We start from the raw sequence: 72,089 nt of genomic DNA, 5'->3' as shown, positions 1-72,089 counted from the left end.
GAAGGAGACTGCTTGTTTCTTTATGATGTCAGAAGGCGACTGCTTGTTTCTTTGATGTCAGAAAGATACTGCTTGTTTCTTTATGATGTCAGAGGGACACTGCTTGTTTCTTTATGATGTCAGAAGGAGACTGCTTTTTTCTTTATGATGTCATAGGAAGACTGCTTGTTTCTTTGATGTCAGAAAGATACTGCTTGTTTCTTTATGATGTCAGAGGGAGACTGCTTTTTTCTTTATGATGTCATAGGAAGACTGCTTGTTTCTTTGATGTCAGAAAGATACTGCTTTTTTCTTTATGATGTCAGAGTGAGACCGCTTGTTTCTTTATGATGTCAGAAGGAGAATGCTTGTTTCAAAAAATGAACATTTAACGTTTTAATGAAATATTAAACGTTTTAATGAACCTTTAATCGTTTTTCAAAATGAACATTTAAACGTTTCAATGAAGAATTTAAGGTTTTAATGAACATTTTAACGTTTTTAAAAATGAACATTTAAACGTTTTAATGAAGAATTTAATGTTTTAATGAACATTTTAACGTTTTAATTAACATTTTAATGTTTTAATGAAGATTTTCACATGTTAATGAACATTTAAACGTTTTAATGAACATTTTAACATTTTAAAAAATGAAGATTTTAACGTTTAATGAAGAATTTAATGTTAAAATGGACATTTAAACGTTTTAATGAAGATTTTATTGTTTTTAAAAATGAACATTTAACCGTTTTAATGAAGAATTTAACGTTTTAATGATCATTTTAACGTTTTAATGAAGATTTATATTCAACAAGCATATATATTCTGATATATATCAGACATATATATCTTGTTTCTACATGATATCAGAAGGAGACTGCTTGTTTCTTTATGATGTCAGAAAGATACTGCTTGTTTCTTTATGATGTCAGAAGGAGACTGCTTGTTTCTTTATGATGTCAGAAGGAGACTGCTTGTTTCTTTGATGTCAGAAAGATACTGCTTGTTTCTTTATGATGTCAGAGGGAGACTGCTTGTTTCTTTATGATGTCAGAAGGAGACTGCTTGTTTCTTTATGATGTCAGAAGGAGACTGCTTGTTTCTTTGATGTCAGAAAGATACAGCTTGTTTCTTTATGATGTCAGAGGGAGACTGCTTGTTTCTTTATGATGTCAGAAGGAGTCTGCTTTTTTCTTTATGATGTCGGAGGGAGACTGCTTGTTTCTTTGATGTAAGAAAGATACTGCTTTTTTCTTTATGATGTCAGAGGGAGACTGCTTGTTTCTTTATGATGTCAGAAAGATACTGCTTGTTTCTTTATTATGTCAGAGGGAGACTGCTTTTTTCTTTATGATGTCATAGGAAGACTGCTTGTTTCTTTGATGTCAGAAAGATACTGCTTTTTTCTTTATGATGTCAGAGGGAGACGGCTTGTTTCTTTATGATGTCAGAAGGAGACTGCTTGTTTCAAAAAATGAACATTTAACGTTTTAATGAAATATTAAACGTTTTAATGAACCTTTAATCGTTTTTAAAAATGAACATTTAAACGTTTAAATGAAGAATTTAAGGTTTTAATGAACATTTTGACGTTTTTAAAAATGAACATTTAAACATTTTAATGAAGAATTTAATGTTTTAATGAACATTTAACGTTTTAATTAACATTTTAATGTTTTAATGAAGTTTTCACATGTTAATGAACATTTAAGAGACTGCTTTTTTCTTTATGATGTCATAGGAAGACTGCTTGTTTCTTTGATGTCAGAAAGATACTGCTTTTTTCTTTATGATGTCAGAGGGAGACCGCTTGTTTCTTTATGATGTCAGAAGGAGACTGCCTTTGTCAAAACATGAACATTTAACGTTTTAATGAAATATTAAACGTTTTAATGAACCTTTAATCGTTTTTTAAAAATGAACATTTAAAAGTTTCAATGAAGAATTTAAGGTTTTAATGAACATTTTAACGTTTTAAAAAATGAACATTTAAACGTTTTAATGAAGAATTTAATGTTTTAATGAACATTTTAACGTTTTAATTAACATTTTAATGTTTTAATGAAGTTTTCACATGTTAATGAATATTTAAGAGACAGCTTTTTTCTTTATGATGTCATAGGAAGACTGCTTGATTCTTTGATGTCAGAAAGATACTGCTTTTTACTTTATGATGTCAGAGGGAGACCGCTTGTTTCTTTATGATGTCAGAAGGAGACTGCCTTTTTCAAAACATGAACATTTAACGTTTTAATGAAATATTAAACGTTTTAATGAACCTTTAATCGTTTTTAAAAATGAACATTTAAGCGTTTCAATGAAGAATTTAAGGTTTTAATGAACATTTTAACGTTTTTAAAAATGAACATTTAAACGTTTTAATGAAGAATTGAATGTTTTAATGAACATTTTAACGTTTTAATTAACATTTTAATGTTTTAATGAAGATTTTCACATGTTAATGAACATTTAAACGTTTTAATGAACATTTTAACATTTTAAAAAATGAAGATTTTAACATTTTAATGAAGAATTTAATGTTTTAATGGACATTTAAACGTTTTAATGAAGATTTTATTGTTTTTAAAAATGAACATTTAACCGTTTTAATGAAGAATTTAACGTTCTAATGATCATTTTAACGTTTTAATGAAGATTTATATTCAACAAGCATATATATTCTGATATATATCAGACATATATATCTTGTTTCTACATGATATCAGAAGGAGACTGCTTGTTTCTTTATGATGTCAGAAAGATACTGCTTGTTTCTTTATGATGTCAGAAAGATACTGTTTGTTTCTTAATGTTGTCAGAAGGAGACTGCTTGTTTCTTTATGATGTCAGAAGGAGACTGCTTGTTTCTTTGATGTCAGAAAGATACTGCTTGTTTCTTTATGATGTCAGAGGGAGACTGCTTGTTTCTTTATGATGTCAGAAGGAGACTGCTTGTTTCAAAAAATGAACATTTAACGTTTTAATTAACATTTTAATGTTTTAATGAAGATTTTAACATATTAATGAACATTTTAATTTTTTTAAAAATGAACATTTAAACGTTTTAATGAAGAATTTCATTTTTGAATGGACATTTAAACGTTTTAATGAAGATTTTAATGTTTTTAAAAATAAACATGTAACCGTTTTAATGAAGAATTTTACCTTTTAATGAAAATTTAACATTTTAAGGAACATTTTAATTTTTTAATGAACATTTTAACGTTTTTTAAAAAATTAATATTTAAACGTGTTAATGAAGATTTAAATGTTTGAATGATTATTTATATTTAACAAGCATATATATTCTGATATATATCAGACATATATATCTTGTTTCTACATGAAATCAGAAGGAGACTGCTTGTTTCTTTATGATGTCAGAAAGATACTGCTTGTTTCTTTATGATGTCAGAGGGAGACTGCTTGTTTCTTTATGATGTCAGAAGGAGACTGCTTGTTTTTTTGACTTCAGAAAGATACTGCTTGTTTCTTTATGATGTCAGAGGGAGACTGCTTTTTTCTTTATGATGTCATAGGAAGACTGCTTGTTTCTTTGATGTCAGAAAGATACTGCTTTTTCTTTATGATGTCAGAGGGAGACGGCTTGTTTCTTTATGATGTCAGAAGGAGACTGCCTTTGTCAAAACATGAACATTTAACGTTTTAATGAAATATTAAACGTTTTAATGAACCTTTAATCGTTTTTAAAAATGAACATTTAAAAGTTTCAATGAAGAATTTAAGGTTTTAATGAACATTTTAACGTTTTAAAAAATGAACATTTAAACGTTTTAATGAAGAATTTAATGTTTTAATGAACATTTTAACGTTTTAATTAACATTTTAATGTTTTAATGAAGTTTTCACATGTTAATGAATATTTAAGAGACAGCTTTTTTCTTTATGATGTCATAGGAAGACTGCTTGTTTCTTTGATGTCAGAAAGATACTGCTTTTTTCTTTATGATGTCAGAGGGAGACCGCTTGTTTCTTTATGATGTCAGAAGGAGACTGCCTTTTTCAAAACATGAACATTTAACGTTTTAATGAAATATTAAACGTTTTAATGAACCTTTAATCGTTTTTAAAAATGAACATTTAAACGTTTCAATGAAGAATTTAAGGTTTTAATGAACATTTTAACGTTTTTAAAAATGAACATTTAAACGTTTTAATGAAGAATTGAATGTTTTAATGAACATTTTAACGTTTTAATTAACATTTTAATGTTTTAATGAAGATTTTCACATGTTAATGAACATTTAAGCGTTTTAATGAACATTTTAACATTTTAAAAAATGAAGATTTTAACGTTTTAATGAAGAATTTAATGTTTTAATGGACATTTAAACGTTTTAATGAAGATTTTATTGTTTTTAAAAATGAACATTTAACCGTTTTAATGAAGAATTTAACGTTCTAATGATCATTTTAACGTTTTAATGAAGATTTATATTCAACAAGCATATATATTCTGAAATATATATGACATATATATCTTGTTTCTACATGATATCAGAAGGAGACTGCTTGTTTCTTTATGATGTCAGAAAGATACTGCTTGTTTCTTTATGATGTCAGAAAGATACTGCTTGTTTCTTAATGATGTCAGAAGGAGACTGCTTGTTTCTTTATGATGTCAGAAGGAGACTACTTGTTTCTTTGATGTCAGAAAGATACTGCTTGTTTCTTTATGATGTCAGAGGGAGACTGCTTATTTCTTTATGATGTCAGAAGGAGACTGCTTGTTTCAAAAAATGAACATTTAACGTTTTAATTAACATTTTAATGTTTTAATGAAGATTTTAACATATTAATGAACATATTAATGTTTTTAAAAATGAACATTTAAACGTTTTAATGAAGAATTTCATGTATGAATGGACATTTAAACGTTTTAATGAAGATTTTAATGTTTTTAAAAATAAACATGTAACCGTTTTAATGAAGAATTTTACCTTTTAATGAATATTTTAACATTTTAAGGAACATTTTAATTTTTTAATGAACATTTTAACGTTTTTAAAAAAATTAATATTTAAACGTGTTAATGAAGATTTAAACGTTTGAATGATTATTTATATTTAACAAGCATATATATATTCTGATATATATCAGACATATGTATCTTGTTTCTACATGATATCAGAAGGAGACTGCTTGTTTCTTTATGATGTCAGAAAGATACTGCTTGTTTCTTTATGATGTCAGACGGAGACTGCTTGTTTCTTTATGATTTCAGAAGGAGACTGCTTGTTTTTTTGACTTCAGAAAGATACTGCTTGTTTCTTTATGATTTCAGAGGGAGACTGCTTGTTTCTTTATGATGTCAGAAGGAGACTGCTTGTTTTTTTGACTTCAGAAAGATACCGCTTGTTTCTTTATGATGTCAGAGGGAGACTGCTTTTTTCTTTATGATGTCATAGGAAGACTGCTTGTTTCTTTGATGTCAGAAAGATTCTGCTTTTTCTTTATGATGTCAGAGGGAGACCACTTGTTTCTTTATGATGTCAGAAGGAGACTGCTTGTTTCAAAAAATGAACATTTAACGTTTTAATGAAATATTAAACGTTTTAATGAACCTTTAATCATTTTTAAAAATGAACATTTAAAAGTTTCAATAAAAAAATTTAAGGTTTTAATGAACATTTTAACGTTTTAAAAAATGAACATTTAAACGTTTTAATGAAGAATTTAATGTTTTAATGAACATTTTAACGTTTTAATTAACATTTTAATGTTTTAATGAAGTTTTCACATGTTAATGAATATTTAAGAGACAGCTTTTTTCTTTATGATGTCATAGGAAGACTGCTTGATTCTTTGATGTCAGAAAGATACTGCTTTTTACTTTATGATGTCAGAGGGAGACCGCTTGTTTCTTTATGATGTCAGAAGGAGACTGCCTTTTTCAAAACATGAACATTTAACGTTTTAATGAAATATTAAACGTTTTAATGAACCTTTAATCGTTTTTAAAAATGAACATTTAAACGTTTCAATGAAGAATTTAAGGTTTTAATGAACATTTAAACGTTTTTAAAAATGAACATTTAAACGTTTTAATGAAGAATTGAATGTTTTAATGAACATTTTAACGTTTTAATTAACATTTTAATGTTTTAATGAAGATTTTCACATGTTAAAGAACATTTAAACGTTTTAATGAACATTTTAACATTTTAAAAAATGAAGATTTTAACGTTTTAATGAAGAATTTAATGTTTTAATGGACATTTAAACGTTTTAATGAAGATTTATATTCAACAAGCATATATATTCTGATATATATCAGACATATATATCTTGTTTCTACATGATATCAGAAGGAGACTGCTTGTTTCTTTATGATGTCAGAAAGATACTGCTTGTTTCTTTATGATGTCAGAAAGATACTGCTTGTTTCTTAATGATGTCAGAAGGAGACTGCTTGTTTCTTTATGATGTCAGAAGGAGACTGCTTGTTTCTTTGATGTCAGAAAGATACTGCTTGTTTCTTTATGATGTCAGAGGGAGACTGCTTGTTTCTTTATGATTTCAGAAGGAGACTGCTTGTTTCAAAAAATGAACATTTAACGTTTTAATTAACATTTTAATGTTTTAATGAAGATTTTAACATATTAATGAACATATTAATGTTTTTAAAAATGAACATTTAAACGTTTTAATGAAGAATTTCATGTTTGAATGGACATTTAAACGTTTTAATGAAGATTTTAATGTTTTTAAAAATAAACATGTAACCGTTTTAATGAAGACTTTTACCTTTTAATGAATATTTTAATATTTTAAGGCACATTTTAATTTTTTAATGAACATTTTAACGTTTTTAAAAAAATTAATATTTAAACGTGTTAATGAAGATTTAAACGTTTGAATGATTATTTATATTTAACAAGCATATATATATTCTGATATATATCAGATATATATATCTTGTTTCTACATGATATCAGAAGGAGACTGCTTGTTTCTTTATGATGTCAGAAAGATACTGCTTGTTTCTTTATGATGTCAGAGGGAGACTGCTTGTTTCTTTATGATTTCAGAAGGAGACTGCTTGTTTTTTTGACTTCAGAAAGATACTGCTTGTTTCTTTATGATTTCAGAGGGAGACTGCTTTTTTCTTTGATGTCAGAAAGATACTGCTTTTTTCTTTGATGTCAGAAAGATACTGCTTTTTCTTTATGATGTCAGAGGGAGACCGCTTGTTTCTTTATGATGTCAGAAGGAGACTGCTTGTTTCAAAAAATGAACATTTAACATTTTAATGAAATATTAAACGTTTTAAAGAACCTTTAATCGTTTTTAAAAATGAACATTTAAACGTTTCAATGAAGAATTTAAGGTTTTAATGAACATTTTAACGTTTTTAAAAATGAACATTTAAACGTTTTAATGAAGAATTTAATGTTTTAATGAACATTTTAACGTTTTAAATAACATTTTAAAGTTTTAATGAAGATTTTCACATGTTAATGAACATTTAAGAGACAGCTTTTTTCTTTATGATGTCATAGGAAGACTGCTTGTTTCTTTGATGTCAGAAAGATACTGCTTTTTTCTTTATGATGTCAGAGGGAGACCGCTTGTTTCTTTATGATGTCAGAAGGAGACTGCTTGTTTCAAAAAATGAACATTTAACATTTTAATGAAATATTAAACGTTTTAATGAACCTTTAATCGTTTTAAAAAATGAACATTTAAACGTTTAAATGAAGAATTTAACGTTTTAATGAACATTTTAACGTTTTAATGAAGATTTATATTCAACAAGCATATATATTCTGATATATATCAGACATATATATCTTGTTTCTACATGATATCAGAAGGAGACTGCATGTTTCTTTATGATGTCAGAAAGATACTGCTTGTTTCTTTATGATGTCAGAAGGAGACTGCTTGTTTCTTTATGATGTCAGAAGGAGACTGCTTGCTTCTTTATGATGTCAGAGGGAGACTGCTTGTTTCTTTATGATGTCAGAAGGAGACTGCTTTTTTTATTATGATGTCAGAGGGAGACTGCTTGTTTCTTTTTGATGTCAGAAGGAGACTGCTTGTTTCAAAAAATGAACATTTAACGTTTTAATTAACATTTTAATGTTTTTATGAAGATTTTAACATAATAATGAACATTTTAACGTTTTTAAAAATGAACATTTAAACGTTTTAATGAAGAATTTCATGTTTGAATGGACATTTAAACGTTTTAATGGAGATTTTTACCTTTTAATGAATATTTTAACATTTTAATGAACATTTTAATGTTTTAATGAACATTTTAACGTTTTAAAAAAAATTAATATTTAAACGTGTTAATGAAGATTTAAACGTTTTAATGATGATTTATATTCAACAAGCATATATATATTCTGATATATATCAGACATATATATCTTGTTTCTACATGATATCAGAAGGAGACTGCTTGTTTCTTTATGATGTCAGAAAGATACTGCTTGTTTCTTTATGATGTCAGAAGGAGACTGCTTGTTTCTTTATTATGTCAGAAGGAGACTGCTTGTTTCTTTGATGTCAGAAAGATACTGCTTGTTTCTTTATGATGTCAGAGGGAGACTGCTTGTTTCTTTATGATGTCAGAAGGAGACTGCTTGTTTCTTTATGATGTCAGAAGGAGACTGCTTGTTTTCTTTGATGTCAGAAAGATACTGCTTGTTTCTTTATGATGTCAGAGGGAGACTGCTTGTTTCTTTATGATGTCAGAAGGAGACTGCTTTTTTCTTTATGATGTCGGAGGGAGACTGCTTGTTTCTTTGATGTCAGAAAGATACTGCTTTTTTCTTTATGATGTCAGAGGGAGACTGCTTGTTTCTTTATGATGTCAGAAGGAGACTGCTTGTTTCTTTATGATGTCAGAAGGCGACTGCTTGTTTCTTTGATGTCAGAAAGATACTGCTTGTTTCTTTATGATGTCAGAGGGACACTGCTTGTTTCTTTATGATGTCAGAAGGAGACTGCTTTTTTCTTTATGATGTCATAGGAAGACTGCTTGTTTCTTTGATGTCAGAAAGATACTGCTTGTTTCTTTATGATGTCAGAGGGAGACTGCTTTTTTCTTTATGATGTCATAGGAAGACTGCTTGTTTCTTTGATGTCAGAAAGATACTGCTTTTTTCTTTATGATGTCAGAGGGAGGCCGCTTGTTTCTTTATGATGTCAGAAGGAGACTGCTTGTTTCAAAAAATGAACATTTAACGTTTTAATGAAATATTAAACGTTTTAATGAACCTTTAATCGTTTTTCAAAATGAACATTTAAACGTTTCAATGAAGAATTTAAGGTTTTAATGAACATTTTAACGTTTTTAAAAATGAACATTAAAACGTTTTAATGAAGAATTTAATGTTTTAATGAACATTTTAACGTTTTAATTAACATTTTAATGTTTTAATGAAGATTTTCACATGTTAATGAACATTTAAGAGACTGCTTTTTTCTTTATGATGTCATCGGAAGACTGCTTGTTTCTTTGATCTCAGAAAGATACTGCTTTTTTCTTTATGATGTCAGAGGGAGACCCCTTGTTTCTTTATGATGTCAGAAGGAGACTGCCTGTTTCAAAACATGAACGTTTAATGTTTTAATGAAATATTAAACGTTTTAATGAACCTTTAATCGTTTTTAAAAATGAACATTTAAACGTTTCAATGAAGAATTTAAGGTTTTAATGAACATTTTAACGTTTTTAAAAATGAACATTTAAACGTTTTCATGAAGAATTTAATGTTTTAATGAACATTTTAACGTTTTAATTAACATTTTAATGTTTTAATGAAGATTTTCACATGTTAATGAACATTTAAACGTTTTAATGAACATTTTAACATTTTAAAAAATGAAGATTTTAACGTTTTAATGAAGAATTTTATGTTATAATGGACATTTAAACATTTTAATGAAGATTTTATTGTTTTTAAAAATGAACATTTAACCGTTTTAATGAAGAATTTAACGTTTTAATGATCATTTTAACGTTTTAATGAAGATTTATATTCAACAAGCATATATATTCTGATATATATCAGACATATATATCTTGTTTCTACATGATATCAGAAGGAGACTTTGTTTCTTTATGATGTCAGAAAGATACTGCTTGTTTCTTTATGATGTCAGAAGGAGACTGCTTGTTTCTTTATGATGTCAGAAGGAGACTGCTTGTTTCTTTGATGTCAGAAAGATACTGCTTGTTTCTTTATGATGTCAGAGGGAGACTGCTTGTTTCTTTATGATGTCAGAAGGAGACTGCTTGTTTCTTTATGATGTCAGAAGGAGACTGCTTGTTTCTTTGATGTCAGAAAGATACTCCTGTTTTCTTTATGATGTCAGAGGGAGACTGCTTGTTTCTTTATGATGTCAGAAGGAGACTGCTTTTTTCTTTATGATGTCGGAGGGAGACTGCTTGTTTCTTTGATGTAAGAAAGATACTGCTTTTTTCTTTATGATGTCAGAGGGAGACTGCTTGTTTCTTTATGATGTAAGAAGGAGACTGCTTGTTTCTATATGATGTCAGAAGGTGACTGCTTGTTTCTTTGATGTCAGAAAGATACTGCTTGTTTCTTTATGATGTCAGAGGGAGACTGCTTGTTTCTTTATGATGTCAGAGGGAGACTGCTTTTTTCTTTATGATGTCATAGGAAGACTGCTTGTTTCTTTGATGTCAGAAAGATACTGCTTTTTTCTTTATGATGTCAGAGGGAGACCGCTTGTTTCTTTATGATGTCAGAAGGAGACTGCTTGTTTCAAAAAATGAACATTTAACGTTTTAATGAAATATTAAACGTTTTAATGAACCTTTAATCGTTTTTAAAAATGAACATTTAAACGTTTAAATGAAGAATTTAAGGTTTTAATGAACATTTTGACGTTTTTAAAAATGAACATTTAAACGTTTTAATGAAGAATATAATGTTTTAATGAACATTTTAACGTTTTAATTAACATTTTAATGTTTTAATGAAGTTTTCACATGTTAATGAACATTTAAGAGACTGCTTTTTTCTTTATGATGTCATCGGAAGACTGCTTGTTTCTTTGATGTCAAAAAGATACTGCTTTTTTCTTTATGATGTCAGAGGGAGACCGCTTGTTTCTTTATGATGTCAGAAGGAGACTGCCTGTTTCAAAACATGAACGTTTAACGTTTTAATGAAATATTAAACGTTTTAATGAACCTTTAATCGTTTTTAAAAATGAACATTTAAACGTTTCAATGAAGAATTTAAGGTTTTAATGAACATTTTAACGTTTTTAAAAATGAACATTTAAACGTTTTAATGAAGAATTTAATGTTTTAATGAACATTTTAACGTTTTAATTAACATTTTAATGTTTTAATGAAGATTTTAACATGTTAATGAACATTTAAACGTTTTAATGAACATTTTAACATTTTAAAAAATGAAGATTTTAACGTTTTAATGAAGAATTTAATGTTATAATGGACATTTAAACATTTTAATGAAGATTTTATTGTTTTTAAAAATGAACATTTAACCGTTTTAATGAAGAATTTAACGTTTTAATGATCATTTTAACGTTTTAATGAAGATTTATATTCAACAAGCATATATATTCTGATATATATCACACATATATATCTTGTTTCTACATGATATCAGAAGGAGACTTTGTTTCTTTATGATGTCAGAAAGATACTGCTTGTTTCTTTATGATGTCAGAAGGAGACTGCTTGTTTCTTTATGATGTCAGAAGGAGACTGCTTGTTTCTTTGATGTCAGAAAGATACTGCTTGTTTCTTTATGATGTCAGAGGGAGACTGCTTGTTTCTTTATGATGTCAGAAGGAGACTGCTTGTTTCTTTATGATGTCAGAAGGAGACTGCTTGTTTCTTTGATGTCAGAAAGATACTCCTGGTTTCTTTATGATGTCAGAGGGAGACTGCTTGTTTCTTTATGATGTCAGAAGGAGACTGCTTTTTTCTTTATGATGTCGGAGGGAGACTGCTTGTTTCTTTGATGTAAGAAAGATACTGCTTTTTTCTTTATGATGTCAGAGGGAGACTGCTTGTTTCTTTATGATGTCAGAAGGAGACTGCTTGTTTCTATATGATGTCAGAAGGTGACTGCTTGTTTCTTTGATGTCAGAAAGATACTGCTTGTTTCTTTATGATGTCAGAGGGAGACTGCTTGTTTCTTTATGATGTCAGAAGGAGACTGCTTTTTTCTTTATGATGTCATAGGAAGACTGCTTGTTTCTTTGATGTCAGAAAGATACTGCTTGTTTCTTTATGATGTCAGAGGGAGACTGCTTTTTTCTTTATGATGTCATAGGAAGACTGCTTGTTTCTTTGATGTCAGAAAGATACTGCTTTTTTCTTTATGATGTCAGAGGGAGACCGCTTGTTTCTTTATGATGTCAGAAGGAGACTGCTTGTTTCAAAAAATGAACATTGAACGTTTTAATGAAATATTAAACGTTTAATGAACCTTTAATCGTTTTTAAAAATTAACATTTAAATGTTTAAATGAAGAATTTAAGGTTTTAATGAACATTTTGACGTTTTTAAAAATGAACATTTACATTTTTTAATGAAGAATTTAATGTTTTAATGAACATTTTATCGTTTTAATTAACATTTTAATGTTTTAATGAAGTTTTCACATGTTAATGAACATTTAAGAGACTGCTTTTTTCTTTATGATGTCATAGGAAGACTGCTTGTTTCTTTGATGTCAGAAAGATACTGCTTTTTTCTTTATGATGTCAGAGGGAGACCGCTTGTTTCTTTATGATGTCGGAAGGAGACTGCCTTTTTCAAAACATGAACATTTAACGTTTTAATGAAATATTAAACGTTTTAATGAACCTTTAATCGTTTTTAAAAATGAACATTTAAACGTTTCAATGAAGAATTTAAGGTTTTAATGAACATTTTAACGTTTTTAAAAATGAACATTTAAACGTTTTAATGAAGAATTTAATGTTTTAATGAACATTTTAACGTTTTAATTAACATTTTAATGTTTTAATGAAGATTTTCACATGTTAATGAACATTTAAACGTTTTAATGAACATTTTAACATTTTAAAAAATGAAGATTTTAACGTTTGAATGAAGAATTTAATGTTTTAATGGACATTTAAACGTTTTAATGAAAATTTTATTGTTTTTAAAAATGAACATTTAACCGTTTTAATGAAGAATTTAACGTTTTAATGAACATTTTAACGTTTTAATGAAGATTTATATTCAACAAGCACATATATTATAATATATATCAGACATATATATCTTGTTTCTACATGTTATCAGAAGGAGACTGCATGTTTCTTTATGATGTCAGAAGGAGACTGCTTTTTTCTTTATGATGTCGGAGGGAGACTGCTTGTTTCTTTGATGTAAGAAAGATACTGCTTTTTTCTTTATGATGTCAGAGGGAGACTGCTTGTTTCTTTATGATGTCAGAAGGAGACTGCTTGTTTCTATATGATGTCAGAAGGCGACTGCTTGTTTCTTTGATGTCAGAAAGATACTGCTTGTTTATTTATGATGTCAGAGGGAGACTGCTTGTTTCTTTATGATGTCAGAAGGAGACTGCTTTTTTCTTCATGATGTCATAGGAAGACTGCTTGTTTCTTTGATGTCAGAAAGATACTGCTTGTTTCTTTATGATGTCAGAGGGAGACTGCTTTTTTCTTTATGATGTCATAGGAAGACTGCTTGTTTCTTTGATGTCAGAAAGATACAGCTTTTTTCTTTATGTCAGAGGGAGACTGCTTGTTTCTTTATGATGTCAGAAGGAGACTGCTTGTTTCAAAAAATGAACATTGAACGTTTTAATGAAATATTAAACGTTTTAATGAACCTTTAATCGTTTTTAAAAATGAACATTTAAACGTTTAAATGAAGAATTTAAGGTTTTAATGAACATTTTGATGTTTTTAAAAATGAACATTTAAACGTTTTAATGAAGAATATAATGTTTTAATGAACATTTTAACGTTTTAATTAACATTTTAATGTTTTAATGAAGTTTTCACATGTTAATGAACATTTAAGAGACTGCTTTTTTCTTTATGATGTCATCGGAAGACTGCTTGTTTCTTTGATGTCAGAAAGATACTGCTTTTTTCTTTATGATGTCAGAGGGAGACCGCTTGTTTCTTTATGATGTCAGAAGGAGACTGCCTGTTTCAAAACATGAACGTTTAACGTTTTAATGAAATATTAAATGTTTTAATGAACCTTTAATCGTTTTTAAAAATGAACATTTAAACGTTTCAATGAAGAATTTAAGGTTTTAATGAACATTTTAACGTTTTTAAAAATGAACATTTAAACGTTTTAATGAAGAATTTAATGTTTTAATGAACATTTTAACGTTTTAATTAACATTTTAATGTTTTAATGAAGATTTTCACATGTTACTGAACATTTAAGAGACTGCTTTTTTCTTTATGATGTCATAGGAAGACTGCTTGATTCTTTGATGTCAGAAAGATACTGCTTTTTTCTTTATGATGTCAGAGGGAGACCGCTTGTTTCTTTATGATGTCAGAAGGAGACTGCTTGTTTCAAAAAATGAACATTTAACGTTTTAATGAAATATTAAACGTTTTAATGAACCTTTAATCGTTTTTAAAAATGAACATTTAAAAGTTTCAATAAAAAAATTTAAGGTTTTAATGAACATTTTAACGTTTTAAAAAATGAACATTTAAACGTTTCAATAAGAATTTAAGGTTTTAATGAACATTTTAACGTTTTTAAAAATAAACATTTAAACGTTTGAATGAAGAATTTAATGTTTTAATGGACATTTAAACGTTTTAATGAAAATTTTATTGTTTTTAAAAATGAACATTTAACCGTTTTAATGAAGAATTTAACGTTTTAATGAACATTTTAGCGTTTTAATGAAGATTTATATTCAACAAGCATATATATTCTGATATATATCAGACATATATATCTTGTTTCTACATGTTATCAGAAGGAGACTGCATGTTTCTTTATGATGTCAGAAAGATACTGCTTGTTTCTTTATGATGTCAGAAGGAGACTGCTTGTTTCTTTATGATGTCAGAGGGAGACTGCTTGTTTCTTTATGATGTCAGAAGGAGACTGCTTGTTTCTTTATGATGTCAGAAGGAGACTGCTTGTTTCTTTGATGTCAGAAAGATACTGCTTGTTTCTTTATGATGTCAGAGGGAGACCGCTTTTTTCTTTATGATGTCATAGGAAGACTGCTTGTTTCTTTGATGTCAGAAAGATACTGCTTTTTTCTTTATGATGTCAGAGGGAGACCGCTTGTTTCTTTATGATGTCAGAAGGAGACTGCCTTTGTCAAAACATGAACATTTAACGTTTTAATGAAATATTAAACGTTTTAAAGAACCTTTAATCGTTTTTAAAAATGAACATTTAAACGTTTCAATGAAGAATTTAAGGTTTTAATGAACATTTTAACGTTTTTAAAAATGAACATTTAAACGTTTTAATGAATAATTTAATGTTTTAATGAACATTTTAACGTTTAAATTAACATTTTAATGTTTTAATGAAGATTTTCACATGTTAATGAACATTTAAGAGACTGCTTTTTTTATGATGTCATAGGAAGACTGCTTGTTTCTTTGATGTCAGAAAGATACTGCTTGTTTCTTTATGATGTCAGAGGGAGACCGCTTTTTTCTTTATGATGTCATAGGAAGACTGCTTGTTTCTTTGATGTCAGAAAGATACTGCTTTTTTCTTTATGATGTCAGAGGGAGACCGCTTGTTTCTTTATGATGTCAGAAGGAGACTGCTTGTTTCTTTGATGTCAGAAAGATACTGCTTGTTTCTTTATGATGTCAGAGGGAGACTGCTTGTTTCTTTATGATGTCAGAAGGAGACTGCTTGTTTCTTTATGATGTCAGAAGGAGACTGCTTGTTTCTTTGATGTCAGAAAGATACTGCTTGTTTCTTTATGATGTCAGAGGGAGACTGCTTGTTTCTTTATGATGTCAGAAGGAGACTGCTTGTTTCTTTATGATGTCAGAAGGAGACTGCTTGTTTCTTTGATGTCAGAAAGATACTCCTGGTTTCTTTATGATGTCAGAGGGAGACTGCTTGTTTCTTTATGATGTCAGAAGGAGACTGCTTTTTTCTTTATGATGTCGGAGGGAGACTGCTTGTTTCTTTGATGTAAGAAAGATACTGCTTTTTTCTTTATGATGTCAGAGGGGGACTGCTTGTTTCTTTATGATGTCAGAAGGAGACTGCTTGTTTCTATATGATGTCAGAAGGTGACTGCTTGTTTCTTTGATGTCAGAAAGATACTGCTTGTTTCTTTATGATGTCAGAGGGAGACTGCTTGTTTCTTTATGATGTCAGAGGGAGACTGCTTTTTTCTTTATGATGTCATAGGAAGACTGCTTGTTTCTTTGATGTCAGAAAGATACTGCTTTTTTCTTTATGATGTCAGAGGGAGACCGCTTGTTTCTTTATGATGTCAGAAGGAGACTGCTTGTTTCAAAAAATGAACATTTAACGTTTTAATGAAATATTAAACGTTTTAATGAACCTTTAATCATTTTTGAAAATGAACATTTAAACGTTTCAATGAAGAATTTAAGGTTTTAATGAACATTTTAACGTTTTTAAAAATGAACATTTAAACGTTTTAATGAAGAAATTAATGTTTTAATGAACATTTTAACGTTTTAATTAACATTTTAATGTTTTAATGAAGATTTTCACATGTTAATGAACATTTAAGAGACTGCTTTTTTCTTTATGATGTCATCGGAAGACTGCTTGTTTCTTTGATGTCAGAAAGATACTGCTTTTTTCTTTATGATGTCAGAGGGAGACCGCTTGTTTCTTTATGATGTCAGAAGGAGACTGCCTGTTTCAAAACATGAACGTTTAACGTTTTAATGAAATATTAAACGTTTTAATGAACCTTTAATCGTTTTTAAAAATGAACATTTAAACGTTTCAATGAAGAATTTAAGGTTTTAATGAACATTTTAACGTTTTTAAAAATGAACATTTAAACGTTTTAATGAAGAATTTAATGTTTTAATGAACATTTTAACGTTTTAATTAACATTTTAATGTTTTAATGAAGATTTTAACATGTTAATGAACATTTAAACGTTTTAATGAACATTTTAACATTTTAAAAAATGAAGATTTTAACGTTTTAATGAAGAATTTAATGTTATAATGGACATTTAAACATTTTAATGAAGATTTTATTGTTTTTAAAAATGAACATTTAACCGTTTTAATGAAGAATTTAACGTTTTAATGATCATTTTAACGTTTTAATGAAGATTTATATTCAACAAGCATATATATTCTGATATATATCACACATATATATCTTGTTTCTACATGATATCAGAAGGAGACTTTGTTTCTTTATGATGTCAGAAAGATACTGCTTGTTTCTTTATGATGTCAGAAGGAGACTGCTTGTTTCTTTATGATGTCAGAAGGAGACTGCTTGTTTCTTTGATGTCAGAAAGATACTGCTTGTTTCTTTATGATGTCAGAGGGAGACTGCTTGTTTCTTTATGATGTCAGAAGGAGACTGCTTGTTTCTTTATGATGTCAGAAGGAGACTGCTTGTTTCTTTGATGTCAGAAAGATACTCCTGGTTTCTTTATGATGTCAGAGGGAGACTGCTTGTTTCTTTATGATGTCAGAAGGAGACTGCTTTTTTCTTTATGATGTCGGAGGGAGACTGCTTGTTTCTTTGATGTAAGAAAGATACTGCTTTTTTCTTTATGATGTCAGAGGGAGACTGCTTGTTTCTTTATGATGTCAGAAGGAGACTGCTTGTTTCTATATGATGTCAGAAGGTGACTGCTTGTTTCTTTGATGTCAGAAAGATACTGCTTGTTTCTTTATGATGTCAGAGGGAGACTGCTTGTTTCTTTATGATGTCAGAAGGAGACTGCTTTTTTCTTTATGATGTCATAGGAAGACTGCTTGTTTCTTTGATGTCAGAAAGATACTGCTTGTTTCTTTATGATGTCAGAGGGAGACTGCTTTTTTCTTTATGATGTCATAGGAAGACTGCTTGTTTCTTTGATGTCAGAAAGATACTGCTTTTTTCTTTATGATGTCAGAGGGAGACCGCTTGTTTCTTTATGATGTCAGAAGGAGACTGCTTGTTTCAAAAAATGAACATTGAACGTTTTAATGAAATATTAAACGTTTAATGAACCTTTAATCGTTTTTAAAAAATAACATTTAAATGTTTAAATGAAGAATTTAAGGTTTTAATGAACATTTTGACGTTTTTAAAAATGAACATTTAAATTTTTTAATGAAGAATTTAATGTTTTAATGAACATTTTATCGTTTTAATTAACATTTTAATGTTTTAATGAAGTTTTCACATGTTAATGAACATTTAAGAGACTGCTTTTTTCTTTATGATGTCATAGGAAGACTGCTTGTTTCTTTGATGTCAGAAAGATACTGCTTTTTTCTTTATGATGTCAGAGGGAGACCGCTTGTTTCTTTATGATGTCAGAAGGAGACTGCCTTTGTCAAAACATGAACATTTAACGTTTTAATGAAATATTAAACGTTTTAATGAACCTTTAATCGTTTTTAAAAATGAACATTTAAACGTTTCAATGAAGAATTTAAGGTTTTAATGAACATTTTAACGTTTTTAAAAATGAACATTTAAACGTTTTAATGAAGAATTTAATGTTTTAATGAACATTTTATCGTTTTAATTAACATTTTAATGTTTTAATGAAGTTTTCACATGTTAATGAACATTTAAGAGACTGCTTTTTTCTTTATGATGTCATAGGAAGACTGCTTGTTTCTTTGATGTCAGAAAGATACTGCTTTTTTCTTTATGATGTTAGAGGGAGACCGCTTGTTTCTTTATGATGTCGGAAGGAGACTGCCTTTTTCAAAACATGAACATTTAACGTTTTAATGAAATATTAAACGTTTTAATGAACCTTTAATCGTTTTTAAAAATGAACATTTAAACGTTTCAATGAAGAATTTAAGGTTTTAATGAACATTTTAACGTTTTTAAAAATGAACATTTAAACGTTTTAATGAAGAATTTAATGTTTTAATGAACATTTTAACGTTTTAATTAACATTTTAATGTTTTAATGAAGATTTTCACATGTTAATGAACATTTAAACGTTTTAATGAACATTTTAACATTTTAAAAAATGAAGATTTTAACGTTTGAATGAAGAATTTAATGTTTTAATGGACATTTAAACGTTTTAATGAAAATTTTATTGTTTTTAAAAATGAACATTTAACCGTTTTAATGAAGAATTTAACGTTTTAATGAACATTTTAACGTTTTAATGAAGATTTATATTCAACAAGCATATATATTATAATATATATCAGACATATATATCTTGTTTCTACATGTTATCAGAAGGAGACTGCATGTTTCTTTATGATGTCAGAAGGAGACTGCTTTTTTCTTTATGATGTCGGAGGGAGACTGCTTGTTTCTTTGATGTAAGAAAGATACTGCTTTTTTCTTTATGATGTCAGAGGGAGACTGCTTGTTTCTTTATGATGTCAGAAGGAGACTGCTTGTTTCTATATGATGTCAGAAGGCGACTGCTTGTTTCTTTGATGTCAGAAAGATACTGCTTGTTTATTTATGATGTCAGAGGGAGACTGCTTGTTTCTTTATGATGTCAGAAGGAGACTGCTTTTTTCTTCATGATGTCATAGGAAGACTGCTTGTTTCTTTGATGTCAGAAAGATACTGCTTGTTTCTTTATGATGTCAGAGGGAGACTGCTTTTTTCTTTATGATGTCATAGGAAGACTGCTTGTTTCTTTGATGTCAGAAAGATACAGCTTTTTTCTTTATGTCAGAGGGAGACTGCTTGTTTCTTTATGATGTCAGAAGGAGACTGCTTGTTTCAAAAAATGAACATTGAACGTTTTAATGAAATATTAAACGTTTTAATGAACCTTTAATCGTTTTTAAAAATGAACATTTAAACGTTTCAATGAAGAATTTAAGGTTTTAATGAACATTTTAACGTTTTTAAAAATAAACGTTTAAACGTTTTAATGAAGAATTTAATGTTTTAATGAAAATTTTAACGTTTTAATTAACATTTTAATGTTTTAATGAAGATTTTCACATGTTACTGAACATTTAAGAGACTGCTTTTTTCTTTATGATGTCATAGGAAGACTGCTTGATTCTTTGATGTCAGAAAGATACTGCTTTTTTCTTTATGATGTCAGAGGGAGACCGCTTGTTTCTTTATGATGTCAGAAGGAGACTGCCTTTTTCAAAACATGAACATTTAACGTTTTAATGAAATATTAAACGTTTTAATGAACCTTTAATCGTTTTTAAAAATGAACATTTAAACGTTTCAATGAAGAATTTAAGGTTTTAATGAACATTTTAACGTTTTTAAAAATAAACATTTAAACGTTTGAATGAAGAATTTAATGTTTTAATGGACATTTAAACGTTTTAATGAAAATTTTATTGTTTTTAAAAATGAACATTTAACCGTTTTAATGAAGAATTTAACGTTTTAATGAACATTTTAGCGTTTTAATGAAGATTTATATTCAACAAGCATATATATTCTGATATATATCAGACATATATATCTTGTTTCTACATGTTATCAGAAGGAGACTGCATGTTTCTTTATGATGTCAGAAAGATACTGCTTGTTTCTTTATGATGTCAGAAGGAGACTGCTTGTTTCTTTATGATGTCAGAGGGAGACTGCTTGTTTCTTTATGATGTCAGAAGGAGACTGCTTGTTTCTTTATGATGTCAGAAGGAGACTGCTTGTTTCTTTGATGTCAGAAAGATACTGCTTGTTTCTTTATGATGTCAGAGGGAGACCGCTTTTTTCTTTATGATGTCATAGGAAGACTGCTTGTTTCTTTGATGTCAGAAAGATACTGCTTTTTTCTTTATGATGTCAGAGGGAGACCGCTTGTTTCTTTATGATGTCAGAAGGAGACTGCCTTTGTCAAAACATGAACATTTAACGTTTTAATGAAATATTAAACGTTTTAAAGAACCTTTAATCGTTTTTAAAAATGAACATTTAAACGTTTCAATGAAGAATTTAAGGTTTTAATGAACCTTTTAACGTTTTTAAAAATGAACATTTAAACATTTTAATGAATAATTTAATGTTTTAATGAACATTTTAACGTTTAAATTAACATTTTAATGTTTTAATGAAGATTTTCACATGTTAATGAACATTTAAGAGACTGCTTTTTTTATGATGTCATAGGAAGACTGCTTGTTTCTTTGATGTCAGAAAGATACTGCTTGTTTCTTAATGATGTCAGAGGGAGACCGCTTTTTTCTTTATGATGTCATAGGAAGACTGCTTGTTTCTTTGATGTCAGAAAGATACTGCTTTTTTCTTTATGATGTCAGAGGGAGACCGCTTGTTTCTCTATGATGTCAGAAGGAGACTGCTTGTTTCAAAAAATGAACATTTAACGTTTTAATGAAATATTAAACGTTTTAATGAACCTTTAATCGTTTTTTAAAATGAACATTTAAACGTTTCAATGAAGAATTTAAGGTTTTAATGAACATTTTAACGTTTTTAATAATGAACATTTAAACGTTTTAATGAAGAATTTAATGTTTTAATGAACATTTTAACGTTTTAATTAACATTTTAATGTTTTAATGAAGATTTTCACATGTTAATGAACATTTAAGAGACTGCTTTTTTATTTATGATGTCATAGGAAGACTGCTTGTTTCTTTGATGTCAGAAAGATACTGCTTGTTTCTTTATGATGTCAGAGGGAGACTGCTTTTTTCTTTATGATGTCATAGGAAGACTGCTTGTTTCTTTGATGTCAGAAAGATACAGCTTTTTTCTTTATGATGTCAGAGGGAGACCGCTTGTTTCTTTATGATGTCAGAAGGAGACTGCTTGTTTCAAAAAATGAACATTTAACGTTTTAATGAAATATTAAACATTTTAATGAACCTTTAATCGTTTTTAAAAATGAACGTTTAAACGTTTTAATGAAGAATTTAATGTTTTAATGAACATTTTAACGTTTTAATTAACATTTTAATGTTTTAATGAAGATTTTCACATGTTAATGAACATTTAAGAGACTGCTTTTTTCTTTATGATGTCATAGGAAGACTGCTTGTTTCTTTGATGTCAGAAAGATACTCCTGGTTTCTTTATGATGTCAGAGGGAGACTGCTTGTTTCTTTATGATGTCAGAAGGAGACTGCTTTTTTCTTTATGATGTCGGAGGGAGACTGCTTGTTTCTTTGATGTAAGAAAGATACTGCTTTTTTCTTTATGATGTCAGAGGGAGACTGCTTGTTTCTTTATGATGTCAGAAGGAGACTGCTTGTTTCTATATGATGTCAGAAGGTGACTGCTTGTTTCTTTGATGTCAGAAAGATACTGCTTGTTTCTTTATGATGTCAGAGGGAGACTGCTTGTTTCTTTATGATGTCAGAGGGAGACTGCTTTTTTCTTTATGATGTCATAGGAAGACTGCTTGTTTCTTTGATGTCAGAAAGATACTGCTTTTTTCTTTATGATGTCAGAGGGAGACCGCTTGTTTCTTTATGATGTCAGAAGGAGACTGCTTGTTTCAAAAAATGAACATTTAACGTTTTAATGAAATATTAAACGTTTTAATGAACCTTTAATCGTTTTTAAAAATGAACATTTAAACGTTTCAATGAAGAATTTAAGGTTTTAATGAACATTTTAACGTTTTTAAAAATGAACATTTAAACGTTTTAATGAAGAAATTAATGTTTTAATGAACATTTTAACGTTTTAATTAACATTTTAATGTTTTAATGAAGATTTTCACATGTTAATGAACATTTAAGAGACTGCTTTTTTCTTTATGATGTCATCGGAAGACTGCTTGTTTCTTTGATGTCAGAAAGATACTGCTTTTTTCTTTATGATGTCAGAGGGAGACCGCTTGTTTCTTTATGATGTCAGAAGGAGACTGCCTGTTTCAAAACATGAACGTTTAACGTTTTAATGAAATATTAAACGTTTTAATGAACCTTTAATCGTTTTTAAAAATGAACAATTAAACGTTTCAATGAAGAATTTAAGGTTTTAATGAACATTTTAACGTTTTTAAAAATGAACATTTAAACGTTTTAATGAAGAATTTAATGTTTTAATGAACATTTTAACGTTTTAATTAACATTTTAATGTTTTAATGAAGATTTTCACATGTTAATGAACATTTAAACGTTTTAATGAACATTTTAACATTTTAAAAAATGAAGATTTTAACGTTTTAATGAAGAATTTAATGTTATAATGGACATTTAAACATTTTAATGAAGATTTTATTGTTTTTAAAAATGAACATTTAACCGTTTTAATGAAGAATTTAACGTTTTAATGATCATTTTAACGTTTTAATGAAGATTTATATTCAACAAGCATATATATTCTGATATATATCAGACATATATATCTTGTTTCTACATGATATCAGAAGGAGACTTTGTTTCTTTATGATGTCAGAAAGATACTGCTTGTTTCTTTATGATGTCAGAAGGAGACTGCTTGTTTCTTTATGATGTCAGAAGGAGACTGCTTGTTTCTTTGATGTCAGAAAGATACTGCTTGTTTCTTTATGATGTCAGAGGGAGACTGCTTGTTTCTTTATGATGTCAGAAGGAGACTGCTTGTTTCTTTATGATGTCAGAAGGAGACTGCTTGTTTCTTTGATGTCAGAAAGATACTCCTGGTTTCTTTATGATGTCAGAGGGAGACTGCTTGTTTCTTTATGATGTCAGAAGGAGACTGCTTTTTTCTTTATGATGTCGGAGGGAGACTGCTTGTTTCTTTGATGTAAGAAAGATACTGCTTTTTTCTTTATGATGTCAGAGGGAGACTGCTTGTTTCTTTATGATGTCAGAAGGAGACTGCTTGTTTCTATATGATGTCAGAAGGTGACTGCTTGTTTCTTTGATGTCAGAAAGATACTGCTTGTTTCTTTATGATGTCAGAGGGAGACTGCTTGTTTCTTTATGATGTCAGAAGGAGACTGCTTTTTTCTTTATGATGTCATAGGAAGACTGCTTGTTTCTTTGATGTCAGAAAGATACTGCTTGTTTCTTTATGATGTCAGAGGGAGACTGCTTTTTTCTTTATGATGTCATAGGAAGACTGCTTGTTTCTTTGATGTCAGAAAGATACTGCTTTTTTCTTTATGATGTCAGAGGGAGACCGCTTGTTTCTTTATGATGTCAGAAGGAGACTGCTTGTTTCAAAAAATGAACATTGAACGTTTTAATGAAATATTAAACGTTTAATGAACCTTTAATCGTTTTTAAAAATTAACATTTAAATGTTTAAATGAAGAATTTAAGGTTTTAATGAACATTTTGACGTTTTTAAAAATGAACATTTAAATTTTTTAATGAAGAATTTAATGTTTTAATGAACATTTTATCGTTTTAATTAACATTTTAATGTTTTAATGAAGTTTTCACATGTTAATGAACATTTAAGAGACTGCTTTTTTCTTTATGATGTCATAGGAAGACTGCTTGTTTCTTTGATGTCAGAAAGATACTGCTTTTTTCTTTATGATGTCAGAGGGAGACCGCTTGTTTCTTTATGATGTCAGAAGGAGACTGCCTTTGTCAAAACATGAACATTTAACGTTTTAATGAAATATTAAACGTTTTAATGAACCTTTAATCGTTTTTAAAAATGAACATTTAAACATTTCAATGAAGAATTTAAGGTTTTAATGAACATTTTAACGTTTTTAAAAATGAACATTTAAACGTTTTAATGAAGAATTTAATGTTTTAATGAACATTTTATCGTTTTAATTAACATTTTAATGTTTTAATGAAGTTTTCACATGTTAATGAACATTTAAGAGACTGCTTTTTTCTTTATGATGTCATAGGAAGACTGCTTGTTTCTTTGATGTCAGAAAGATACTGCTTTTTTCTTTATGATGTCAGATGGAGACCGCTTGTTTCTTTATGATGTCGGAAGGAGACTGCCTTTTTCAAAACATGAACATTTAACGTTTTAATGAAATATTAAACGTTTTAATGAACCTTTAATCGTTTTTAAAAATGAACATTTAAACGTTTCAATGAAGAATTTAAGGTTTTAATGAACATTTTAACGTTTTTAAAAATGAACATTTAAACGTTTTAATGAAGAATTTAATGTTTTAATGAACATTTTAACGTTTTAATTAACATTTTAATGTTTTAATGAAGATTTTCACATGTTAATGAACATTTAAACGTTTTAATGAACATTTTAACATTTTAAAAAATGAAGATTTTAACGTTTGAATGAAGAATTTAATGTTTTAATGGACATTTAAACGTTTTAATGAAAATTTTATTGTTTTTAAAAATGAACATTTAACCGTTTTAATGAAGAATTTAACGTTTTAATGAACATTTTAACGTTTTAATGAAGATTTATATTCAACAAGCATATATATTATAATATATATCAGACATATATATCTTGTTTCTACATGTTATCAGAAGGAGACTGCATGTTTCTTTATGATGTCAGAAGGAGACTGCTTTTTTCTTTATGATGTCGGAGGGAGACTGCTTGTTTCTTTGATGTAAGAAAGATACTGCTTTTTTCTTTATGATGTCAGAGGGAGACTGCTTGTTTCTTTATGATGTCAGAAGGAGACTGCTTGTTTCTATATGATGTCAGAAGGCGACTGCTTGTTTCTTTGATGTCAGAAAGATACTGCTTGTTTATTTATGATGTCAGAGGGAGACTGCTTGTTTCTTTATGATGTCAGAAGGAGACTGCTTTTTTCTTCATGATGTCATAGGAAGACTGCTTGTTTCTTTGATGTCAGAAAGATACTGCTTGTTTCTTTATGATGTCAGAGGGAGACTGCTTTTTTCTTTATGATGTCATAGGAAGACTGCTTGTTTCTTTGATGTCAGAAAGATACAGCTTTTTTCTTCATGTCAGAGGGAGACTGCTTGTTTCTTTATGATGTCAGAAGGAGACTGCTTGTTTCAAAAAATGAACATTGAACGTTTTAATGAAATATTAAACGTTTTAATGAACCTTTAATCGTTTTTAAAAATGAACATTTAAACGTTTCAATGAAGAATTTAAGGTTTTAATGAACATTTTAACGTTTTTAAAAATAAACGTTTAAACGTTTTAATGAAGAATTTAATGTTTTAATGAAAATTTTAACGTTTTAATTAACATTTTAATGTTTTAATGAAGATTTTCACATGTTACTGAACATTTAAGAGACTGCTTTTTTCTTTATGATGTCATAGGAAGACTGCTTGATTCTTTGATGTCAGAAAGATACTGCTTTTTTCTTTATGATGTCAGAGGGAGACCGCTTGTTTCTTTATGATGTCAGAAGGAGACTGCCTTTTTCAAAACATGAACATTTAACGTTTTAATGAAATATTAAACGTTTTAATGAACCTTTAATCGTTTTTAAAAATGAACATTTAAACGTTTCAATGAAGAATTTAAGGTTTTAATGCACATTTTAACGTTTTTAAAAATAAACATTTAAATGTTTGAATGAAGAATTTAATGTTTTAATGGACATTTAAACGTTTTAATGAAAATTTTATTGTTTTTAAAAATGAACATTTAACCGTTTTAATGAAGAATTTAACGTTTTAATGAACATTTTAGCGTTTTAATTAAGATTTATATTCAACAAGCATATATATTCTGATATATATCAGACATATATATCTTGTTTCTACATGTTATCAGAAGGAGACTGCATGTTTCTTTATGATGTCAGAAAGATACTGCTTGTTTCTTTATGATGTCAGAAGGAGACTGCTTGTTTCTTTATGATGTCAGAGGGAGACTGCTTGTTTCTTTATGATGTCAGAAGGAGACTGCTTGTTTCTTTATGATGTCAGAAGGAGACTGCTTGTTTCTTTGATGTCAGAAAGATACTGCTTGTTTCTTTATGATGTCAGAGGGAGACCGCTTTTTTCTTTATGATGTCATAGGAAGACTGCTTGTTTCTTTGATGTCAGAAAGATACTGCTTTTTTCTTTATGATGTCAGAGGGAGACCGCTTGTTTCTTTATGATGTCAGAAGGAGACTGCCTTTGTCAAAACATGAACATTTAACGTTTTAATGAAATATTAAACGTTTTAAAGAACCTTTAATCGTTTTTAAAAATGAACATTTAAACGTTTCAATGAAGAATTTAAGGTTTTAATGAACATTTTAACGTTTTTAAAAATGAACATTTAAACGTTTTAATGAATAATTTAATGTTTTAATGAACATTTTAACGTTTAAATTAACATTTTAATGTTTTAATGAAGATTTTCACATGTTAATGAACATTTAAGAGACTGCTTTTTTTATGATGTCATAGGAAGACTGCTTGTTTCTTTGATGTCAGAAAGATACTGCTTGTTTCTTTATGATGTCAGAGGGAGACCGCTTTTTTCTTTATGATGTCATAGGAAGACTGCTTGTTTCTTTGATGTCAGAAAGATACTGCTTTTTTCTTTATGATGTCAGAGGGAGACCGCTTGTTTCTCTATGATGTCAGAAGGAGACTGCTTGTTTCAAAAAATGAACATTTAACGTTTTAATGAAATATTAAACGTTTTAATGAACCTTTAATCGTTTTTTAAAATGAACATTTAAACGTTTCAATGAAGAATTTAAGGTTTTAATGAACATTTTAACGTTTTTAATAATGAACATTTAAACGTTTTAATGAAGAATTTAATGTTTTAATGAACATTTTAACGTTTTAATTAACATTTTAATGTTTTAATGAAGATTTTCACATGTTAATGAACATTTAAGAGACTGCTTTTTTCTTTATGATGTCATAGGAAGACTGCTTGTTTCTTTGATGTCAGAAAGATACTGCTTGTTTCTTTATGATGTCAGAGGGAGACTGCTTTTTTCTTTATGATGTCATAGGAAGACTGCTTGTTTCTTTGATGTCAGAAAGATACTGCTTTTTTCTTTATGATGTCAGAGGGAGACCGCTTGTTTCTTTATGATGTCAGAAGGAGACTGCTTGTTTCAAAAAATGAACATTTAACGTTTTAATGAAATATTAAACATTTTAATGAACCTTTAATCGTTTTTAAAAATGAACGTTTAAACGTTTTAATGAAGAATTTAATGTTTTAATGAACATTTTAACGTTTTAATTAACATTTTAATGTTTTAATGAAGATTTTCACATGTTAATGAACATTTAAGATACTGCTTTTTTCTTTACGATGTCAGATGGAGACCGCTTGTTTTTTTATGATGTCAGAAGGAGACTGCCTGTTTCAAAACATGAACGTTTAACGTTTTAATGAAATATTAAACGTTTTAATGAACCTTTAATCGTTTTTAAAAATGAACATTTAAACGTTTCAATGAAGAATTTAAGGTTTTAATGAACATTTTAACGTTTTTAAAAATGAACATTTAAACATTTTAATGAAGAATTTAATGTTTTAATGAACATTTTAACGTTTTGATTAACATTTTAATGTTTTAATGAGGATTTTCAGATATTAATGAACATTTAAACGTTTTAATGAACATTTTAACATTTTAAAAAATGAAGATTTTAACGTTTTAATGACGAATTTAATGTTACAATGGACATTTAAACGTTTTAATGAAGATTTTATTGTTTTTAAAAATGAACATTTAACCGTTTTAATGAAGAATTTAACGTTTTAATGATCATTTTAACATTTTAATGAAGATTTATATTCAACAAGCATATATATTCTGATATATATCAGACATATATATCTTGTTTCTACATGATATCAGAAGGAGACTGCTTGTTTCTTTATGATGTCAGAAAGATACTGCTTGTTTCTTTATGATGTCAGAAGGAGACTGCTTGTTTCTTTATTATGTCAGAAGGAGACTGCTTGTTTCTTTGATGTCAGAAAGATACTGCTTGTTTCTTTATGATGTCAGAGGGAGACTGCTTGTTTCTTTATGATGTCAGAAGGAGACTGCTTGTTTCTTTATGATGTCAGAAGGAGACTGCTTGTTTCTTTATGATGTCAGAGGGAGACTGCTTGTTTCTTTATGATGTCAGAAGGAGACTGCTTTTTTCTTTACTATGTCGGAGGGAGACTGCTTGTTTCTTTGATGTCAGAAAGATACTGCTTTTTTCTTTATGATGTCAGAGGGAGACTGCTTGTTTCTTTATGATGTCAGAAGGAGACTGCTTGTTTCTTTATGATGTCAGAAGGCGACTGCTTGTTTCTTTGATGTCAGAAAGATACTGCTTGTTTCTTTATGATGTCAGAGGGAGACTGCTTGTTTCTTTATAATGTCAGAAGGAGACTGCTTTTTTCTTTATGATGTCATAGGAAGACTGCTTGTTTCTTTGATGTCAGAAAGATACTGCTTGTTTCTTTATGATGTCAGAGGGAGACTGCTTTTTTCTTTATGATGTCATAGGAAGACTGCTTGTTTCTTTGATGTCAGAAAGATACTGCTTTTTTCTTTATGATGTCAGAGGGAGACCGCTTGTTTCTTTATGATGTCAGAAGGAGACTGCTTGTTTCAAAAAATGAACATTTAACGTTTTAATGAAATATTAAACGTTTTAATGAACCTTTAATCGTTTTTAAAAATGAACATTTAAACGTTTAAATGAAGAATTTAAGGTTTTAATGAACATTTTGACGTTTTTAAAAATGAACATTTAAACGTTTTAATGAAGAATTTAATGTTTTAATGAACATTTTAACGTTTTAATTAACATTTTAATGTTTTAATGAAGTTTTCACATGTTAATGAACATTTAAGAGACTGCTTTTTTCTTTAGGATGTCATAGGAAGACTGCTTGTTTCTTTAATGTCAGAAAGATACTGCTTTTTTCTTTATGATGTCAGAGGGAGACCGCTTGTTTCTTTATGTCAGAAGGAGACTGCCTTTGTCAAAACATGAACATTTAACGTTTTAATTAAATATTAAACGTTTTAATGAACCTTTAATTGTTTTTAAAAATGAACATTTAAACGTTTCAATGAAGAATTTAAGGTTTTAATGAACATTTTAACGTTTTAAAAAATGAACATTTAAACGTTTTAATGAAGAATTTAATGTTTTAATGAACATTTTAACGTTTTAATTAACATTGTAATGTTTTAATGAAGTTTTCACATGTTAATGAACATTTAAGAGACTGCTTTTTTCTTTATTATGTCATAGGAAGACTGCTTGATTCTTTGATGTCAGAAAGATACAGCTTTTTTCTTTATGATGTCAGAGGGAGACCGCTTGTTTCTTTATGATGTCAGAAGGAGACTGCCTTTTTCAAAACATGAACATTTAACGTTTTAATGAAATATTAAACGATTTAATGAACCTTTAATCGTTCTTAAAAATGAACATTTAAACGTTTCAATGAAGAATTTAAGGTTTTAATGAACATTTTAACGTTTTTAAAAATGAACATTTAAACGTTTTAATGAAGAACTGAATGTTTTTATGAACATTTTAACGTTTTAATTAACATTTTAATGTTTTAATGAAGATTTTCACATGTTAATGAACATTTAAACGTTTTAATGAACATTTTAACATTTTAAAAAATGAAGATTTTAACGTTTTAATGACGAATTTAATGTTACAATGGACATTTAAATGTTTTAATGAAGATTTTATTGTTTTTAAAAATGAACATTTAACCGTTTTAATGAAGAATTTAACGTTTTAATGATCATTTTAACATTTTAATGAAGATTTATATTCAACAAGCATATATATTCTGATATATATCAGACATATATATCTTGTTTCTACATGATATCAGAAGGAGACTGCTTGTTTCTTTATGATGTCAGAAAGATACTGCTTGTTTCTTTATGATGTCAGAAGGAGACTGCTTGTTTCTTTATGATGTCAGAAGGAGACTGCCTGTTTCAAAACATGAACATTTAACGTTTTAATGAAATATTAAACGTTTTAATGAACCTTTAATCGTTTTTAAAAATGAACATTTAAATGTTTCAATGAAGAATTTAAGGTTTTAATGAACATTTTAACGTTTTTAAAAATGAACATTTAAATGTTTTAATGAAGAATTTAATGTTTTAATGAACATTTTAACGTTTTAATTAACATTTTAATGTTTTAATGAAGATTTTCACATGTTAATGAACATTTAAACGTATTAATGAACATTTTAACATTTAAAAAAATTATGATTTTAACGTTTTAATGAAGAATTTAATGTTATAATGGACATTTAAACGTTTTAATGAAGATTTTATTGTTTTTAAAATGAACATTTAACCGTTTTAATGAAGAATTTAACGTTTTAATGAACATTTTAACGTTTTAATGAAGATTTATATTCAACAAGCATATATATTCTGATATATATCAGACATATATATCTTGTTTCTACATGATATCAGAAGGAGACTGCTTGTTTCTTTATGATGTCAGAAAGATACTGCTTGTTTCTTTATGATGTCAGAAGGAGACTGCTTGTTTCTTTATTATGTCAGAAGGAGACTGCTTGTTTCTTTAAAGTCAGAAAGATACTGCTTGTTTCTTTATGATGTCAGAGGGAGACTGCTTGTTTCTTTATGATGTCAGAAGGAGACTGCTTGTTTCTTTATGATGTCAGAAGGAGACTGCTTGTTTCTTTGATGTCAGAAAGATACTGCTTGTTTCTTTATGATGTCAGAGGGAGACTGCTTGTTTCTTTATGATGTCAGAAGGAGACTGCTTTTTTCTTTACTATGTCGGAGGGAGACTGCTTGTTTCTTTGATGTCAGAAAGATACTGCTTTTTTCTTTATGATGTCAGAGGGAGACTGCTTGTTTCTTTATGATGTCAGAAGGAGACTGCTTGTTTCTTTATGATGTCAGAAGGAGACTGCTTGTTTCAAAAAATGAACATTTAACGTTTTAATGAAATATTAAACATTTTAATGAACCTTTAATCGTTTTTAAAAATGAACGTTTAAACGTTTTAATGAAGAATTTAATGTTTTAATGAACATTTTAACGTTTTAATTAACATTTTAATGTTTTAATGAAGATTTTCACATGTTAATGAACATTTAAGAGACTGCTTTTTTCTTTATGATGTCATAGGAAGACTGCTTGTTTCTTTGATGTCAGAAAGATACAGCTTTTTTCTTTATGATGTCAGAGGGAGACCGCTTGTTTCTTTATGATGTCAGAAGGAGACTGCCTGTTTCAAAACATGAACGTTTAACGTTTTAATGAAATATTAAACGTTTTAATGAACCTTTAATCGTTTTTAAAAATGAACATTTAAACGTTTCAATGAAGAATTTAAGGTTTTAATGAACATTTTAACGTTTTTAAAAATGAACATTTAAACATTTTAATGAAGAATTTAATGTTTTAATGAACATTTTAACGTTTTGATTAACATTTTAATGTTTTAATGAAGATTTTCAGATATTAATGAACATTTAAACGTTTTAATGAACATTTTAACATTTTAAAAAATGAAGATTTTAACGTTTTAATGACGAATTTAATGTTACAATGGACATTTAAACGTTTTAATGAAGATTTTATTGTTTTTAAAAATGAACATTTAACCGTTTTAATGAAGAATTTAACGTTTTAATGATCATTTTAACATTTTAATGAAGATTTATATTCAACAAGCATATATATTCTGATATATATCAGACATATATATCTTGTTTCTACATGATATCAGAAGGAGACTGCTTGTTTCTTTATGATGTCAGAAAGATACTGCTTGTTTCTTTATGATGTCAGAAGGAGACTGCTTGTTTCTTTATGATGTCAGAAGGAGACTGCCTGTTTCAAAACATGAACATTTAACTTTTTAATGAAATATTAAACGTTTTAATGAACCTTTAATCGTTTTTAAAAATGAACATTTAAATGTTTCAATGAAGAATTTAAGGTTTTAATGAACATTTTAACGTTTTTAAAAATGAACATTTAAATGTTTTAAGAAGAATTTAATGTTTTAATGAACATTTTAACGTTTTAATTAACATTTTAATGTTTTAATGAAGATTTTCACATGTTAATGAACATTTAAACGTATTAATGAACATTTTAACATTTAAAAAAATGAAGATTTTAACGTTTTAATGAAGAATTTAATGTTATAATGGACATTTAAACGTTTTAATGAAGATTTTATTGTTTTTAAAATGAACATTTAAACGTTTTAATGAAGAATTTAACGTTTTAATGAACATTTTAACGTTTTAATGAAGATTTATATTCAACAAGCATATATATTCTGATATATATCAGACATATATATCTTGTTTCTACATGATATCAGAAGGAGACTGCTTGTTTCTTTATGATGTCAGAAAGATAGTGCTTGTTTCTTTATGATGTCAGAAGGAGACTGCTTGTTTCTTTATTATGTCAGAAGGAGACTGCTTGTTTCTTTGATGTCAGAAAGATACTGCTTGTTTCTTTATGATGTCAGAGGGAGACTGCTTGTTTCTTTATGATGTCAGAAGGAGACTGCTTGTTTCTTTATGATGTCAGAAGGAGACTGCTTGTTTCTTTATGATGTCAGAGGGAGACTGCTTGTTTCTTTATGATGTCAGAAGGAGACTGCTTTTTTCTTTACTATGTCGGAGGGAGACTGCTTGTTTCTTTGATGTCAGAAAGATACTGCTTTTTTCTTTATGATGTCAGAGGGAGACTGCTTGTTTCTTTATGATGTCAGAAGGAGACTGCTTGTTTCTTTATGATGTCAGAGGGAGACTGCTTGTTTCTTTATAATGTCAGAAGGAGACTGCTTTTTTCTTTATGATGTCATAGGAAGACTGCTTGTTTCTTTGATGTCAGAAAGATACTGCTTGTTTCTTTATGATGTCAGAGGGAGACTGCTTTTTTCTTTATGATGTCATAGGAAGACTGCTTGTTTCTTTGATGTCAGAAAGATACTGCTTTTTTCTTTATGATGTCAGAGGGAGACCGCTTGTTTCTTTATGATGTCAGAAGGAGACTGCTTGTTTCAAAAAATGAACATTTAACGTTTTAATGAAATATTAAACGTTTTAATGAACCTTTAATCGTTTTTAAAAATGAACATTTAAATGTTTAAATGAAGAATTTCAGGTTTTAATGAACATTTTGACGTTTTTAAAAATGAACATTTAAACGTTTTAATGAAGAATTTAATGTTTTAATGAACATTTTAACGTTTTAATTAACATTTTAATGTTTTAATGAAGTTTTCACATGTTAATGAACATTTAAGAGACTGCTTTTTTCTTTATGATGTCATAGGAAGACTGCTTGTTTCTTTAATGTCAGAAAGATACTGCTTTTTTCTTTATGATGTCAGAGGGAGACCGCTTGTTTCTTTATGATGTCAGAAGGAGACTGCCTTTTTCAAAACATGAACATTTAACGTTTTAATGAAATATTAAATGATTTAATGAACCTTTAATAGTTCTTAAAAATGAACATTTAAACGTTTCAATGAAGAATTTAAGGTTTTAATGAACATTTTAACGTTTTTAAAAATGAACATTTAAACGTTTTAATGAAGAATTGAATGTTTTTATGAACATTTTAACGTTTTAATTAACATTTTAATGTTTTAATGAAGATTTTCACATGTTAATGAACATTTAAACGTTTTAATGAACATTTTAACATTTTAAAAAATGAAGATTTTAACGTTTTAATGACGAATTTAATGTTACAATGGACATTTAAATGTTTTAATGAAGATTTTATTGTTTTTAAAAATGAACATTTAACCGTTTTAATGAAGAATTTAACGTTTTAATGATCATTTTAACATTTTAATGAAGATTTATATTCAACAAGCATATATATTCTGATATATATCAGACATATATATCTTGTTTCTACATGATATCAGAAGGAGACTGCTTGTTTCTTTATGATGTCAGAAAGATACTGCTTGTTTCTTTATGATGTCAGAAGGAGACTGCTTGTTTCTTTATGATGTCAGAAGGAGACTGCCTGTTTCAAAACATGAACATTTAACGTTTTAATGAAATATTAAACGTTTTAATGAACCTTTAATCGTTTTTAAAAATGAACATTTAAATGTTTCAATGAAGAATTTAAGGTTTTAATGAACATTTTAACGTTTTTAAAAATGAACATTTAAATGTTTTAATGAAGAATTTAATGTTTTAATGAACATTTTAACGTTTTAATTAACATTTTAATGTTTTAATGAAGATTTTCACATGTTAATGAACATTTAAACGTATTAATGAACATTTTAACATTTAAAAAAATGATGATTTTAACGTTTTAATGAAGAATTTAATGTTATAATGGACATTTAAACGTTTTAATGAAGATTTTATTGTTTTTAAAATGAACATTTAACCGTTTTAATGAAGAATTTAACGTTTTAATGAACATTTTAACGTTTTAATGAAGATTTATATTCAACAAGCATATATATTCTGATATATATCAGACATATATATCTTGTTTCTACATGATATCAGAAGGAGACTGCTTGTTTCTTTATGATGTCAGAAAGATACTGCTTGTTTCTTTATGATGTCAGAAGGAGACTGCTTGTTTCTTTATTATGTCAGAAGGAGACTGCTTGTTTCTTTAAAGTCAGAAAGATACTGCTTGTTTCTTTATGATGTCAGAGGGAGACTGCTTGTTTCTTTATGATGTCAGAAGGAGACTGCTTGTTTCTTTATGATGTCAGAAGGAGACTGCTTGTTTCTTTGATGTCAGAAAGATACTGCTTGTTTCTTTATGATGTCAGAGGGAGACTGCTTGTTTCTTTATGATGTCAGAAGGAGACTGCTTTTTTCTTTACTATGTCGGAGGGAGACTGCTTGTTTCTTTGATGTCAGAAAGATACTGCTTTTTTCTTTATGATGTCAGAGGGAGACTGCTTGTTTCTTTATGATGTCAGAAGGAGACTGCTTGTTTCTTTATGATGTCAGAAGGCGACTGCTTGTTTCTTTGATGTCAGAAAGATACTGCTTTTTTCTTTATGATGTCAGAGGGAGACTGCTTGTTTCTTTATAATGTCAGAAGGAGACTGCTTTTTTCTTTATGATGTCATAGGAAGACTGCTTGTTTCTTTGATGTCAGAAAGATACTGCTTGTTTCTTTATGATGTCAGAGGGAGACTGCTTTTTTCTTTATGATGTCAGAGGGAGACTGCTTGTTTCTTTATAATGTCAGAAGGAGACTGCTTTTTTCTTTATGATGTCATAGGAAGACTGCTTGTTTCTTTGATGTCAGAAAGATACTGCTTGTTTCTTTATGATGTCAGAGGGAGACTGCTTTTTTCTTTATGATGTCATAGGAAGACTGCTTGTTTCTTTGATGTCAGAAAGATACTGCTTTTTTCTTTATGATGTCAGAGGGAGACCGCTTGTTTCTTTATGATGTCAGAAGGAGACTGCTTGTTTCAAAAAATGAACATTTAACGTTTTAATGAAATATTAAACGTTTTAATGAACCTTTAATCGTTTTTAAAAATGAACATTTAAACGTTTAAATGAAGAATTTAAGGTTTTAATGAACATTTTGACGTTTTTAAAAATGAACATTTAAACGTTTTAATGAAGAATTTAATGTTTTAATGAACATTTTAACGTTTTAATCAACATTTTAATGTTTTAATGAAGTTTTCACATGTTAATGAACATTTAAGAGACTGCTTTTTTCTTTATGATGTCATAGGAATACTGCTTGTTTCTTTGATGTCAGAAAGATACTGCTTTTTTCTTTATGATGTCAGAGGGAGACCGCTTGTTTCTTTATGTCAGAAGGAGACTGCCTTTGTCAAAACATGAACATTTAACGTTTTAATTAAATATTAAACGTTTTAATGAACCTTTAATCGTTTTTAAAAATGAACATTTAAACGTTTCAATGAAGAATTTAAGGTTTTAATGAACATTTTAACGTTTTAAAAAATGAACATTTAAACGTTTTAATGAAGAATTTAATGTTTTAATGAACATTTTAACGTTTTAATTAACATTGTAATGTTTTAATGAAGTTTTCACATGTTAATGAACATTTAAGAGACTTCTTTTTTCTTTATTATGTCATAGGAAGACTGCTTGATTCTTTGATGTCAGAAAGATACTGCTTTTTTCTTTATGATGTCAGAGGGAGACCGCTTGTTTCTTTATGATGTCAGAAGGAGACTGCCTTTTTCAAAACATGAACATTTAACGTTTTAATGAAATATTAAACGATTTAATGAACCTTTAATCGTTCTTAAAAATGAACATTTAAACGTTTAAATGAAGAATTTAAGGTTTTAATGAACATTTTAACGTTTTTAAAAATGAACATTTAAACGTTTTAATGAAGAATTGAATGTTTTAATGAACATTTTAACGTTTTAATTAACATTTCAGTGTTTTAATGAAGATTTTCACATGTTAATGAACATTTAAACGTTTTAATGAACATTTTAACATTTTAAAAAATGAAGATTTTAACGTTTTAATGAAGAATTTAAATTTTAATGGACATTTAAACGTTTTAATGAAGATTTTATTGTTTTTAAAAATGAACATTTAATCGTTTTAATGAAGAATTTAACGTTTTAATGAACATTTTAACGTTTTAATGAAGATTTATATTCAACAAGCATATATATTCTGATATATATCAGACATATATATCTTGTTTCTACATGATATCAGAAGGAGACTGCATGTTTCTTTATGATGTCAGAAAGATACTGCTTGTTTCTTTATGATGTCAGAAGGAGACTGCTTGTTTCTTTATGATGTCAGAGGTAGACTGCTTGTTTCTTTATGATGTCAGAAGGAGACTGCTTTTTTCATTATGATGTCAGAGGGAGACTGCTTGTTTCTTTTTGATGTCAGAAGGAGACTGCTTGTTTCAAAAAATGAACATTTAACGTTTTAATGAAATATTAAACGATTTAATGAACCTTTAATCGTTCTTAAAAATGAACATTTAAACGTTTCAATGAAGAATTTAAGGTTTTAATGAACATTTTAACGTTTTTAAAAATGAACATTTAAACGTTTTAATGAAGAATTGAATGTTTTTATGAACATTTTAACGTTTTAATTAACATTTTAATGTTTTAATGAAGATTTTCACATGTTAATGAACATTTAAACGTTTTAATGAACATTTTAACATTTTAAAAAATGAAGATTTTAACGTTTTAATGACGAATTTAATGTTACAATGGACATTTAAACGTTTTAATGAAGATTTTATTGTTTTTAAAAATGAACATTTAACCGTTTTAATGAAGAATTTAACGTTTTAATGATCATTTTAACATTTTAATGAAGATTTATATTCAACAAGCATATATATTCTGATATATATCAGACATATATATCTTGTTTCTACATGATATCAGAAGGAGACTGCTTGTTACTTTATGATGTCAGAAAGATACTGCTTGTTTCTTTATGATGTCAGAGGGAGACTGCTTGTTTCTGTATAATGTCAGAAGGAGACTGCTTTTTTCTTTATGATGTCATAGGAAGACTGCTTGTTTCTTTGATGTCAGAAAGATACTGCTTGTTTCTTTATGATGTCAGAGGGAGACTGCTTTTTTCTTTATGATGTCATAGGAAGACTGCTTGTTTCTTTGATGTCAGAAAGATACTGCTTTTTTCTTTATGATGTCAGAGGGAGACCGCTTGTTTCTTTATGATGTCAGAAGGAGACTGCTTGTTTCAAAAAATGAACATTTAACGTTTTAATGAAATATTAAACGTTTTAATGAACCTTTAATCGTTTTTAAAAATGAACATTTAAACGTTTAAATGAAGAATTTAAGGTTTTAATGAACATTTTGACGTTTTTAAAAATGAACATTTAAACGTTTTAATGAAGAATTTAATGTTTTAATGAACATTTTAACGTTTTAATTAACATTTTAATGTTTTAATGAAGTTTTCACATGTTAATGAACATTTAAGAGACTGCTTTTTTCTTTATGATGTCATAGGAAGACTGCTTGTTTCTTTGATGTCAGAAAGATACTGCTTTTTTCTTTATGATGTCAGAGGGAGACCGCTTGTTTCTTTATGTCAGAAGGAGACTGCCTTTGTCAAAACATGAACATTTAACGTTTTAATTAAATATTAAACGTTTTAATGAACCTTTAATCGTTTTTAAAAATGAACATTTAAACGTTTCAATGAAGAATTTAAGGTTTTAATGAACATTTTAACGTTTTAAAAAATGAACATTTAAACGTTTTAATGAAGAATTTAATGTTTTAATGAACATTTTAACGTTTTAATTAACATTGTAATGTTTTAATGAAGTTTTCACATGTTAATGAACATTTAAGAGACTGCTTTTTTCTTTATTATGTCATAGGAAGACTGCTTGATTGTTTGATGTCAGAAAGATACTGCTTTTTTCTTTATGATGTCAGAGGGAGACTGCTTGTTTCTTTATGATGTCAGAAGGAGACTGCTTGTTTCTTTATGATGTCAGAAGGCGACTGCTTGTTTCTTTGATGTCAGAAAGATACTGCTTTTTTCTTTATGATGTCAGAGGGAGACTGCTTGTTTCTTTATAATGTCAGAAGGAGACTGCTTTTTTCTTTATGATGTCATAGGAAGACTGCTTGTTTCTTTGATGTCAGAAAGATACTGCTTGTTTCTTTATGATGTCAGAGGGAGACTGCTTTTTTCTTTATGATGTCATAGGAAGACTGCTTGTTTCTTTGATGTCAGAAAGATACTGCTTTTTTCTTTATGATGTCAGAGGGAGACCGCTTGTTTCTTTATGATGTCAGAAGGAGACTGCTTGTTTCAAAAAATGAACATTTAACGTTTTAATGAAATATTAAACGTTTTAATGAACCTTTAATCGTTTTTAAAAATGAACATTTAAACGTTTAAATGAAGAATTTAAGGTTTTAATGAACATTTTGACGTTTTTAAAAATGAACATTTAAACGTTTTAATGAAGAATTTAATGTTTTAATGAACATTTTAACGTTTTAATTAACATTTTAATGTTTTAATGAAGTTTTCACATGTTAATGAACATTTAAGAGACTGCTTTTTTCTTTATGATGTCATAGGAAGACTGCTTGTTTCTTTGATGTCAGAAAGATACTGCTTTTTTCTTTATGATGTCAGAGGGAGACCGCTTGTTTCTTTATGTCAGAAGGAGACTGCCTTTGTCAAAACATGAACATTTAACGTTTTAATTAAATATTAAACGTTTTAATGAACCTTTAATCGTTTTTAAAAATGAACATTTAAACGTTTCAATGAAGAATTTAAGGTTTTAATGAACATTTTAACGTTTTAAAAAATGAACATTTAAACGTTTTAATGAAGAATTTAATGTTTTAATGAACATTTTAACGTTTTAATTAACATTGTAATGTTTTAATGAAGTTTTCACATGTTAATGAACATTTAAGAGACTTCTTTTTTCTTTATTATGTCATAGGAAGACTGCTTGATTCTTTGATGTCAGAAAGATACTGCTTTTTTCTTTATGATGTCAGAGGGAGACCGCTTGTTTCTTTATGATGTCAGAAGGAGACTGCCTTTTTCAAAACATGAACATTTAACGTTTTAATGAAATATTAAACGATTTAATGAACCTTTAATCGTTCTTAAAAATGAACATTTAAACGTTTAAATGAAGAATTTAAGGTTTTAATGAACATTTTAACGTTTTTAAAAATGAACATTTAAACGTTTTAATGAAGAATTGAATGTTTTAATGAACATTTTAACGTTTTAATTAACATTTCAGTGTTTTAATGAAGATTTTCACATGTTAATGAACATTTAAACGTTTTAATGAACATTTTAACATTTTAAAAAATGAAGATTTTAACGTTTTAATGAAGAATTTAAATTTTTATGGACATTTAAACGTTTTAATGAAGATTTTATTGTTTTTAAAAATGAACATTTAATCGTTTTAATGAAGAATTTAACGTTTTAATGAACATTTTAACGTTTTAATGAAGATTTATATTCAACAAGCATATATATTCTGATATATATCAGACATATATATCTTGTTTCTACATGATATCAGAAGGAGACTGCATGTTTCTTTATGATGTCAGAAAGATACTGCTTGTTTCTTTATGATGTCAGAAGGAGACTGCTTGTTTCTTTATGATGTCAGAAGGAGACTGCTTGTTTCTTTATGATGTCAGAGGTAGACTGCTTGTTTCTTTATGATGTCAGAAGGAGACTGCTTTTTTCATTATGATGTCAGAGGGAGACTGCTTGTTTCTTTTTGATGTCAGAAGGAGACTGCTTGTTTCAAAAAATGAACATTTAACGTTTTAATGAAATATTAAACGATTTAATGAACCTTTAATCGTTCTTAAAAATGAACATTTAAACGTTTCAATGAAGAATTTAAGGTTTTAATGAACATTTTAACGTTTTTAAAAATGAACATTTAAACGTTTTAATGAAGAATTGAATGTTTTTATGAACATTTTAACGTTTTAATTAACATTTTAATGTTTTAATGAAGATTTTCACATGTTAATGAACATTTAAACGTTTTAATGAACATTTTAACATTTTAAAAAATGAAGATTTTAACGTTTTAATGACGAATTTAATGTTACAATGGACATTTAAACGTTTTAATGAAGATTTTATTGTTTTTAAAAATGAACATTTAACCGTTTTAATGAAGAATTTAACGTTTTAATGATCATTTTAACATTTTAATGAAGATTTATATTCAACAAGCATATATATTCTGATATATATCAGACATATATATCTTGTTTCTACATGATATCAGAAGGAGACTGCTTGTTTCTTTATGATGTCAGAAAGATACTGCTTGTTTCTTTATGATGTCAGAAGGAGACTGCTTGTTTCTTTATGATGTCAGAAGGAGACTGCCTGTTTCAAAACATGAACATTTAACGTTTTAATGAAATATTAAACGTTTTAATGAACCTTTAATCGTTTTTAAAAATGAACATTTAAATGTTTCAATGAAGAATTTAAGGTTTTAATGAACATTTTAACGTTTTTAAAAATGAACATTTAAATGTTTTAATGAAGAATTTAATGTTTTAATGAACATTTTAACGTTTTAATTAACATTTTAATGTTTTATTGAAGATTTTCACATGTTAATGAACATTTAAACGTATTAATGAACATTTTAACATTTAAAAAAATGATGATTTTAACGTTTTAATGAAGAATTTAATGTTATAATGGACATTTAAACGTTTTAATGAAGATTTTATTGTTTTTAAAATGAACATTTAACCGTTTTAATGAAGAATTTAACGTTTTAATGAACATTTTAACGTTTTAATGAAGATTTATATTCAACAAGCATATATATTCTGATATATATCAGACATATATATCTTGTTTCTACATGATATCAGAAGGAGACTGCTTGTTTCTTTATGATGTCAGAAAGATACTGCTTGTTTCTTTATGATGTCAGAAGGAGACTGCTTGTTTCTTTATTATGTCAGAAGGAGACTGCTTGTTTCTTTAAAGTCAGAAAGATACTGCTTGTTTCTTTATGATGTCAGAGGGAGACTGCTTGTTTCTTTATGATGTCAGAAGGAGACTGCTTGTTTCTTTATGATGTCAGAAGGAGACTGCTTGTTTCTTTGATGTCAGAAAGATACTGCTTGTTTCTTTATGATGTCAGAGGGAGACTGCTTGTTTCTTTATGATGTCATAAGGAGACTGCTTTTTTCTTTACTATGTCGGAGGGAGACTGCTTGTTTCTTTGATGTCAGAAAGATACTGCTTTTTTCTTTATGATGTCAGAGGGAGACTGCTTGTTTCTTTATGATGTCAGAAGGAGACTGCTTGTTTCTTTATGATGTCAGAAGGCGACTGCTTGTTTCTTTGATGTCAGAAAGATACTGCTTGTTTCTTTATGATGTCAGAGGGAGACTGCTTGTTTCTTTATAATGTCAGAAGGAGACTGCTTTTTTCTTTATGATGTCATAGGAAGACTGCTTGTTTCTTTGATGTCAGAAAGATACTGCTTGTTTCTTTATGATGTCAGAGGGAGACTGCTTTTTTCTTTATGATGTCATAGGAAGACTGCTTGTTTCTTTGATGTCAGAAAGATACTGCTTTTTTCTTTATGATGTCAGAGGGAGACCGCTTGTTTCTTTATGATGTCAGAAGGAGACTGCTTGTTTCAAAAAATGAACATTTAACGTTTTAATGAAATATTAAACGTTTTAATGAACCTTTAATCGTTTTTAAAAATGAACATTTAAACGTTTAAATGAAGAATTTAAGGTTTTAATGAACATTTTGACGTTTTTAAAAATGAACATTTAAACGTTTTAATGAAGAATTTAATGTTTTAATGAACATTTTAACGTTTTAATTAACATTTTAATGTTTTAATGAAGTTTTCACATGTTAATGAACATTTAAGAGACTGCTTTTTTCTTTATGATGTCATAGGAAGACTGCTTGTTTCTTTGATGTCAGAAAGATACTGCTTTTTTCTTTATGATGTCAGAGGGAGACCGCTTGTTTCTTTATGTCAGAAGGAGACTGCCTTTGTCAAAACATGAACATTTAACGTTTTAATTAAATATTAAACGTTTTAATGAACCTTTAATCGTTTTTAAAAATGAACATTTAAACGTTTCAATGAAGAATTTAAGGTTTTAATGAACATTTTAACGTTTTAAAAAATGAACATTTAAACGTTTTAATGAAGAATTTAATGTTTTAATGAACATTTTAACGTTTTAATTAACATTGTAATGTTTTAATGAAGTTTTCACATGTTAATGAACATTTAAGAGACTGCTTTTTTCTTTATTATGTCATAGGAAGACTGCTTGATTGTTTGATGTCAGAAAGATACTGCTTTTTTCTTTATGATGTCAGAGGGAGACCGCTTGTTTCTTTATGATGTCAGAAGGAGACTGCCTTTTTCAAAACATGAACATTTAACGTTTTAATGAAATATTAAACGATTTAATGAACCTTTAATCGTTCTTAAAAATGAACATTTAAACGTTTAAATGAAGAATTTAAGGTTTTAATGAACATTTTAACGTTTTTAAAAATGAACATTTAAACGTTTTAATGAAGAATTGAATGTTTTAATGAACATTTTACCGTTTTAATTAACATTTCAGTGTTTTAATGAAGATTTTCACATGTTAATGAACATTTAAACGTTTTAATGAACATTTTAACATTTTAAAAAATGAAGATTTTAACGTTTTAATGAAGAATTTAAATTTTGATGGACATTTAAACGTTTTAATGAAGATTTTATTGTTTTTAAAAATGAACATTTAATCGTTTTAATGAAGAATTTAACGTTTTAATGAACATTTTAACGTTTTAATGAAGATTTATATTCAACAAGCATATATATTCTGATATATATCAGACATATATATCTTGTTTCTACATGATATCAGAAGGAGACTGCATGTTTCTTTATGATGTCAGAAAGATACTGCTTGTTTCTTTATGATGTCAGAAGGAGACTGCTTGTTTCTTTATGATGTCAGAAGGAGACTGCTTGATTCTTTATGATGTCAGAGGTAGACTGCTTGTTTCTTTATGATGTCAGAAGGAGACTGCTTTTTTCATTATGATGTCAGAGGGAGACTGCTTGTTTCTTTTTGATGTCAGAAGGAGACTGCTTGTTTCAAAAAATGAACATTTAACGTTTTAATTAAAATTTTAATGTTTTTATGAAGATTTTAACATATTAATGAACATTTTAACATTTTAAAAAATGAAGATTTTAAGGTTTTAATGAAGAATTTAATGTTATAATGGACATTTAAACGTTTTAATGAAGATTTTATTGTTTTTAAAAATGAACATTTAACCGTTTTAATGAAGAATTTAACGTTTTAATGATCATTTTAACGTTTTAATGAAGATTTATATTCAACAAGCATATATATTCTGATATATATCAGACATATATATCTTGTTTCTACATGATATCAGAAGGAGACTGCTTGTTTCTTTATGATGTCAGAAAGATACTGCTTGTTTCTTTATGAAGTCAGAAGGAAACTGCTTGTTTCTTTATGATGTCAGAAGGAGACTGCTTGTTTCTTTGATGTCAGAAAGATACTGCTTGTTTCTTTATGATGTCAGAGGGAGACTGCTTGTTTCTTTATGATGTCAGAAGGAGACTGCTTGTTTCTTTATGATGTCAGAAGGAGACTGCTTGTTTCTTTATGATGTCAGAAGGCGACTGCTTGTTTCTTTGATGTCAGAAAGATACTGCTTGTTTCTTTATGATGTCAGAGGGAGACTGCTTGTTTCTTTATAATGTCAGAAGGAGACTGCTTTTTTCTTTATGATGTCATAGGAAGACTGCTTGTTTCTTTGATGTCAGAAAGATACTGCTTGTTTCTTTATGATGTCAGAGGGAGACTGCTTTTTTCTTTATGATGTCATAGGAAGACTGCTTGTTTCTTTGATGTCAGAAAGATACGGCTTTTTTCTTTATGATGTCAGAGGGAGACCGCTTGTTTCTTTATGATGTCAGAAGGAGACTGCTTGTTTCAAAAAATGAACATTTAACGTTTTAATGAAATATTAAACGTTTTAATGAACCTTTAATCGTTTTTAAAAATGAACATTTAAACGTTTAAATGAAGAATTTAAGGTTTTAATGAACATTTTGACGTTTTTAAAAATGAACATTTAAACGTTTTAATGAAGAATATAATGTTTTAATGAACATTTTAACGTTTTAATTAACATTTTAATGTTTTAATGAAGTTTTCACATGTTAATGAACATTTAAGAGACTGCTTTTTTCTTTATGATGTCATAGGAAGACTGCTTGTTTCTTTGATGTCAGAAAGATACTGCTTTTTTCTTTATGATGTCAGAGGGAGACCGCTTGTTTCTTTATGTCAGAAGGAGACTGCCTTTGTCAAAACATGAACATTTAACGTTTTAATTAAATATTAAATGTTTTAATGAACCTTTAATCGTTTTTAAAAATGAACATTTAAACGTTTCAATTAAGAATTTAAGGTTTTAATGAACATTTTAACGTTTTAAAAAATGAACATTTAAACGTTTTAATGAAGAATTTAATGTTTTAATGAACATTTTAACGTTTTAATTAACATTGTAATGTTTTAATGAAGTTTTCACATGTTAATGAACATTTAAGAGACTGCTTTTTTCTTTATTATGTCATAGGAAGACTGCTTGATTCTTTGATGTCAGAAACATACTGCTTTTTTCTTTATGATGTCAGAGGGAGACCGCTTGTTTCTTTATGATGTCAGAAGGAGACTGCCTTTTTCAAAACATGAACATTTAACGTTTTAATGAAATATTAAACGATTTAATGAACCTTTATTCGTTCTTAAAAATGAACATTTAAACGTTTAAATGAAGAATTTAAGGTTTTAATGAACATTTTAACGTTTTTAAAAATGAACATTTAAACGTTTTAATGAAGAATTGAATGTTTTAATGAACATTTTAACGTTTTAATTAACATTTTAATGTTTTAATGAAGATTTTCACATGTTAATGAACATTTAAACGTTTTAATGAACATTTTAACATTTTAAAAAATGAAGATTTTAACGTTTTAATGAAGAATTTAAATTTTAATGGACATTTAAACGTTTTAATGAAGATTTTATTGTTTTTAAAAATGAACATTTAATCGTTTTAATGAAGAATTTAACGTTTTAATGAACATTTTAACGTTCTAATGAAGATTTATATTCAACAAGCATATATATTCTGATATATATCAGACATATATATCTTGTTTCTACATGATATCAGAAGGAGACTGCATGTTTCTTTATGATGTCAGAAAGATACTGCTTGTTTCTTTATGATGTCAGAAGGAGACTGCTTGTTTCTTTATGATGTCAGAAGGAGACTGCTTGTTTCTTTATGATGTCAGAGGGAGACTGCTTGTTTCTTTATGATGTCAGAAGGAGACTGCTTTTTTCATTATGATGTCAGAGGGAGACTGCTTGTTTCTTTTTGATGTCAGAAGGAGACTGCTTGTTTCAAAAAATGAACATTTAACGTTTTAATTAAAATTTTAATGTTTTTATGAAGATTTTAACATATTAATGAACATTTTAACATTTTAAAAAATGAAGATTTTAACGTTTTAATGAAGAATTTAATGTTATAATGGACATTTAAACGTTTTAATGAAGATTTTATTGTTTTTAAAAATGAACATTTAACCGTTTTAATGAAGAATTTAACGTTTTAATGATCATTTTAACGTTTTAATGAAGATTTATATTCAACAAGCATATATATTCTGATATATATCAGACATATATATCTTGTTTCTACATGATATCAGAAGGAGACTGCTTGTTTCTTTATGATGTCAGAAAGATACTGCTTGTTTCTTTATGATGTCAGAAGGAGACTGCTTGTTTCTTTATGATGTCAGAAGGAGACTGCTTGTTTCTTTGATGTCAGAAAGATACTGCTTGTTTCTTTATGATGTCAGAGGGAGACTGCTTGTTTCTTTATGATGTCAGAAGGAGACTGCTTGTTTCTTTATGATGTCAGAAGGAGACTGCTTGTTTCTTTGATGTCAGAAAGATACTGCTTGTTTCTTTATGATGTCAGAGGGAGACTGTTTCTTTATGATGTCAGAAGGAGACTGCTTTTTTCTTTATGATGTCGGAGGGAGACTGCTTGTTTCTTTGATGTAAGAAAGATACTGCTTTTTTCTTTATGATGTCAGAGGGAGACTGCTTGTTTCTTTATGATGTCAGAAGGAGACTGCTTGTTTCTATATGATGTCAGAAGGTGACTGCTTGTTTCTTTGATGTCAGAAAGATACTGCTTGTTTCTTTATGATGTCAGAGGGAGGCTGCTTGTTTCTTTATGATGTCAGAAGGAGACTGCTTTTTTCTTTATGATGTCATAGGAAGACTGCTTGTTTCTTTGATGTCAGAAAGATACTGCTTGTTTCTTTATGATGTCAGAGGGAGACTGCTTTTTTCTTTATGATGTCATAGGAAGACTGCTTGTTTCTTTGATGTCAGAAAGATACTGCTTTTTTCTTTATGATGTCAGAGGGAGACCGCTTGTTTCTTTATGATGTCAGAAGGAGACTGCTTGTTTCAAAAAATGAACATTGAACGTTTTAATGAAATATTAAACGTTTTAATGAACCTTTAATCGTTTTTAAAAATGAACATTTAAACGTTTAAATGAAGAATTTAAGGTTTTAATGAACATTTTGACGTTTTTAAAAATGAACATTTAAACGTTTTAATGAAGAATTTAATGTTTTAATGAACATTTTATCGTTTTAATTAACATTTTAATGTTTTAATGAAGTTTTCACATGTTAATGAACATTTAAGAGACTGCTTTTTTCTTTATGATGTCATAGGAAGACTGCTTGTTTCTTTGATGTCAGGAAGATACTGCTTTTTTCTTTATGATGTCAGAGGGAGACCGCTTGTTTCTTTATGATGTCAGAAGGAGACTGCTTGTTTCAAAAAATGAACATTTAACGTTTTAATGAAATATTAAACGTTTTAATGAACCTGTAATCGTTTTTAAAAATGAACATTTAAACGTTTCAATGAAGAATTTAAGGTTTTAATGAACATTTTAACGTTTTTAAAAATGAACATTTAAACGTTTTAATGAAGAATTTAATGTTTTAATGAACATTTTAACGTTTTAATTAACATTTTAATGTTTTAATGAAGATTTTCACATGTTAATGAACATTTAAGAGACTGCTTTTTTCTTTATGATGTCATCGGAAGACTGCTTGTTTCTTTGATGTCAGAAAGATACTGCTTTTTTCTTTATGATGTCAGAGGGAGACCGCTTGTTTCTTTATGATGTCAGAAGGAGACTGCCTGTTTCAAAACATGAACGTTTAACGTTTTAATGAAATATTAAACGTTTTAATGAACCTTTAATCGTTTTTAAAAATGAACATTTAAACGTTTCAATGAAGAATTTAAGGTTTTAAATAACATTTTAACGTTTTTAAAAATGAACATTTAAACGTTTTAATGAAGAATTTAATGTTTTAATGAACATTTTAACGTTTTAATTAACATTTTAATGTTTTAATGAACATTTTCACATGTTAATGAACATTTAAACGTTTTAATGAACATTTTAACATTTAAAAAAATGAAGATTTTAACGTTTTAATGAAGAATTTAATGTTATAATGGACATTTAAACGTTTTAATGAAGATTTTATTGTTTTTAAAAATGAACATTTAACCGTTTTAATGAAGAATTTAACGTTTTAATGATCATTTTAACGTTTTAATGAAGATTTATATTCAACAAGCATATATATTCTGATATATATCAGACATATATATCTTGTTTCTACATGATATCAGAAGGAGACTGCTTGTTTCTTTATGATGTCAGAAGGAGACTGCTTGCTTCTTTATGATGTCAGAGGGAGACTGCTTGTTTCTTTATGATGTCAGAAGGAGACTGCTTTTTTCATTATGATGTCATAGGAAGACTGCTTGTTTCTTTGATGTCAGAAAGATACTGCTTTTTTCTTTATGATGTCAGAGGGAGACCGCTTGTTTCTTTATGATGTCAGAAGGAGACTGCCTTTGTCAAAACATGAACATTTAACGTTTTAATGAAATATTAAACGTTTTAATGAACCTTTAATCGTTTTTAAAAATGAACATTTAAACGTTTCAATGAAGAATTTAAGGTTTTAATGAACATTTTAACGTTTTTAAAAATGAACATTTAAACGTTTTAATGAAGAATTTAATGTTTTAATGAACATTTTAACGTTTTAATTAACATTTTAATGTTTTAATGAAGATTTTCACATGTTAATGAACATTTAAACGTTTTAATGAACATTTTAACATTTTAAAAAATGAAGATTTTAACGTTTTAATGAAGAATTTAATGTTATAATGGACATTTAAACGTTTTAATGAAGATTTTATTGTTTTTAAAAATGAACATTTAACCGTTTTAATGAAGAATTTAACGTTTTAATGAAGATTTATATTCAACAAGCATATATATTCTGATATATATCAGACATATATATCTTGTTTCTACATGATATCAGAAGGAGACTGCTTGTTTCTTTATGATGTCAGAAAGATACTGCTTGTTTCTTTATGATGTCAGAAGGAGACTGCTTGTTTCTTTATGATGTCAGAAGGAGACTGCTTGCTTCTTTATGATGTCAGAGGGAGACTGCTTGTTTCTTTATGATGTCAGAAGGAGACTGCTTTTTTCATTATGATGTCAGAGGGAGACTGCTTGTTTCTTTTTAATGTCAGAAGGAGACTGCTTGTTTCAAAAAATGAACATTTAACGTTTTAATTAACATTTTAATGTTTTTATGAAGATTTTAACATATTAATGAACATTTTAACGTTTTTAAAAATGAACATTTAAACGTTTTAATGAAGAATTTCATGTTTGAATGGACATTTAAACGTTTTAATGAAGATTTTTACCTTTTAATGAATATTTTAACATTTTAATGAACATTTTAATGTTTTAATGAACATTTTAACGTTTTTAAAAAAATTAATATTTAAACGTGTTAATGAAGATTTAAACGTTTTAATGATGATTTATATTCAACAAGCATATATATATTCTGATATATATCAGACATATATATCTTGTTTCTACATGATATCAGAAGGAGACTGCTTGTTGCTTTATGATGTCAGAAAGATACTGCTTGTTTCTTTATGATGTCAGAAGGAGACTGCTTGTTTCTTTATTATGTCAGAAGGAGACTGCTTGTTTCTTTGATGTCAGAAAGATACTGCTTGTTTCTTTATCATGTCAGAGGGAGACTGCTTGTTTCTTTATGATGTCAGAAGGAGACTGCTTGTTTCTTTATGATGTCAGAAGGAGACTGCTTGTTTCTTTGATGTCAGAAAGATACTGCTTGTTTCTTTATGATGTCAGAGGGAGACTGCTTGTTTCTTTATGATGTCAGAAGGAGACTGCTTGTTTCTTTATGATGTCAGAAGGCGACTGCTTGTTTCTTTGATGTCAGAAAGATACTGCTTGTTTCTTTATGATGTCAGAGGGAGACTGCTTGTTTCTTTATGATGTCAGAAGGAGACTGCTTGTTTCTTTGATGTCAGAAAGATACTATTTGTTTCTTTATGATGTCAGAGGGAGACTGCTTGTTTCTTTATGATGTCAGAAGGAGACTGCTTGTTTCTTTATGATGTCAGAAGGAGACTGCTTGTTTCTTTGATGTCAGAAAGATACTGCTTTTTTCTTTATGATGTCAGAGGGAGACTGCTTGTTTCTTTATGATGTCAGAAGGAGACTGCTTGTTTCTTTATGATGTCAGAAGGAGACTGCTTTTTTCATTATGATGTCAGAGGGAGACTGTTTGTTTCTTTTTAATGTCAGAAGGAGACTGCTTGTTTCAAAAAATGAACATTTAACGTTTTAATTAACATTTTAATGTTTTTATGAAGATTTTAACATATTAATGAACATTTTAACGTTTTTAAAAATGAACATTTAAACGTTTTAATGAAGAATTTCATGTTTGAATGGACATTTAAACGTTTTAATGAAGATTTTTACCTTTTAATGAATATTTTAACATTTCAATGAACATTTTAATGTTTTAATGAACATTTTAACGTTTTTAAAAAAATTAATATTTAAACGTGTTAATGAAGATTTAAACGTTTTAATGATGATTTATATTCAACAAGCATATATATATTCTGATATATATCAGACATATATATCTTGTTTCTACATGATATCAGAAGGAGACTGCTTGTTTCTTTATGATGTCAGAAAGATACTGCTTGTTTCTTTATGATGTCAGAAGGAGACTGCTTGTTTCTTTATTATGTCAGAAGGAGACTGCTTGTTTCTTTGATGTCAGAAAGATACTGCTTGTTTCTTTATCATGTCAGAGGGAGACTGCTTGTTTCTTTATGATGTCAGAAGGAGACTGCTTGTTTCTTTATGATGTCAGAAAGATACTGCTTGTTTCTTTATGATGTCAGAAGGAGACTGCTTGTTTCTTTATTATGTCAGAAGGAGACTGCTTGTTTCTTTGATGTCAGAAAGATACTGCTTGTTTCTTTATCATGTCAGAGGGAGACTGCTTGTTTCTTTATGATGTCAGAAGGAGACTGCTTGTTTCTTTATGATGTCAGAAGGAGACTGCTTGTTTCTTTGATGTCAGAAAGATACTGCTTGTTTCTTTATGATGTCAGAGGGAGACTGCTTGTTTCTTTATGATGTCAGAAGGAGACTGCTTGTTTCTTTATGATGTCAGAAGGCGACTGCTTGTTTCTTTGATGTCAGAAAGATACTGCTTGTTTCTTTATGATGTCAGAGGGAGACTGCTTGTTTCTTTATGATGTCAGAAGGAGACTGCTTGTTTCTTTGATGTCAGAAAGATACTGCTTGTTTCTTTATGATGTCAGAGGGAGACTGCTTGTTTCTTTATGATGTCAGAAGGAGACTGCTTGTTTCTTTATGATGTCAGAAGGAGACTGCTTGTTTCTTTGATGTCAGAAAGATACTGCTTTTTTCTTTATGATGTCAGAGGGAGACTGCTTGTTTCTTTATGATGTCAGAAGGAGACTGCTTGTTTCTTTATGATGTCAGAAGGCGACTGCTTGTTTCTTTGATGTCAGAAAGATACTGCTTGTTTCTTTATGATGTCAGAGGGAGACTGCTTGTTTCTTTATGATGTCAGAAGGAGACTGCTTTTTTCTTTATGATGTCATAGGAAGACTGCTTGTTTCTTTGATGTCAGAAAGATACTGCTTTTTTCTTTATGATGTCAGAGGGAGACCGCTTGTTTCTTTATGATGTCAGAAGGAGACTGCTTGTTTCAAAAAATGAACATTTAACATTTTAATGAAATATTAAACGTTTTAATGAACCTGTAATCGTTTTTAAAAATGAACATTTAAACGTTTCAATGAAGAATTTAAGGTTTTAATGAACATTTTAACGTTTTTAAAAATGAACATTTAAACGTTTTAATGAAGAATTTAATGTTTTAATGAACATTTTAACGTTTTAATTAACATTTTAATGTTTTAATGAAGATTTTCACATGTTAATGAACATTTAAGAGACTGCTTTTTTCTTTATGATGTCATCGGAAGACTGCTTGTTTCTTTGATGTCAGAAAGATACTGCTTTTTTCTTTATGATGTCAGAGGGAGACCGCTTGTTTCTTTATGATGTCAGAAGGAGACTGCCTGTTTCAAAACATGAACGTTTAACGTTTTAATGAAATATTAAACGTTTTAATGAACCTTTAATCGTTTTTAAAAATGAACATTTAAACGTTTTAATGAAGAATTTCATGTTTGAATGGACATTTAAACGTTTTAATGAAGATTTTTACCTTTTAATGAATATTTTAACATTTTAATGAACATTTTAATGTTTTAATGAACATTTTAACGTTTTAAAAAAAATTAATATTTAAACGTGTTAATGAAGATTTAAACGTTTTAATGATGATTTATATTCAACAAGCATATATATATTCTGATATATATCAGACATATATATCTTGTTTCTACATGATATCAGAAGGAGACTGCTTGTTGCTTTATGATGTCAGAAAGATACTGCTTGTTTCTTTATGATGTCAGAAGGAGACTGCTTGTTTCTTTATTATGTCAGAAGGAGACTGCTTGTTTCTTTGATGTCAGAAAGATACTGCTTGTTTCTTTATCATGTCAGAGGGAGACTGCTTGTTTCTTTATGATGTCAGAAGGAGACTGCTTGTTTCTTTGATGTCAGAAAGATACTGCTTGTTTCTTTATGATGTCAGAGGGAGACTGCTTGTTTCTTTATGATGTCAGAAGGAGACTGCTTGTTTCTTTATGATGTCAGAAGGCGACTGCTTGTTTCTTTGATGTCAGAAAGATACTGCTTGTTTCTTTATGATGTCAGAGGGAGACTGCTTGTTTCTTTATGATGTCAGAAGGAGACTGCTTGTTTCTTTGATGTCAGAAAGATACTGCTTGTTTCTTTATGATGTCAGAGGGAGACTGCTTGTTTCTTTATGATGTCAGAAGGAGACTGCTTGTTTCTTTATGATGTCAGAAGGAGACTGCTTGTTTCTTTGATGTCAGAAAGATACTGCTTTTTTCTTTATGATGTCAGAGGGAGACTGCTTGTTTCTTTATGATGTCAGAAGGAGACTGCTTGTTTCTTTATGATGTCAGAAGGAGACTGCTTTTTTCATTATGATGTCAGAGGGAGACTGCTTGTTTCTTTTTAATGTCAGAAGGAGACTGCTTGTTTCAAAAAATGAACATTTAACGTTTTAATTAACATTTTAATGTTTTTATGAAGATTTTAACATATTAATGAACATTTTAACGTTTTTAAAAATGAACATTTAAACGTTTTAATGAAGAATTTCATGTTTGAATGGACATTTAAACGTTTTAATGAAGATTTTTACCTTTTAATGAATATTTTAACATTTCAATGAACATTTTAATGTTTTAATGAACATTTTAACGTTTTTAAAAAAATTTATATTTAAACGTGTTAATGAAGATTTAAACGTTTTAATGATGATTTATATTCAACAAGCATATATATATTCTGATATATATCAGACATATATATCTTGTTTCTACATGATATCAGAAGGAGACTGCTTGTTTCTTTATGATGTCAGAAAGATACTGCTTGTTTCTTTATGATGTCAGAAGGAGACTGCTTGTTTCTTTATTATGTCAGAAGGAGACTGCTTGTTTCTTTGATGTCAGAAAGATACTGCTTGTTTCTTTATCATGTCAGAGGGAGACTGCTTGTTTCTTTATGATGTCAGAAGGAGACTGCTTGTTTCTTTATGATGTCAGAAGGAGACTGCTTGTTTCTTTGATGTCAGAAAGATACTGCTTGTTTCTTTATGATGTCAGAGGGAGACTGCTTGTTTCTTTATGATGTCAGAAGGAGACTGCTTGTTTCCTTATGATGTCAGAAGGCGACTGCTTGTTTCTTTGATGTCAGAAAGATACTGCTTGTTTCTTTATGATGTCAGAGGGAGACTGCTTGTTTCTTTATGATGTCAGAAGGAGACTGCTTGTTTCTTTGATGTCAGAAAGATACTGCTTGTTTCTTTATGATGTCAGAGGGAGACTGCTTGTTTCTTTATGATGTCAGAAGGAGACTGCTTGTTTCTTTATGATGTCAGAAGGAGACTGCTTGTTTCTTTGATGTCAGAAAGATACTGCTTTTTTCTTTATGATGTCAGAGGGAGACTGCTTGTTTCTTTATGATGTCAGAAGGAGACTGCTTGTTTCTTTATGATGTCAGAAGGCGACTGCTTGTTTCTTTGATGTCAGAAAGATACTGCTTGTTTCTTTATGATGTCAGAGGGAGACTGCTTGTTTCTTTATGATGTCAGAAGGAGACTGCTTTTTTCTTTATGATGTCATAGGAAGACTGCTTGTTTCTTTGATGTCAGAAAGATACTGCTTTTTTCTTTATGATGTCAGAGGGAGACCGCTTGTTTCTTTATGATGTCAGAAGGAGACTGCTTGTTTCAAAAAATGAACATTTAACATTTTAATGAAATATTAAACGTTTTAATGAACCTGTAATCGTTTTTAAAAATGAACATTTAAACGTTTCAATGAAGAATTTAAGGTTTTAATGAACATTTTAACGTTTTTAAAAATGAACATTTAAACGTTTTAATGAAGAATTTAATGTTTTAATGAACATTTTAACGTTTTAATTAACATTTTAATGTTTTAATGAAGATTTTCACATGTTAATGAACATTTAAGAGACTGCTTTTTTCTTTATGATGTCATCGGAAGACTGCTTGTTTCTTTGATGTCAGAAACATACTGCTTTTTTCTTTATGATGTCAGAGGGAGACCGCTTGTTTCTTTATGATGTCAGAAGGAGACTGCCTGTTTCAAAACATGAACGTTTAACGTTTTAATGAAATATTAAACGTTTTAATGAACCTTTAATCGTTTTTAAAAATGAACATTTAAACGTTTCAATGAAGAATTTAAGGTTTTAATTAACGTTTTAACGTTTTTAAAAATGAACATTTAAACGTTTTAATGAAGAATTTAATGTTTTAATGAATATTTTAACGTTTTAATTAACATTTTAATGTTTTAATGAACATTTTCACATGTTAATGAACATTTAAATGTTTTAATGAACATTTTAACATTTAAAAAAATGAAGATTTTAACGTTTTAATGAAGAATTTAATGTTATAATGGACATTTAAACGTTTTAATGCAGATTTTATTGTTTTTAAAAATGAACATTTAACCGTTTTAATGAAGAATATAACGTTTTAATGATCATTTTAACGTTTTAATGAAGATTTATATTCAACAAGCATATATATTCTGATATATATCAGACATATATATCTTGTTTCTACATGATATCAGAAGGAGACTGCTTGTTTCTTTATGATGTCAGAAAGATACTGCTTGTTTCTTTATGATGTCAGAAGGAGACTGCTTGTTTCTTTCATGTCAGAAGGAGACTGCTTGTTTCTTTGATGTCAGAAAGATACTGCTTGTTTCTTTATGAAGTCAGAGGGAGACTGCTTGTTTCTTTATGATGTCAGAAGGAGACTGCTTGTTTCTTTATGATGTCAGAAGGAGACTGCTTGTTTCTTTGATGTCAGAAAGATACTGCTTGTTTCTTTATGATGTCAGAGGGAGACTGCTTGTTTCTTTATGATGTCAGAAGGAGACTGCTTTTTTCTTTATGATGTCGGAGGGAGACTGCTTGTTTCTTTGATGTAAGAAAGATACTGCTTTTTTCTTTATGATGTCAGAGGGAGACTGATTGTTTCTTTATGATGTCAGAAGGACACTGCTTGTTTCTATATGATGTCAGAAGGCGACTGCTTGTTTCTTTGATGTCAGAAAGATACTGCTTGTTTCTTTATGATGTCAGAGGGAGACTGCTTGTTTCTTTATGATGTCAGAAGGAGACTGCTTTTTTCTTTATGATGTCATAGGAAGACTGCTTGTTTCTTTGATGTCAGAAAGATACTGCTTGTTTCTTTATGATGTCAGAGGGAGACTGCTTTTTTCTTTATGATGTCATAGGAAGACTGCTTGTTTCTTTGATGTCAGAAAGATACTGCTTTTTTCTTTATGATGTGAGAGGGAGACCGCTTTTTTCTTTATGATGTCAGAAGGAGACTGCTTGTTTCAAAAAATGAACATTGAACGTTTTAATGAAATATTAAACGTTTTAATGAACCTTTAATCGTTTTTAAAAATGAACATTTAAACGTTTTAATGAAGAATTTAATGTTTTAATGAACATTTTATCGTTTTAATTAACATTTTAATGTTTTAATGAAGTTTTCACATGTTAATGAACATTTAAGAGACTGCTTTTTTCTTTATGATGTCATAGGAAGACTGCTTGTTTCTTTGATGTCAGAAAGATACTGCTTTTTTCTTTATGTTGTCAGAGGGAGACCGCTTGTTTCTTTATGATGTCAGAAGGAGACTTCCTTTGTCAAAACATGAACATTTAACGTTTTAATGAAATATTAAACGTTTTAATGAACCTTTAATCGTTTTTAAAAATGAACATTTAAACGTTTCAATGAAGAATTTAAGGTTTTAATGAACATTTTAACGTTTTTAAAAATGAACATTTAAACGTTTTAATGAAGAATTGAATGTTTTAATGAACATTTTAACGTTTTAATTAACATTTTAATGTTTTAATGAAGTTTTCACATGTTAATGAACATTTAAACGTTTTAATGAATATTTTAACATTTAAAAAAATGAAGATTTTAACGTTTGAATGAAGAATTTAATGTTTTAATGGACATTTAAACGTTTTAATGAAAATTTTATTGTTTTTAAAAATGAACATTTAACCGTTTTAATGAAGAATTTAACGTTTTAATGAACATTTTAACGTTTTAATGAAGATTTATATTTAACAAGCATATATATTCTGATATATATCAGACATATATATCTTGTTTCTACATGATATCAGAAGGAGACTGCATGTTTCTTTATGATGTCAGAAAGATACTGCTTGTTTCTTTATGATGTCAGAAGGAGACTGCTTGTTTCTTTATGATGTCAGAAGAAGACTGCTTGTTTCTTTATGATGTCAGAGGGAGACTGCTTGTTTCGTTATGATGTCAGAAGGAGACTGCTTTTTTCATTATGATGTCAGAGGGAGACTGCTTGTTTCTTTTTGATGTCAGAAGGAGACTGCTTGTTTCAAAAAATGAACATTTAACGTTTTAATTAACATTTTAATGTTTTTATGAAGATTTTAACATGTTAATGAACATTTTAACGTTTTTAAAAATGAACATTTAAACGTTTTAATGAAGAATTTCATGTTTGAATGGACATTTAAACGTTTTAATGAAGATTTTAATGTTTTTAAAAATAAACATTTAACCGTTTTAATGAAGAATTTTACCTTTTAATGAATATTTTAACATTTTAATGAACATTTTAATGTTTTAATGAACATTTTAACGTTTTAAAAAAAATTAATATTTAAACGTGTTAATGAAGATTTTAACGTTTTAATGATGATTTATATTCAACAAGCATATATATATTCTGATATATATCAGACATATATATCTTGTTTCTACATGATATCAGAAGGAGACTGCTTGTTTCTTTATGATGTCAGAAAGATACTGCTTGTTTCTTTATGATGTCAGAAGGAGACTGCTTGTTTCTTTATTATGTCAGAAGGAGACTGCTTGTTTCTTTGATGTCAGAAAGATACTGCTTGTTTCTTTATGATGTCAGAGGGAGACTGCTTGTTTCTTTATGATGTCAGAAGGAGACTGCTTGTTTCTTTATGATGTCAGAAGGAGACTGCTTGTTTCTTTGATGTCAGAAAGATACTGCTTGTTTCTTTATGATGTCAGAGGGAGAGTGCTTGTTTCTTTATGATGTCAGAAGGAGACTGCTTTTTTCTTTATGATGTCGGAGGGAGACTGCTTGTTTCTTTGATGTCAGAAAGATACTGCTTGTTTCTTTATGATGTCAGAAGGAGACTGCTTTTTTCATTATGATGTCAGAGGGAGACTGCTTGTTTCTTTTTGATGTCAGAAGGAGACTGCTTGTTTCAAAAAATGAACATTTAACGTTTTAATTAACATTTTAATGTTTTTATGAAGATTTTAACATGTTAATGAACATTTTAACGTTTTTAAAAATGAACATTTAAACGTTTTAATGAAGAATTTCATGTTTGAATGGACATTTAAACGTTTTAATGAAGATTTTAATGTTTTTAAAAATAAACATTTAACCGTTTTAATGAAGAATTTTACCTTTTAATAAATATTTTAACATTTTAATGAACATTTTAATGTTTTAATGAACATTTTAACGTTTAAAAAAAAATTAATATTTAAACGTGTTAATGAAGATTTTAACGTTTTAATGATGATTTATATTCAACAAGCATATATATATTCTGATATATATCAGACATATATATCTTGTTTCTACATGATATCAGAAGGAGACTGCTTGTTTCTTTATGATGTCAGAAAGATACTGATTGTTTCTTTATGATGTCAGAAGGAGACTGCTTGTTTCTTTATTATGTCAGAAGGAGACTGCTTGTTTCTTTGATGTCAGAAAGATACTGCTTGTTTCTTTATGATGTCAGAGGGAGACTGCTTGTTTCTTTATGATGTCAGAAGGAGACTGCTTGTTTCTTTATGATGTCAGAAGGAGACTGCTTGTTTCTTTGATGTCAGAAAGATACTGCTTGTTTCTTTATGATGTCAGAGGGAGAGTGCTTGTTTCTTTATGATGTCAGAAGGAGACTGCTTTTTTCTTTATGATGTCGGAGGGAGACTGCTTGTTTCTTTGATGTCAGAAAGATACTGCTTTTTTCTTTATGATGTCAGAGGGAGACTGCTTGTTTCTTTATGATGTCAGAAGGAGACTGCTTGTTTCTTTATGATGTCAGAAGGCGACTGCTTGTTTCTTTGATGTCAGAAAGATACTGCTTGTTTCTTTATGATGTCAGAGGGACACTGCTTGTTTCTTTATGATGTCAGAAGGAGACTGCTTTTTTCTTTATGATGTCATAGGAAGACTGCTTGTTTCTTTGATGTCAGAAAGATACTGCTTGTTTCTTTATGATGTCAGAGGGAGACTGCTATTTTCTTTATGATGTCATAGGAAGTCTGCTTGTTTCTTTGATGTCAGAAAGATACTGCTTTTTTCTTTATTATGTCAGAGGGAGACCGCTTGTTTCTTTATGATGTCAGAAGGAGACTGCTTGTTTCAAAAAATGAACATTTAACGTTTTAATGAAATATTAAACGTTTTAATGAACCTTTAATCGTTTTTAAAAATGAACATTTAAAGGTTTCAATGAAGAATTTAAGGTTTTAATGAACATTTTAACGTTTTTAAAAATGAACATTTAAACGTTTAAATGAAGAATTTAAGGTTTTAATGAACATTTTGACGTTTTTAAAAATGAACATTTAAACGTTTTAATGAAGAATTTAATGTTTTAATGAACATTTTATCGTTTTGATTAACATTTTAATGTTTTAATGAAGTTTTCACATGTTAATGAACATTTAAGAGACTGCTTTTTTCTTTATGATGTCATAGGAAGACTGCTTGTTTCTTTGATGTCAGAAAGATACTGCTTTTTTCTTTATGATGTCAGAGGGAGACCGCTTGTTTCTTTATGATGTCAGAAGGACACTGCCTTTGTCAAAACATGAACATTTAACGTTTTAATGAAATATTAAACGTTTTAATGAACCTTTAATCGTTTTTAAAAATGAACATTTAAACGTTTCAATAAAGAATTTAAGGTTTTAATGAACATTTAAACGTTTTTAAAAATGAACATTTAAACGTTTTAATGAAGAATTGAATGTTTTAATGAACATTTTAACGTTTTAATTAACATTTTAATGTTTTAATGAAGTTTTCACATGTTAATGAACATTTAAACGTTTTAATGAACATTTTAACATTTAAAAAAATGAAGATTTTAACATTTGAATGAAGAATTTAATGTTTTAATGGACATTTAAACGTTTTAATGAAAATTTTATTGTTTTTAAAAATGAACATTTAACCGTTTTAATGAAGAATTTAACGTTTTAATGAACATTTTAACGTTTTAATGAAGATTTATATTCAACAAGCATATATATTCTGATATATATCAGACATATATATCTTGTTTCTACATGATATCAGAAGGAGACTGCATGTTTCTTTATGATGTCAGAAAGATACTGCTTGTTTCTTTATGATGTCAGAAGGAGACTGCTTGTTTCTTTATGATGTCAGAAGGAGACTGCTTGTTTCTTGATGATGTCAGAGGGAGACTGCTTGTTTCTTTGATGTCAGAAAGATACTGCTTGTTTCTTTATGATGTCAGAGGGAGACTGCTTGTTTCTTTATGATGTCAGAAGGAGACTGCTTGTTTCTTTATGATGTCAGAAGGAGACTGCTTGTTTCTTTGATGTCAGAAAGATACTGCTTGTTTCTTTATGATGTCAGAGGGAGACTGCTTGTTTCTTTATGATGTCAGAAGGAGACTGCTTTTTTCTTCATGATGTCGGAGGGAGACTGCTTGTTTCTTTGATGTAAGAAGGAGACTGCTTGTTTCTATATGATGTCAGAAGGCGACTGTTTGTTTCTTTGATGTCAGAAAGATACTGCTTGTTTCTTATGATGTCAGAGGGAGACTGCTTGTTTCTTTATGATGTCAGAAGGAGACTGCTTTTTTCTTTATGATGTCATAGGAAGACTGCTTGTTTCTTTGATGTCAGAAAGATACTGCTTGTTTCTTTATGATGTCAGAGGGAGACTGCTTTTTTCTTTATGATGTCATAGGAAGACTGCTTGTTTCTTTGATGTCAGAAAGATACTGCTTTTTTCTTTATGATGTCAGAGGGAGACCGCTTGTTTCTTTATGATGTCAGAAGGAGACTGCTTGTTTCAAAAAAAGAACATTGAACGTTTTAATGAAATATTAAACGTTTTAATGAACCTTTAATCGTTTTTAAAAATGAACATTTAAACGTTTAAATGAAGAATTTAAGGTTTTAATGAACATTTTGACGTTTTTAAAAATGAATATTTAAACGTTTTAATGAAGAATTTAATGTTTTAATGAACATTTTATCGTTTTAATTAACATTTTAATGTTTTAATGAAGTTTTCACATGTTAATGAACATTTAAGAGACTGTTTTTTTTTTATGATGTCATAGGAAGACTGCTTGTTTCTTTGATGTCAGAAAGATACTGCTTTTTTCTTTATGATGTCAGGGGGAGACCGCTTGTTTCTTTATGATGTCAGAAGGAGACTGCTTGTTTCAAAAAATGAACATTGAACGTTTTAATGAAATATTAAACGTTTTAATGAACCTTTAATCGTTTTTAAAAATGAACATTTAAACGTTTTAATGAAGAATTTAATGTTTTAATGAACATTTTATCATTTTAATTAACATTTTAATGTTTTAATGAAGTTTTCACATGTTAATGAACATTTAAGAGACTGCTTTTTTCTTTATGATGTCATAGGAAGACTGCTTGTTTCTTTGATGTCAGAAAGATACTGCTTTTTTCTTTATGATGTCAGAGTGAGACCGCTTGTTTCTTTATGATGTCAGAAGGAGACTGCCTTTGTCAAAACATGAACATTTAACGTTTTAATGAAATATTAAACGTTTTAATGAACCTTTAATCGTTTTTAAAAATGAACATTTAAACGTTTCAATGAAGAATTTAAGGTTTTAATGAACATTTTAACGTTTTTAAAAATGAACATTTAAACATTTTAATGAAGAATTGAATGTTTTAATGAACATTTTAACGTTTTAATTAACATTTTAATGTTTTAATGAAGTTTTCACATGTTAATGAACATTTAAACGTTTTAATGAACATTTTAACATTTAAAAAAATGAAGATTTTAACGTTTGAATGAAGAATTTAATGTTTTAATGGACATTTAAACGTTTTAATGAAAATTTTATTGTTTTTAAAAATGAACATTTAACCGTTTTAATGAAGAATTTAACGTTTTAATGAACATTTTAACGTTTTAATGAAGATTTATATTCAACAAGCATATATATTCTGATATATATCAGACATATATATCTTGTTTTTACATGATATCAGAAGGAGACTGCATGTTTCTTTATGATGTCAGAAAGATACTGCTTGTTTCTTTATGATGTCAGAAGGAGATTGCTTGTTTCTTTATGATGTCAGAAGGAGACTGCTTGTTTCTTTATGATGTCAGAGGGAGACTGCTTGTTTCTTTATGATGTCAGAAGGAGACTGCTTTTTTCATTATGATGTCAGAGGGAGACTGCTTGTTTCTTTTTGATGTCAGAAGGAGACTGCTTGTTTCAAAAAATGAACATTTAACGTTTTAATTAACATTTTAATGTTTTTATGAAGATTTTAACATGTTAATGAACATTTTAACGTTTTTAAAAATGAACATTTAAACGTTTCAATGAAGAATTTCATGTTTGAATGGACATTTAAACATTTTAATGAAGATTTTAATGTTTTTAAAAATAAACATTTAACCGTTTTAATGAAGAATTTTACCTTTTAATGAATATTTTAACATTTTAATGAACATTTTAATGTTTTATTGAACATTTTAACGTTTTAAAAAAAATTTATATTTAAACGTGTTAATGAAGATTTAAACGTTTTAATGATGATTTATATTCAACAAGCATATATATATTCTGATATATATCAGACATATATATCTTGTTTCTACATGATATCAGAAGGAGACTGCTTGTTTCTTTATGATGTCAGAAAGATACTGCTTGTTTCTTTATGATGTCAGAAGGAGACTGCTTGTTTCTTTATTATGTCAGAAGGAGACTGCTTGTTTCTTTGATGTCAGAAAGATACTGCTTGTTTCTTTATGATGTCAGAGGGAGACTGCTTGTTTCTTTATGATGTCAGAAGGAGACTGCTTGTTTCTTTATGATGTCAGAAGGAGACTGCTTGTTTCTTTGATGTCAGAAAGATACTGCTTGTTTCTTTATAATGTCAGAGGGAGACTGCTTGTTTCTTTATGATGTCAGAAGGAGACTGCTTTTTTCTTTATGATGTCGGAGGGAGACTGCTTGTTTCTTTGATGTCAGAAAGATACTGCTTTTTTCTTTATGATGTCAGAGGGAGACTGCTTGTTTCTTTATGATGTCAGAAGGAGACTGCTTGTTTCTTTATGATGTCAGAAGGCGACTGCTTGTTTATTTGATGTCAGAAAGATACTGCTTGTTTCTTTATAATGTCAGAGGGAGACTGCTTGTTTCTTTATGATGTCAGAAGGAGACTGCTTTTTTCTTTATGATGTCGGAGGGAGACTGCTTGTTTCTTTATGATGTCAGAGGGACACTGCTTGTTTCTTTATGATGTCAGAAGGAGACTGCTTTTTTCTTTATGATGCCATAGGAAGACTGCTTGTTTCTTTGATGTCAGAAAGATACTGCTTGTTTCTTTATGATGTCAGAGGGAGACTGCTTTTTTCTTTATGATGTCATAGGAAGGCTGCTTGTTTCTTTGATGTCAGAAAGATACTGCTTTTTTCTTTATTATGTCAGAGGGAGACCGCTTGTTTCTTTATGATGTCAGAAGGAGACTGCTTGTTTCAAAAAATGAACATCTAACGTTTTAATGAAATATTAAACGTTTTAATGAACCTTTAATCGTTTTTAAAAATGAACATTTAAAGGTTTCAATGAAGAATTTAAGGTTTTAATGAACATTTTAACGTTTTTAAAAATGAACATTTAAACGTTTAAATGAAGAATTTAAGGTTTTAATGAACATTTTGACGTTTTTAAAAATGAGCATTTAAACGTTTTAATTAACATTTTAATGTTTTAATGAAGTTTTCACATGTTAATGAACATTTAAGAGACTGCTTTTTTCTTTATGATGTCATAGGAAGACTGCTTGTTTCTTTGATGTCAGAAAGATACTGCTTTTTTCTTTATGATGTCAGTGGGAGACCGCTTGTTTCTTTATGATGTCAGAGGGAGACTGCTTTTTTCTTTATGATGTCATAGGAAAACTGCTTGTTTCTTTGATGTCAGAAAGATACTGCTTTTTTCTTTATGATGTCAGAGGGAGACCGCTTGTTTCTTTATGATGTCAGAAGGAGACTGCCTTTGTCAAAACATGAACATTTAATGTTTTAATGAAATATTAAACGTTTTAATGAACCTTTAATCATTTTTAAAAATGAACATTTAAACGTTTCAATGAAGAATTTAAGGTTTTAATGAACATTTTAACGTTTTTAAAAATGAACATTTAAACGTTTTAATGAAGAATTGAATGTTTTAATGAACATTTTAACGTTTTAATTAACATTTTAATGTTTTAATGAAGTTTTCACATGTTAATGAACATTTAAACGTTTTAATGAACATTTTAACATTTAAAAAAAATGAAGATTTTAACGTTTGAATGAAGAATTTAATGTTTTAATGGACATTTAAACGTTTTAATGAAAATTTTATTGTTTTTAAAAATGAACATTTAACCGTTTTAATGAAGAATTTAACGTTTTAATGAACATTTTAACGTTTTAATGAAGATTTATATTCAACAAGCATATATATTCTGATATATATAGGACATATATATCTTGTTTCTACATGATATCAGAAGGAGACTGCATGTTTCTTTATGATGTCAGAAAGATACTGCTTGTTTCTTTATGATGTCAGAAGGAGACTGCTTGTTTCTTTATGATGTCAGAAGGAGACTGCTTGTTTCTTTATGATGTCAGAGGGAGACTGCTTGTTTCTTTATGATGTCAGAAAGATACTGCTTGTTTCTTTATGATGTCAGAGGGAGACTGCTTTTTTCTTTATGATGTCATAGAAAGACTGCTTGTTTCTTTGATGTCAGAAAGATACTGCTTTTTTCTTTATGATGTCAGAGGGAGACCGCTTGTTTCTTTATGATGTCAGAAGGACACTGCCTTTGTCAAAACATGAACATTTAACGTTTTAATGAAATATTAAACGTTTTAATGAACCTTTAATCGTTTTTAAAAATGAACATTTAAACGTTTCAATGAAGAATTTAAGGTTTTAATGAACATTTTAACGTTTTTAAAAATGAACATTTAAACGTTTTAATGAAGAATTAAATGTTTTAATGAACATTTTAACGTTTTAATTAACATTTTAATGTTTTAATGAAGTTTTCACACGTTAATGAACATTTAAACGTTTTAATGAACATTTTAACATTAAAAAAAATGAAGATTTTAACGTTTGAATGAAGAATTTAATGTTTTAATGGACATTTAAACGTTTTAATGAAAATTTTATTGTTTTTAAAAATGAACATTTAACCGTTTTAATGAAGAATTTGACGTTTTAATGAACATTTTAACGTTTTAATGAAGATTTATATTCAACAAGCATATATATTCTGATATATATCAGACATATATATCTTGTTTCTACATGATATCAGAAGGACACTGCATGTTTCTTTATGATGTCAGAAAGATACTGCTTGTTTCTTTATGATGTCAGAAGGAGACTGCTTGTTTCTTTATGATGTCAGAGGGAGACTGCTTGTTTCTTTGATGTCAGAAAGATACTGCTTGTTTCTTTATGATGTCAGAGGGAGACTGCTTGTTTCTTTATGATGTCAGAAGGAGACTGCTTGTTTCTTTATGATGTCAGAAGGAGACTGCTTGTTTCTTTGATGTCAGAAAGATACTGCTTGTTTCTTTATGATGTCAGAGGGAGACTGCTTGTTTCTTTATGATGTCAGAAGGAGACTGCTTTTTTATTTATGATGTCGGAGGGAGACTGCTTGTTTCTTTGATGTAAGAAGGAGACTGCTTGTTTCTATATGATGTCAGAAGGCGACTGTTTGTTTCTTTGATGTCAGAAAGATACTGCTTGTTTCTTTATGATGTCAGAGGGAGACTGCTTGTTTCTTTATGATGTCAGAAGGAGACTGCTTTTTTCTTTATGATGTCATAGGAAGACTGCTTGTTTCTTTGATGTCAGAAAGATACTGCTTGTTTCTTTATGATGTCAGAGGGAGACTGCTTTTTTCTTTATGATGTCATAGGAAGACTGCTTGTTTCTTTGATGTCAGAAAGATACTGCTTTTTTCTTTATGATGTCAGAGGGAGACCGCTTGTTTCTTTATGATGTCAGAAGGAGACTGCTTGTTTCAAAAAATGAACATTGAACGTTTTAATGAAATATTAAACGTTTTAATGAACCTTTAATCGTTTTTAAAAATGAACATTTAAACGTTTAAATGAAGAATTTAAGGTTTTAATGAACATTTTGACGTTTTTAAAAATGAACATTTTAACGTTTTAATGAAGAATTTAATGTTTTAATGAACATTTTATCGTTTTAATTAACATTTTAATGTTTTAATGAAGTTTTCACATGTTAATGAACATTTAAGAGACTGCTTTTTTCTTTATGATGTCATAGGAAGACTGCTTGTTTCTTTGATGTCAGAAAGATACTGCTTTTTTCTTTATGATGTCAGAGGGAGACCGCTTGTTTCTTTATGATGTCAGAAGGAGACTGCTTGTTTCAAAAAATGAACATTGAACGTTTTAATGAAATATTAAACGTTTTAATGAACCTTTAATCGTTTTTAAAAATGAACATTTAAACGTTTTAATGAAGAATTTAATGTTTTAATGAACATTTTATCATTTTAATTAACATTTTAATGTTTTAATGAAGTTTTCACATGTTAATGAACATTTAAGAGACTGCTTTTTTCTTTATGATGTCATAGGAAGACTGCTTGTTTCTTTGATGTCAGAAAGATACTGCTTTTTTCTTTATGATGTCAGAGGGAGACCGCTTGTTTCTTTATGATGTCAGAAGGAGACTGCCTTTGTCAAAACATGAACATTTAACGTTTTAATGAAATATTAAACGTTTTAATGAACCTTTAATCGTTTTTAAAAATGAACATTTAAACGTTTCAATGAAGAATTTAAGGTTTTAATGAACATTTTAACGTTTTTAAAAATGAACATTTAAACGTTTTAATGAAGAATTGAATGTTTTAATGAACATTTTAACGTTTTAATTAACATTTTAATGTTTTAATGAAGTTTTCACATGTTAATGAACATTTAAACGTTTTAATGAACATTTTAACATTTTAAAAAATGAAGATTTTAACGTTTGAATGAAGAATTTAATGTTTTAATGGACATTTAAACGTTTTAATGAAAATTTTATTGTTTTTAAAAATGAACATTTAACCGTTTTAATGAAGAATTTAACGTTTTAATGAACATTTTAACATTTTAATGAAGATTTATATTCAACAAGCATATATATTCTGATATATATCAGACATATATATCTTGTTTCTACATGATATCAGAAGGAGACTGCATGTTTCCTTATGATGTCAGAAAGATACTGCTTGTTTCTTTATGATGTCAGAAGGAGACTGCTTGTTTCTTTATGATGTCAGAAGGAGACTGCTTGTTTCTTTATGATGTCAGAGGGAGACTGCTTGTTTCTTTATGATGTCAGAAGGAGACTGCTTTTTTCATTATGATGTCAGAGGGAGACTGCTTGTTTCTTTTTGATGTCAGAAGGAGACTGCTTGTTTCAAAAAATGAACATTTAACGTTTTAATTAACATTTTAATGTTTTTATGAAGATTTTAACATGTTAATGAACATTTTAACGTTTTTAAAAATGAACATTTAAACGTTTCAATGAAGAATTTCATGTTTGAATGGACATTTAAACGTTTTAATGAAGATTTTTAATGTTTTTAAAAATAAACATTTAACCGTTTTAATGAAGAATTTTACCTTTTAATGAATATTTTAACATTTTAATGAACATTTTAATGTTTTATTGAACATTTTAACGTTTTAAAAAAAAGTAATATTTAAACGTGTTAATGAAGATTTAAACGTTTTAATGATGATTTATATTCAACAAGCATGTGACGACCCTCGTCCCCTCGGTCCGTCCTCTCATCCTAGCCTGAGCCTTTTGTCCCCGCTGCACGGGATCCAGCACCAGGGACAGCGCCAGGAGCGGCCAGCTCACACTCTCCAGCGCTCCAGCGCCCTTTCAGGACCTCGGAGAGAGGCACGCCAGCAGAGACAGCAGCTGATCTTCATCAGCGATCAAGCAGCTCCCAGCTCTTTAAAAGGAGGAACGCAACAGACATCGAGGAGATCCTGGAGTAGCCAGAGATTCTCCTTTAGCTCACGGACACTTTCGCGACCGTTACCAGACAGGTTTAAGGCTGTTTACACCGTTCCTGCTGGGTTTAAGGTTATTGATAGAGATCCAGGAGTAGCCTGAGATTCTCCCTCGCTCATTTATGTTTAGGTTCTCTACTAAGGATCCAGGATTAGCCTGGGTACCTTCTGAGTGTGTTTTCACACACCTTGTTAAGGGTTAAGCCTTTGTGGTGTTTTTCTTTTTATCCCCATAGGACTTTTGAGCCGGGGATATTTTGCGTTTTGGCAGAAAGCCTTTGTCATAAGCAGTGAGACTGCTTATGTTGTAGTTTATTATTACGAAGCCTTATTTATGCCGTTTACCCACGGACACCTTATGTTAATAAATCCTTTTGTTTTACTCAAACCTCCTCGTCCTTTATCCTCACACACACTTTTACACCTATTTGCTTGTGTTAGTCCCCTCATCCTCCTAGACCTGCAGAGAGGGGGCGTAACATAATGGGGGCTCGTCCGGGATTTATTTGAGTTATAAATAATTGGAACTTAATCTAAGTCTGCCCGGTAATAAAGAAATAGGTTGTGCGCCGCGTTTTTTTTTTTCCCATTGCGCTTAAGTGTGTGTTAAGTACCCTGGGACTCTTTCATTTTGGTGGTTTCACTCTCTGGATTTTAGCTCTTCCCAGGTGAGCTCTATAATAATTATGTTTTCTTTAAAGGAGTTTCTGCGTGCACCGTCGCGGGAAGCGCTCGAGGCCTGCCGCAAGAGCGATCTGGTGGAGGTGGCTGAGCACCTTGATCTCCATGGCACCCGCACAATGACGAAACAGGTTCTAAAAGAGACAGTTATTGCTGCCTTGGAAAACTTGAACTTGTTGCCTGCAAAAGGGACTGGAGATCTTCCTGTCCTTTCCCCGCGTGCGGATGACGCCGCAAGCCATGAGAACGGAGCAGGACCATTTTCGGCGGCACCCGAGGAGACGGCTCCCGGCTACCAGACCCCGCCGGCTCACAGTAAGACCCCTTCTTCACCACTAACTTTGCCCAAGTCTGATCCTGTATCACCACTTTCTACTCCGAGTTCGCTGGAGCGTTTTAACCTACGTCTGAAAGTCCGAATGGCTCAGCTAAAGTATGAGGCCGAGGAAAAGGAGAAGCGCCGTCTGATGGAGATGGAGCTGGAGATCCGCAGAATGGATCTGGAAGCCGACACTCAGATCAAGCTAAAAAGACTTGAGCTGGAAGCCCAGGCTTGGAGACAAGCCGAGATTTCCCAACAAAATGACCCACATGTTGACACGCACAAGGTTGTGACAGAACCCGACACCACAAGAGAAGAAACTACCCCTGGAATAAAACAGAGACTGGACATAAGTAAATGCATTGTGTTGGTGCCACCTTTTCGGGAGTTTGAGGTGGACAGCTACTTCCAGATATTTGAGCGCATTGCTGCAGCTCTTGAGTGGCCTCGTGACGTGTGGGCGTTGATCCTCCAGTGCAAGCTCACCGGAAAAGCCCAGGAGGTAATGTCTTCTTTGTCCCTTTCTGACAGTTTAGATTACGAATGTGTGAAAAGTGCAGTGTTAACTGCTTATGAACTGGTCCCAGAAGCATACCGACAAAGATTCCGAGCATTAACCAATAAACAGCCACATCAGACGTTTGTCGAGTTCGCCAGAGAAAAGCTTTTAATATTTGAAAAGTGGGTTGCAGCATCAAAAGTGTCTTCTTTTACTGAGCTGAAGGAATTAATCCTGTTAGAGGAGTTCAAGAGATGTTTACCGGAGCGCACCGTTTTATACTTGAATGAACAAAAGGTAGCGACTTTGTCTTCTGCAGCTTTGTTGGCGGATGAATATTCATTAACGCACCGCGTTAGCGGCGAACTGCCACCCAGAGATGCCAGACGGCCTCCTATGAAGAGGCCTGCTCACAGCGGTTCGGTAAACGCCCACCAGCCAAGATGTGTTTACTGTCATCGGTCTGGGCATGTAGTAAAAGACTGTTACAAATTAAAAAGGAAAAACGAACAGAAAACCTCCCCCTCACGTGAGGTTGGTTTTATAACGAAAAACAAGCAGGTCGTGACAGAAATAAACGACTGTTTTCAACCATTTTTGTCCAAAGGTGTGGTTCAGCTAAATGAGTCAAGTTCTGACCAAGCTCCAGTTATCATCTTGCGCGATACTGGGGCATCACAAACGCTCATAACTAGCGATGTCATGATTTTTAACGAGAGCAGTGCAACGGGCGTGTCAGTTCTGCTGAACGGAATAAATGGTGAGCCGATTTCTCGGCCGTTACACCGAGTCTTTCTTTCTTGCGAGCTAGCCAGAGGTTATTTTGATGTGGCGGTTTGCCCATCTTTGCCGATCGCTGGAGTAAATCTCCTGCTCGGAAACGATGTTGCTGGAGGAAATGTGGTCCCTCCATTCCAAGTTTTAAACGACCCGTGCTCAGACACCAGTTCGTGCGTTAAGGAGCAGCCAGGAATTTATCCTGCATGTGTCATAACCCGTGCCCAGGCACGTAAACAGGAGGAAACCTTACAGTTATCCTCTCTCTTTGATGATGGACACAATAAAGAGGACCATCACGTCCACGACCACAACTTAGACATCCGGCACAAGAAGGGAGCTGACAATGTGGTTGCGGATTGCCTGTCTCGTGGTTTTGTAGAATAGTGCCTTTCTTTTATTCTATGGATATTACAGATATACTTAAACAAAGCGGTGAGTTCCCAGGTAGGTTTTAGAGGTATACCCCCTTTGGGGTATGTCCTGTTTGTTTTTTTTTTATTAGTGTT

This window comes from Nothobranchius furzeri, chromosome 13, assembly GCF_043380555.1.
Source record: "Nothobranchius furzeri strain GRZ-AD chromosome 13, NfurGRZ-RIMD1, whole genome shotgun sequence".
Taxonomy (NCBI): Eukaryota; Metazoa; Chordata; class Actinopteri; order Cyprinodontiformes; family Nothobranchiidae; genus Nothobranchius; species Nothobranchius furzeri.
The sequence above is the reverse complement of the archived record's forward strand: the minus strand, read 5'-3'. Positions refer to the sequence as shown.